The sequence below is a fragment of the Spinacia oleracea genome, chromosome 5 (assembly GCF_020520425.1).
Source record: "Spinacia oleracea cultivar Varoflay chromosome 5, BTI_SOV_V1, whole genome shotgun sequence".
In the NCBI taxonomy this organism is placed as follows: domain Eukaryota; kingdom Viridiplantae; phylum Streptophyta; class Magnoliopsida; order Caryophyllales; family Amaranthaceae; genus Spinacia; species Spinacia oleracea.
Window position 1 is genome coordinate 24,393,761 of NC_079491.1, and position 72,089 is coordinate 24,465,849.

The following is a 72,089-nucleotide window of genomic DNA, read 5'->3' on the forward strand; positions in this document are numbered from 1 at the left end:
ATTGCCACATAGTCAATTAGCATAATTTAGGATACATACATGTGACGCGTGCCTTCCCTAGCTGCTCCCGAACCGAACAAAAACAAGTTTAGGACTCCAAGTGTCGTCCCTCCGTAGATAGTCCACAGCACGTTCGGGTCCGCCTTAGATTCAATTAACTAGAATATAGTCTAAGGTTTTATGTTATTCGAATTTAATTATTTGGCAAATTATTAAGCTTAGTTTAATCTTAAAACTATATGAATACTTATGAATATGTTGTATAAATTGTGATTATTCATCACTTATTTATAGGGAGGAATTATCGGACTTAGATATCCACTAGGATTCAATTTACTAATTCAATTAGAATTCTACTTAAATTAATCCTTTGTATTTTAGTGTTTAATTAAACGACTAACTCTAGTGGATTTAGGAAAACAACTAAACGGAATAATCCTAAGCGTCTAAGGATTCGAGGCATGCACGGACACAACACACACACACACGAGCAGACCACGAGGGGAGTTGTGCGCGCGCGTGTGGCTCGGCCCAGCAGCGCTGGCACGCGGCCCATGCAAGGGCGCTGCCAGCCTGCTGCCTTGCCTTGCCTTGGCTGGGCCTGGCCTTGCCTTGCGCTTGGCTAGGCCTGCCTTGCTCGGCACGGGCTGGGCTGCTGCTGCGCGGGCCTAGCTTCGTGCTGGGCTTTGCGTCTAGCAAGCTCGTCCGATGTTTATTTCGTACGTCGCGCTTCCGATTCGTTTTCCGATTCCGGAATTCATTTTCGATTCGAAAAATATTTAATATTTCCGATTCCGGAATTAATTCCGTTTCGAACAAATATTTAATATTTCAGATTCCGATAATATTTCCGATTCCGGCAATATTTCCGTTTCCGGCAATATTTCCGATTTCGCCAATATTTCCATTTCCGATAATATTTTCCGATATATACCATGTTTCCGTTTCCGGCAACATCTACGACTTGGATAATATTTATATTTCCGATACAATCCATATTTCCGTTTCCGGCAATATCAGCGTTTCCGTAGTATTCATAATTTGCCTTTTGACGATTTCAGCTCCCACTGGAACCGAGATCCGTCGATTCCGAATATCCATAAATGGAGTATTTAATTCACTTAAATACTTGATCCGTTCACGTACTATTTGTGTGACCCTATGGGTTCAGTCAAGAGTAAGCCGTGGATTAATATTATTAATTCCACTTGAACTGAAGCGGCCTCTAGCCAGGCATACAGTTCACTTGATCTCACTGAATTATTAACTTGCATAATTAATTAATACTGAACTGCATTTATTAAACTTAGCATTGAATGCATACTTGGACCAAGGGAATTATTTCCTTCACTAGCTTCATACAAAAATTACACAAACTTAGATGTAGGAATAATCGGTTGAGACCGGGAACATCTGGGCCGAGTATTGCCATTAGCTGCACAAGTCTCACATCGGAGTCTGGCATCGCAGTCGTCAAACATGATTTTCAACCTCTGTTCAAACGGCCTTCTCCAGAGGTCCAATCCCGCCACAGCGGCGCCATTCATCGAAACCGGCCAGATCTTCGACACGTTAAATGACGGCGTCTCATTCATTAAACAGCCTCCATTGTAGCCTCAACCTCCACCTCCGCCGCTGCGGTGTAACATCAGATAACATCAAATCATTCAAAATTCGATCGAACATTCAAAACACATGAAACTTAAAAATAAAAAACCTAACTAAATGAAGAAGAATAAAGGAGAGAGATGGAGAGATACCTCAACAGGCCGGCAACGGCGATTCTCGAATCTCTACAAGCAGCGGCGGCGAGATGAAAAATTAGAATGGTCGCGGTGGATCTTGCGTTGGCCGGTCATCAACGAGAAAGATCGATAGCGTTTTCTGAAAAAGAGAGATCTCCGACATTGAGGAGGAAGAGAGATCGCCGGCGAAGAATCGGTGTAGCCGCCATGAAATTAGGGTTTGAATCTCTGAGGAGAGAGAATAGCTAGAGTGTTGTGAGGAGAGAGAAATCAAAATGAAAAATAAATGAGAAAGTAGTATATATATTTTTGGAATTTAAAAAAAAAAAAAAAGGATGAGTCATGTTGACGTCAGCATCCACGTTTTGCAAAGGTGACCACCTAGGCGACAACAAGGGGGGTCTTTCCTGTAAGACCGTCTTTTACAAAAGTTTGTATCTAAAGTTAATTATCCCTATCAAATACCGGCCAATTAACTGAGCTAGCTTCAGTAACTACACACATTTTATATCATTTTTATCTCTAATTACACAATACTAAAAGTTACTAGTTTAGGCTCCGTACAAGTCACATATATTATTAAAAAAAATAATGGATTATTATCATATAAAGAAAAGTTTTGACGAAACAAAATTCATTTTAGATTTTGTTATATGTGATTAAAAAAATATGAGATACAAATGAAAAAAAATGACATATTCCGTAGTAAAATTTCATACTTGTATAAAACATAATTAATTCAAATTGGTCAATTAAGTATGGTGTTATACTCGAAATTAGGCCTTCCTATTTTCAACTTTTTTCTCTGAGGAAAATTTTCAGAGAAATTATGTTTAAGCAATGTAAGAGCTATCTGATCAATTTCTCTAAGTTTGTAAGGGTCAAAATTGAAAACTTTTTTTTGTAAACATTGACTTTTTTTTTTTTAAGGATGTAAACTTTGAGGCTGAGTTAGGTTTGATAATGTGCTTTAGAACCTATATACTTCCTCCGTTCCGCAAAGGATGCATCATTTCTATTTTCACGTATCCCAACATACTTCTTTGATCATTAATATCTCTAATTGCGTATAAGTAAAAATTATAAAAAATTTATATTTGGAATCCTCACATTGATACGAATTTAACAAGATCTCACTTGACTATGTTTGTTTTTACATAATGTGAAAGAATAATTGTCAAAGTTAGTTAATGAACAGTGTCCAAAAGAGAAACGATGCATCTATTGCGGAACATAGGAAGTATGTTGTTCTGAAAACAAAAAGAACATATGTTGTAGTAAAATATTATTTGAGTCTAGATTATATGACTTGTTTTGTTAAAATGTCTTCTTTTTTTTCTTGTTACAAATCTTATGTGTCATCCTAATTAATTATTATATTACTGTTTTGATTAAAAAAAATTGTCAATTCACTTTTGAGTTTAGCTAAGGACTCTTGTAGTATTACCTAAACATAAGAATTACATTATATGAAGTAATTTATTAGCTAAAGTAACATTTTGAGTGTTAGTTATGACCTATATAAAACGTATGTTGTAGATTATATGCTCAAAATTAACACAAGGTATGATGTATGTTGTTGTTCATAGAAATTTCTTTGTCGTTAATAATAATTGCTATTAGTTTGGCCTGAAATTCGTCAATAAAATCTTGAATCTTTATTAAGACATTTTTTTAAGTTAAAACGGTATGGTGTACATACTTAAATCATCCATATCACCATATGTGGATGGTGAAACTTAGTATGGATTAGACCTAACTATTACCAACCCAACCCAACCAAACATTGTAAAAGAAGAAAAAGAATATATACATGATGCAACAATAATTAAAGAAGTGGATAAGTAAGTAAACATTAATATAGCAAATAGAATTGGAAAGATTCTGGCATATCAGTGGAAATAATGTTGTCTGTCACAAGAATCTTATTTAATTTGGAAACTTTTGATAAAAATATGAAAATGTAGGACATTAATATATGATGATAGACCATGGGAGCCTAATCCTACATCAGATTAAATGTGTACTAAACTTGTTATTAGTATCTAACCCAGATTGTTAAGAATCTCATCACAAAATCCTACTATACATGAGTACATCTGCCGATCTGCGGGAGAATTTTCATTTAATTAGTTATCTATTACATTATACTAAGGAATTAAGGATTACTCTTGCATGGGCCTGATCCATAATAATATTATTATAAACTTAAAACCAACGAATTACTCTAGCACCCATTTTACATATATAGTAATATTTATTGTTCATATAGCTACTGTATATACTAAATTAAGCACCAATTTTCTTAGATATAGTAACCATTTTTTTGAAACAAAGTAACTCCGTATTTTTAAAAGAGAGTCATGACTTTAAATCACATTATTCAAGCACAACATGTAGTTACGACACCAAATTGATAATTTGTATTCATAATAATTGTATATACACGTCAAAATAAATTAGAATCAAGTTGTTGACTTTTTTTAGGTATGGTCCACAAAAAATTTAGTGTGAACCATGTAAATTTAAAAACTAGTGTTATACTAAAATAGGTATCAGGAGCCACATGTGTCACTCTTTGGTTTGAAATTTTTTCGCCAAAATTATTTTTTTCAAAAAACTCTATTTTTCATTTATTTTCTATCCTTTTTTATTAATTGTTTATGCATTGATAAACATATTTTTTATATAGCTATACTAATTATGCCACGTAATAATTTGCTAAAAATGACATTTTAATTTGGTAATATTTAAGTCAAATCGTTATATTACTAATGAAAAATATATTTATTCAAATTTTTTGTCAAATCAACATGTTAATATATAAAATATTTTGGTGAAAATTAGTGTATTAAGCAGATAAGATATGTTATACGTGGTAGAATGAAAATTGCATACTTCGTAGTTCATATGATGATTAAATAAGTATATTCAAATTTATTAATTATGTAGTAACTTTAGTGAGAGAAATATCCAGTCAAATATATTACAGAGTCTTAAAATTGATCAAATTTATTTTAGAGTATTTGTGGCTGTGCATGCACGGAATCTAATATAATATTGTCCTCCGTATAATTTCTTTGTTCTTTATTAGTGCGAGTGATAAGTGATAACGAAGGAAGAAGTACGGAGTAGATTTAATTGTGGGTGGTGGCTAATGGCTATGGTGTTTGTTGTGGACCATATTGGGTTGCTGGTCATATTCTTAAGCTAGCATGCCTGAATTTGCATGGAAAGGAGAGCTGTGCCACTATCACTAATTAACAGTCTAACACCTTATCGATCAAGGTAGTTTGAATTGAATTTATAAAAGTAATTGAATGAAAAACCAAAAGAAATAAAATTTGAAGAAATAAAACTCGAGTTATAATTTACTAATGAGTAATGACTACGTAATCCTTTTTCTCTACAAACGAGAGATCTCCCTTTCATTCCTCAATCATCTTCGACTTTTACACTCTTTTTAAATGAATCTCCTTGTCCGATACTCATGAAAGTAGAAAATAGAAAATAGAAAAATAAAAAATAAAAAATAAAAAATAAATCTAAGGTTTCCTCGTAATTTATTTCATGCTTGCATGTCTCCATGAAAAGCATTAAAGGATTCATCGTAGCTAGGGGCATAGACCTATAAGAGTTAAAACAATGTATCGAGAGTCTGTTCTATTCACCTGATGACTCATTTTCACTCATATTTCTTGAACCTATTTGAATTTAACTGAACTTATTCGAACTTATTAAAACTTATTGTAGTTATAATTTGTTCTCCGTACTTAGGTAACATTTATGATCTTAATTATTTGAACTTATTTTTCCTGAAATAAGTAAAAATAAGGTGAACATAACATAGCATAACTATAATGTTGTTTGATCAACCTCTACATGTATAAATTAGAATTTGAATCTTCTATCTCACAATTTATATCTTGTTTGTGTGACCCTTCTCCCATTCGTTTATATTTGTATCGTTAAATGTTTTTTATTTCATAATTAAAATACGTAAATATCAATCAATGGAAATAAGGGGCGCATAAATGGCGAATACACAAATTATGGGACAAAAGATTTAAGTGCAATAAATCAAGGTGCGTTATGTTCATCTGATTTTCACTTATTTTTCCTAAACTTATCTGAACTTATTAGAAATTTATCAGAATTTATTTTAGTTATAAAGTATACTTGGGTAACCCATATTTTTTCTGAATTTATATTATCTGAATTTATTTAAACTTATTGTATTTGAAAAGAAGATGAACAAGAGAACACAAATTCTTATTTATAAGTGGTGTACAATAAATATTGTACACCAGAGTAAAAGTTGACTTAAAATGCTTAAAAGCTACGTTTATGTATGTAAAAATTATCTACTTTTTAATGATAAATTTTTTCATTTGAATAAAAATTATTTCTTTAAAATCACTAATAATGTATAAATTAATCATTTAACCTTTTAAAATGTTTATCTATCAACTTTTTATTTTTATAATATAAAAGTTACTAAAAAGTGGTTAAAGTTACAAAAAAACTGCATAAAAGTTATCATGGTGTACAATAAATTTATTGTACAGTTTGTGCGTGCAAGACCTTTTGACAAAAGAAAGCCTTAGTTAATTCTCAATCAAGAGATCGAGAATTTCCATATATATACACTCCCATATTATGTTCATTGATACCAATTGATTGTTGGTTCAGTGGTGATTGGGGCTGAACTTGGTAGGGAGAACCCGTGTTCGATCCCCCGCAACAACAATTGGGAGGAGAATGGAACCTAACCACCCAGAACTCGCCCTGAATCCGGATTAGGCCTAAGGGTGAACCGGGTCCTAACACCAAAAAAATATTATGTTCATTGATAATTTATGTACGGGGTATATACATACCTTAGATAAATAAGATAACTAAACTTGACAAAATTAAGGATCTCTCCAAAAGTCCAATCCCCTAAATCCTCCGTATGGAGACTTCATAGCTACCTCAAACTACCAAGTACTCCCTCCGTCCCTTAATAATCGTACCGCTTTCCTTTTCGGGCCGTCCCTTAATACTTGCACCGCTTCTATAAATGGAAATTTTTACCAATATTATATTATTTCTCACACTTACCTACTACCCCACCTACACCCTACTCCTTACAAAAAAATCATTTAAAAATCCACACCCCCCACTCACCACTCCCCACCCCTTACACATTTCCCACTAACTATATTAAAAAAGATACCCTAGTATCAACAAACCCCCATTAAATTAATAAGTCAATTCAAATATCTTAAACTCCGCACCGGTTTGTGTCAATTCAAATATCTTAAACTCCGCACCGGTCAAACCGGTGCGAGTATTAAGGGACGGAGGGAGTAGTGAAGTACGGAGTAGGCATCTACTCCACAAATCCGTATAAAGACTTTATCCATACAAAGAATACTTACTACGTACGTAGTATTTGATATGACCGAATCTTGCAAACTTTTTTTTTTTTTGACAACGGCTAAACATATAAGTAAGCTAAAACAAGAAAAAAAACTAAATAAATAAAAATAAAACTAATCTGGTTTCAGAGGGAACTCTTGGATACGACTACCAGTCGTAGAAGATTCCTTCGCCAGATCATGAGCTTGTTGCACTTGATCTCTTTCTACCTTGTAGATCACGCATATGTTAAAATGTTTACCTTTCCGCCGAATTTTGTCCAAAATCCATTGTTGTTGAGAATCTTGTTTACTGCCATCCTGTAAATTGTTAATTAAAACTACAGAATATGTGAGGAATGTAATTTCATCAATGGATTTAGAAATCATCCATTCCATCCAAAACAAACAAGCTTGAGCTTCAGCATGGGCCTGCCGACGACGCTATTCCACAAATATTGCCTGTCTTTGGATCAGAAATCTCTAAACCATCTGAATAAAGACTCCACCCCATTCCAACCCACCTAGTAGTCTTCATCCAAGAAGCATCAACCTGAAGTCTCGTCGAGGTGGAGACCACATCTTGTCTTCCAATTAATATTCACATGATGAAAACCAGGCGGGGCATCGGCCCATGAAAAGCGAAACAAGATCTGAAAACCTTATCAAAACTCTTAATAAAAACTTTTTGCTGCTCTATTACCTTCTCAATTATAATGAACACCTCTTTAAAAAAGTTATTAACGAAAATCTTACAAATTAGGGCAGGTATTAACGAAAATTTAACTTTTTTTCCCGATAACATAATGTTGGATATAATGCAAAGAGTTAGTTTTAAACTCTACCATTTTTTGAAAATGGGTTTGTCCCACATTGGTTGAAATGCAAAAGGATGGTTTTAAAGCTTACTATTTAAAGGTAATGTGGTTGTCCCACATTGAGGAAAAAAAGTAGTTTTCTTTAGTTTAAATAGAGTAGTAAGTTTTATAATGTTTGAAGTGGAATAGAAGGAGGCATTCCCACGCGCGTCGCCGCCACCGTCCGACCAGTTTGTAACCGTGGCACGTGCGCTGTAGGGCCACCTTTTTGGGCCAAGCTGTAACGAATAGTCCAGCATTTATGAGACATATCAGTTACAAAGTCCACTTCGTAACTGCCGCTTGATTTACGAAAAACGGTTCCTTGATTCTTGTCTCTGTTTTGATTACCCAATTGAATTCTGATTTTCGGTTTCAAACATTTTGATGGCCTCGTTAAAATATGATTTTCGGTTACAAAATAATTGTTACTTTATAAGCAGTTTTGGGGGTTCAGTTTCAATACGCCGAAAAAATATAACTCTCTCTTCTCTTCTCTTCAACTATATTCTGAGCATTATTGTGAGTTCCAAATTCCTCCTTAGTTGAGTGCACATTTCGGAGGAACGCTTTGTTAAATCTTGGGGGGCATCGCCATTTCCGATTGCACCATAGTCAGGGCGAATTTTGCTTCTAAACCAGTGTTTTGTAACACGTTGCAGCTTATATACATCAAATATTCGGCCCACATTTTCTTATCATTTTCGGATTTTACAGTACTATTTCCTACACATAATATTAGTCGCGGCCGCGACTTTTTGTATTATACAGTACTGTTGTGTTTGCATTACAAGATACTCCGTAGTTGGAAAAGGAAAAGGAAAGAATGAAGGTAGGTCGTATGGGAAAGACGAGAACGACTTGGGTATGGCACACAACTCAGTCTGAGAAAACACTTGCTTAAGTCTGAGGTTGGTGCACCCACAAATCTCCATCCTTGACATACACAGAATTGATCCATTTAATCTACACGTTATCCTGTTTGGTAGCAACAACCCAAACATATTTACTCAGAGTATGTACATTGGGGCTCTTGGAGTGGCTCTCCAAGTAGCTCTCCAACAAGAACTATATCTTGGCCAACATTGGGGCTCTTGAGTGGTTCTTGAGGGGCTCTTCAGTAGCTATTCATGGAAACCTACTTCAAGGTAGCTCTTGTCCAAGAATCCTCCAAGAGTTGATTCTAGTTGAAAACCGGGGAGTAACTTTGAAAAGTATAGTAACTTTCTTAAAAAACAATTAATTATGGACAACCAAATGGTATAAAGGAGATTGGAGAGCTCACTTAAGGAACCAACCAATGTTGGGTGCTTTTAGAAATGAATTCTTGAGTGTGTCTTGTATATAGATAGTGATAGAGAGAGAGTGGAGAGCCCTCCAAGAGCTCTTTTGAAGAGAGAACCAATGTACATGCTCTGATTTGTTTTATTCCACAAAATCACATCTTTGAAACCTAGCCCTCCAAATTGTTTATCACAACAAAGCTGATCCTAAGCAATATTACTTACACTAGTGGAAAAACAATCATTTGCGTCGGTCATTTAAGCTCATTTGTGTCGCACATTGGTGCGACGCAACTGGCTGCGACGCAAACGTAAAAAGTCATTTGCGTCGCACATTTGGGCGATGCAAATAAGAGTCATTTGCGTCGCAGTTTAGCTAAACAGCGACGCAAATGACTTTTCAATATGTTAAAAAAAAAAAAGTCATTTTCGTCGCTGTTCAATATGTTAAAAAAAAGTCATTTGCGTCGCAGATTAGCTAAAGTGCGACACAAATGACTGTTCATCATGTTAAAAAAAAGGTCATTTACGTCGCAGTTTTTGCTAATCTGCGACGCAAATGACTTTTAGATATTCTAATAAAAATGACCTGCTGATTTTATTTAATCCATAGATTAAATAAAATAAGCAGCTTACAGTACTAGTATAAAAATAAAAGTAAACTAGGTTAAAATTTCGGCAATATTTCCTTTGTAATTTGATCCTCCCCAATACCGGGAATGTTATAATACATTAATAGATACCAGTCAAAACAGTTTACAACCCAATAAAAGGCAAATTCACCATAGATCAACCAACATGTTGATAACCTAACTACACTTTTAACATAAAAGTTTAAGTGAAGCATAAACGAATGAGGCCCAAGATATCATTCAAGCAGATGAAAAAGAAAGTGGAGATTGAAACACTAGCCATGAGATGAGTAACTTGAATCTGGAGCTGAGTAAAAACAGCAACAATCTCTAGGAAGTTGATGACCAAGTTGCAAAGACAGAGAAACTTGGACGGCAACAGACTGCAGCCATAAAGTTAGTACAAGAAGCACTTAATGCAATCCTACAATATGATGCAGAGTCATTTCATCAACAACCAAATCCAGTCCAAGAAATGGCTAATAGTTCTGTCAGAGAGAGAATTTCAACTCCTACAACCTCCATCGAAGAAAATTGCAGCTAAGGTGGTGAAATAGATGGAAAAGTGATTGGTAGATCAGTAGAAAAGCAACAGCAAACAGGTAAAAGATCCTACAAAAAGAACCAGATGAACAGAAGAGTTCATGAAAACAAATGTCCAAGAGTTTCAGCAAGCTCAAAAAATTGTTTGTACCTGCAAAATTCATCAAGGCGATGGAAAAACTGAAGAAAATAAACCCACGCAAACCACAATACTTATCTTCTGTACCAACCTCAGAGAACGAGAGCATATATAAGGCATCTAAGAATGAAAGAAAGGAAAAATACGGAAGAATGGATGCTCGACAATGCGCTTAGACAAGTGATTTCTAGGCAGGATCCTAATCAGCAAAGAAGAGTGACCCAACTTGTTGAAGCATTTGAAATATTTACCCCATAGCAGAAAGAGAAGAGCAACAGGGCCGTGACACATGTGCGTGCTCCTGGGAGCAAGTTAGCTATCCCTATGATAGTAGAGCAAGTTACCTTGACATCATACAGGTCAACATTGACAAATTGTAGCAGCTTCACGTTCAGTAAGTTCTCCACCTAATAAGGCCAAAAGACAAAATCAACACTTATGGGGTCAACAATACAAAAAACAACTTGCCATAGGTTTTCTATACATATATGGGAATAAACTCCTTGATTGACAGGAAGTAGTGAGCAGTCAATCATGGCTAAAATTTAGCCAACAATTTCTCTCAATTTGTTTCAATTTAATTATATTAAATTAAAATTATAAACTTGAGATTATTTACTCATATGCTTCAGGTGCTTTTTCTTTCACATTTTGAGAGAAAAGTCCCAGCAGGGAGAAACTACTCATTAGCCAATCTCGAGAGTTCAAAGATACAACAGGAGAAGAAAAGTAAGACATCCAATAACTTATACCAACATCCTACCCACAGTTGGACACTTGGACATGAGCAAACTAATGAGATGCTTTATGTTTTCTCTCCCACAAAAGACCAAGTGATAGACTAAAAAAACTCTAGAAAACACTAAGATACCACAAACAAAAAAATTGAATGAGCTCAAACCCTGTTCTTAGTCACAAATGGCATTAATCATGGTTTGATAGAGTATAATTTTGAGACCCTTGAGCTCAGCCCTCTGTTGGCTCACTAGTTGCAAAGACTTTGAAAAACATTATTTAGTTAACCAGCCATATGCGTTCTCGTCAGAATTTCCTGTTATTGTAGAATTCTGGGCTCCATGGTGCGGGCCTTGTCGAATAGTCCAACCAGTAATCGATGAGCTATCGAAGGAGTTTGCTGGGAGGCTTAAGGTGTTCAAAGTTAACACTGATGATAGTGCGAACATCAGTCAGTACTGAGGATTCCAACTGTTTTAGTGTTTCTTTTATCATTAGGTGGGTATATGGTCATGCTGTGCTAAAACAATAAACTTCATGTGGTCCTGTATAGTTGATGCCATTGTATTTGGATTCCTCAGAAGATTCGGGTTGAAGTTTCGTAGATGTGTCTGTTTTTAATGTGATAAGGTAATAGCTTTTCCATGTTAGATAACCTTTGTTAGAAGCTATATTGCATCTGATTTTCTCAAGGCTTTAACAAGCTTTCCAGCAATTGCTATGACTTTCTGGACTCTACTCAGTACTAACTGATGTTCTAGCCTTTTTACTATAACTTTAAGCAAGTTCGTTCTGGAGTCTGGACCGACCAGTCTATGGTCAAATTGGTCGCCATTAACTAATACTATTAAGAGGACATTGTATATCACTGCACCTTATTCCCCTTCCTCATGACACATTTCTAGTCTACTTCAGAAATTAAACCAAAAATTCTCAACTTTCCAACAAAACTCTAAAAGCGCTAACCAGATCAATAACCAACCATTATTCTCAACTATAACACTAACTAACCAATCCAAATCAATAAAAATATCTATGAAATCAACAAGAAATATACCAGGAAATTAAGGGGGGAAAGAGTAAAAAATCTAGCAAAGAAATCACAATATATCACAATAATCAATCATTCTAAAACAAACAATGCAAATTTCGGATGAAAACTAAAATTAAGAAGAAGAAGAAGAAAAAAAGGAAACAAAGAGAGTTATTCAAAGTCAGTAAGTAAAGAAGAAAGATACAAACTTCTATCTGAATTCATAGAACTTCAAGCTGATTAACATTTGCAAGCCAAAATGTATAGCTTAATCAAGAACAAACAACAATAATTCAAAGTCTTACTATAGTCTCATACATTTTGGAAACATGAGGAATGAAACTTACCATCGGAGTAAATCTTCTTACTCCCACACGAGACTCAATTCAGCCAAACCACTGCAACAGAACATTCAAATGAACACAATGTCAGAACAAAAAAATCTGCGCAAAATTAACAAAAACAAATTCATAATCCCTAACAAAATATTACGCACACTCACCCCCTAATTGTTCTAATTTATTGGAAATTAGTGACCTAATTCACGTAATTTCTCACCAAATCCCAAACCCAAAAAAAGAAACCCTAAATCTTTCAAATTAAACAAAAAAGTAACCACAAAATTCAATGAAAGTGTACCTGATTGAGTAAATAAGGGAATCAATTGAAGAATTAGGGTGAAGATGATGGAAATTGAGGGTAAGTAAGTGTACCTGATGGAGACAGGGATCGATTCCTATTCAGTGGGCATTCTCCAATGGAGGCGGCGGCGGCGGTGGCCTACGGTTCCAGCAAAACTCTCTCTAAATGTAGCTGCGCCTGGTGTAGGGTGAAGAAGATCGATGGAGGATGAGGGTGAAGAAGATCGAAGATCGATGGAGGATGAGGGTGAAGTCGTGAAGGTAGCTGTGCCTGTTTGTTTTGTTCTTCGACAAATTAGGGTGCAGTACGCGTGTCTGGTTAATTTATTCGCGTGGGTGAGGAATAATTAAAAACTTCCGAATTTTTTTACCTCCTCTGCGTCGTAGAATTACTAATCTGCGACGCAGGTGACTTAAAGAGTCATCTGCGTCGCAGATTAGTAATTCTGCGACACAAAGGAGGTAATATTTTGCGTCTCATTATTACTAATCTGCGACGCAAATGACTCTGAGAACATTTTAGAGTCATTTGCGTCGCAGATTAATAATTCTGCGACGCAAATGACTAATTTTAATGCTTAGAACTGTCAATTGTGTCACATGTTTAAATGTGCGAGGCAAATATGGTGATGCAAATGATTGTTTTTCCACTAGTGTTAGTTTGAAGCTATAGGCTTTACCACTCCATAAGAATGCTCTACATATATTAACAATGCCATGCAGAACACTCTCAGGGAGGATGTAAATTTGTGACCAATACATGTGAAGACCGAGAAGCAAAAAATTGATTAGCTGCATCCTAGCTATGTAGGAAAGATATCTAGAACTCCAGACTTTAATTCGAGCAGTCTTCTTATCAACCAAAATGCCACACTAAGCTGCAAAAATCTTTCTGGAGCATATGGGTACACCCAAGTACTTGAAAGGTAGAGTACTTATAGTAAACTCAGAAGCAGAAACCACCCTGTTCATATCATACTCAGACATTCCATGACAATATATGGAAGATTTCTGAGTATTAGCAGCCAACCCATAAGTTGTGGAAAATAACTTAAAAGCTTGCATTAAGAGATAGATCGAAGGATAATCACCTTTTTAACAGAGAATCAAATCATCTGCAAAACACAGATGAGTAAGCTTGATCCCTTTACACCTTGGATGAAACTGAAACTGAGTGAGATTACTTATTTTATGTAAGATTCTTGACAAATATTTCATATAGATCACAAACAAGAGAGGAGACATATGATCCCCATGTCTCATACCTCTTCGAGACTTAAAGAATCCATGCATAGTACCATTAATCATCAGTGAAAACATAGGAGTGGTGACACACTCCATAACCATCTTCATAAATTGAATACGGAACCCTAATTGCTCTAGCATTTCCTGCAAGAACAACCAATCAACAGTATCATAATCCTTTTGAAAATCTATCTTCATCAAGCAACTAGGTTTAACATTCTTCCTGCCATAGTGCTTCATTAGATCATGCACAACCATAATGTTATGCACAATGTATCTACCATGGACAAACCCTCCCTGATTTTCCAGGATCAAATCAGGAAGAATTTGACTTGATATCCAACATATGACTTTATTAATACATTTATATAATGTATACAATATGAAATGGGCCTGAACTCACTAACATTCTTTGGGCATTTAGTTTTAGGGATCAAAGTAATGAATGTATGATTGAGCTCCTTCAACAGCTTGCCATGTTGCAGAACATCTAAAACAACATTGATGACCCCCCCCCCCTTACTATATGCCATGCATCTTTATAGAAAAAAGAACAAAACCATCAGGTCTTGGAGCCTTAACACCAGGGATGGAGAAGAGACTTGCTTCACTTCATCTCTAGTATAAGGAGAATTCAAGATTTCTCTATGTTGTTCATTAACAAGAGGACCAGACTGAACAATATAATGTATAACAACTCTTCTATGAGGTTGAGAAACCCCCAGTAAAGAGGAATAATAATTCATAAAGGCATCTGACACATTGGCATGAGTTTCCTTCCATACCCGTCTATGTCATGTGTACTGTACACTTGATTTTGAGTATTTCTACTCTTAATACTTTGATGAAATAAGGTTGTGTTTTTATCACCAGCCTTAATCCAACCAAGCTTAGATTTTTGCTTCAAAAAATCCAGATAAGCTTGATGTTGACCTTTATAGGTCTGAATAGCATTTAGTACAAATCAGCTAGCCCATGATCAGAAGGATTTAGGTGCATAGCTTCCTGAGAAACTATCATATCATGACATGCTTTCAAATCTGCTGCCTAAATATATGTAAAACAAGTTTGATTAAGCTCCTTTACTGCAGCCTTAATTTCTTCAGCTTAGTAACCAAAACAAACATTTTGCACCTAGAAATTTGAGAATTCCATTGGGCTTGAATGATATAAAACTAAGGGACGTTTTCCACATCGTGAAATACTTAAAAGGTTTTTTCCCTCCAACATTTCTAGGATACACAGTGATCATACCAGGAGAATGATCAAAATATCCCTCACTCATAAAACAAACTTCAGCAGAAGGATAACAGCATTGCCAAGCTGCATTAGCCAAAACTCTATCCAAGTTAGAGAATACCCTAGAAGCTCCATGTTGCTTATTATTCCAGGTATAGAAATTACCAATACTCTTGATGTCCTCCACACTACAACTATGCATGCAGTCATTGATATCCACAATTTCAGAATGCCTAACAGCTGTCCCAATTCTCTCCTCAATAGCCATGACACAATTGAAATCACCACATAGAACCCAAGCCCCTTGGTATTAAGAGTCTTCAAACCTCTCCATAATTCAGTTCTTTGCTGACAATCATTGAAGAATACACAAAAGTACAAAAAAATCAGTAATACCACTTATTGGTGTGACATGGCAATGAATAAACTGTGTTGATGCAGCTATAATGTTGATAGTAAGGCTTCCAGGCTTCCAGGCCCCTACAATTCTACCTCCATTATGAAACCTATTATTACTAGTAAAACACCAATTAGCAAGCACTTTTTTGATAAAGCTTCAAAGATTAGCAAGCTTTACCTTATGTTCAATGAGTCCCACCAATCCAACTTCATATTTCTGGATGAACCTTCTTACTTCATCTTTTTTCTGAATTGAATTGGTACCCCTGAAATTCCAACTTAAGAATCTATCAATGAGATGGTGAAGGGTCCCCCCTTCCACTCATGCCTCCCATGTGATCACATACATTTCCATCTCCAACTGTAGTACCAAGCTCAGGTTGTGTCTCATCATGTAGTAACTGAAAAGCATTGGTAGTTTGAGTTGGTTCCAAAGAAGAGACTCTGACTCTAATTGGCCTGAGAGCTCTTTGAAAACCTTCATGGTCCACTACAGAAACTGATGCAACCACCTATTGTTGTTCTGTGCTTCTCTGTTTCTGAACCCCAAACCCTCTTAGGTTGTCCTTGTCTGCATTCTGAATCCAAACGCCCCACCATGCTACACTTTCCACACATAGTTGGCCTCCATTCTTACCTCAACTCAACCTTAATCAATTCTCCATGCTCATTCATGAAGGATGTTTGATCAGACAGACTCCGAGACATTGAAACTTCAACCATGACCCTATCATATTGCAATTTATCTCTACAAGTTGTAGCATAATACCTCTTAATGGGTCTCTCCACTTGACTGATAATCTTAAACAAATTTTTTCACCCCAATATTTGAAATTCAACCTCAACTGAATCCACATAGGGACAAACTTCACCTCCTCTTTCTCCATATCCATATGCACAGTCCAAGGTTTCAAGATCAATGGTTTGCTATCAAAAAAAATAATGTGCAGCAAGGAACTTATCCTCGAATCCATTATAAAAAAACCTCACAAGATACACCACTTTTTTCACCATAACAACATTGTCTACCTTCAGATTCTTCCAAATTCTCCTAATAAAACCCTCCAATACATGAATTTGGGGATTAACACCAACAATGTAACATAAATCAACTTGACCATGTATATCATCTAAATTAATCTGAACTGGAATCGCAATCTCAGGGATTGAATCAGAATCAATTTCATTTTCAGTACTATCTAAAGCTACCTCATCAAATTGCTGTAAAATGGGTATTGAGATCGTACCTATATCCATATTAGGATGAGAAGTAGTTCGATTCATCTTGTCAGTTGAATTATGAATCACCCCCATAAACTCATTGAAGTAATGTCACATTTCTGAATGAACTCGAAGCTGCTGCAGCGACGATTTTGGCATGAAACCCTCATTTTCAAGCCCAAAATCCAAGAACTTCATCAATTGAGCGTGTTTTAAGTGCTTGAGAATCAGAAGAAGGTCCACAAGGATTCCCATTTCCATGCTTGCTACCTTGAGATTTTTCTCTAAATTTCCTTGCCATGGCTACGGCGCACGATAAGCTATCATGCACCGAGAGGAAACTTGGAGAGAAAGTCAAGGCATCAACACATGTGGGGGGCTAGGTCACTACAAGAATTTGTATCTTTAACGACAATCTAATTACGACGGGTCAAAAATCCCATCGCAAAAGCCTTTTGTGACGGGCTAACAACCAAACAATGACGGGAATAACCGTCACAAATGTCTTTTACGACGGGTTTACGACGGATTTAAGACGGGATTTCTATTAACGACGACCCCCTTTTATGACGGGTTCGCGACAGGTAATCCCGTTGTTAATCAACGATTATTGGCCTTTCGCGACGGGATTTCCCGTCGTTAATAGTACAATTTCTTGTAGTGGGTGGATGTAGGCTTTAATATCAAATTGTAATTAAACTGGACTTATTGAACCCTAAACCCAAATCTTTTTTTTTTTAAGAAGATAATACATCTTAAGTAGAATATAATATTCAAAATAAGTATGAAAAAAAGAAGATACTCCATTTATTTCATAAAATTTTTCGTGTCTGGGTGTTTCAAAATTGTTGTTCTTGTTTCATTTTCTGCCATTTTAATCCAATAAAACTACCCATGCTACCGAAGAGGGCTAAGCTAGAAACAATTGAAGAGGGCTAGCTATGTAATCTGAAGAAGTTATGTGTTTTCTAGTGCTAAGTAGATGTAACTTTTTCCAGGTTAAGATCTAGCATTGATTTTTTTTTTTAATAATTTATGGGGTCCTAATGATTTGCTTGTTTTAATTTATACAAGTCTACATCATATATTGGAATACGGAGTACATGTATACGAAGCAACTACAAGAAACTAAGTACATAAATTATGTTATCCTTTTTTTAAATATATCCACATTTAAATTTACATGTAATAGGAAAAATATCCTACGTGTATCTCAACACATGTATACGAAGCAACTACAAGAAACTAAAGTACATAAATTATGTTATCTTTTTTTCAAAAAAAAAAATCCACATTTAAATTTACATGTAATAGGAAAAATATTCTACGTGTATCTCATTTTCTCTTTCACCATTCTTGGTCCTCAGTCAAAAAGCTTTTATCTTTCTTGGCCTTAAAAGACATACACAAATTATTTGAATTAAAAGCATTATGTTGTAAAGCTACAAAAGGGCATATAATTGTTTGAATGAAAAATATAGTAGTATCTTCAAAACTATCATCTTCCTCGATCTACTTTAACCCTCCCTTTTTCACCCTTAATGGTTAACTTGTTAAATAAGGATTGTATCCATTACAAAAGAAACAAAAGATACCCATAACACTTGGTTACTTATTAGCTTATAGCTTAAAAATAATTGTCTATTATATTACCTATGGCACAATCATCTAGCTTAGCTATTGTGTCAAAGAAATTTCATAAAAAGCTAAGTATCTAAATTTAAATAGGGTTGTCTCAATCTGATAGATTGTCATTTCCTATCACATTTACATTGACAAATTATCTGAACCATATCTTCTCTTGTGTTAACGAAGGCACACTACAAGAAATTGTACTATTAACGACGGGAAATCTCGTCGCGAAAGGCCAATAATCGTTGATTAACGACGGGATTTCCTGTCGCGAACCCGTCATAAAAGGGGGCCGTCGTAAATAGGAATCCCGTCGTAAATCCGTCGTAAGCCCGTCGTAAAAGACATTTGCGACGGTTATTCCCGTCCTTGTTTGGTTGTTAACCCCGTCGCAAAAGGCTTTTGCGACGGGATTTTTGACCCGTCGTAAATAGGTTGTCGTTAAAGATACATATTCTTGTAGTGGCATGAAATCAACAAAAAGTGAACAGCAAAGAGTTTATCGTTTGTAATTAAGTTACTTACTACTACGTACTACCTTCGTTCCTAAAAGTTCTTTACGCTTTCCGTTTTAGTCCGTTTCTAAAAGTTCTTTACACCTACTTTTATTCTCTTTTTAACTCTCATTTGGCCCACCATAACTTACCCACCCACAATTCATTAATATTAATTTTCATCGATCCACTCACATTGTTGGACAATTTATAGCCACTTATTTTCCATTTGTTACCCCACCATCACATGTTCACCAAAATTCCTTAATTACCGCGCAAATAGTAAACATAAAGATCATTTAGGAACGGAGGTAGTATGTAGTCCTTTTTCTTGTTTATAACTTAGTTACATATTAGAACTATCTATAGCATCATTTGATATATTTTAATTATATTTCCCCTTAATTAGTTAGTTTCTTTTAACAATCAGCACTTCCTTTTTCTTGTTTATAACTTAGTTACCTATTAGTCCTACAATGAATATTCTTGAAATAGTTGAGTCCAATAATTGAATCTTGACTGAGGTACATACCCGGCCCGACCGTATAAAAGACGTACCTTATTGGCCCGGGAAACCCGATCCGATCAAGTAAGATTATATTGATGGATTGGATACACAGAAGATATGATACACAGTTAAGGAATAAGGAGGCTCAAAATGAGAAGTCCTTTTGCATAAAGCAAAGCATTCAACTGAGAAAAGCAGTAAAAAGCAAAAAATGGCATTATCTAAAAAGAAAAGATTAAAATGCTTTTAAGGTGCAAAGAAAATATAAGCATCTTAAATACGTGGACATCATGTGGGCGCAATCCAATAGTAGTAAGTTAAGTGATGAAATAGTTAAACAGTTGTACTGTACCTGTATTCAGTAGAATTGGCTTTGGACAGTCTTTAAAGCAGGGTTTTTTTTTAAAGGGTTTTTGCATGAGCTCCTAAAAGTTGCTCTAATTTTGACAGGACAACTTTCTTATTTTAAAAGGCGATGGAATTACGTACCACACACTCCTTTTCCTAAAAGTTTTGATTTTTTTATTTGTCTTGTGTTCATTCCCCTAATTCACTTTTTATTTTTTTAATATTCATAGTCTTAATCATATTGAAGAAGAACAATGGTTCCTACTTTTATTTATACTAGAAATTAGACCGCGCGCTATCGAGAAAGGATGCCCATTGAAAAAACCTGTGAATTTTGTTTATGGAGAAAGAGTGCCAACAATTAATGTATATGCTTAATAGACGGAATAAACTCACCCTTATAGTATATAATGTTGGCGATTACTAAAAATGAGTGTATTAACTTTTGAACATGAGATTGTGTTATGAATGAAGGACCTTTTAGGCTATGTTGATTTGTATGACAATTTGATGTTTGAATAATGAGAAGAAATAATTAAAGAAATTAAAACACACACAAAGATTTAAGGTGGTTCACTCTTCAATGAGATACATCCACCATGGGGGAGGGTTTGAAGCTTGTATTACTCTTCAATGGAGAAAGGATTACAAAGAGGAATTCTCAAAGGTGAAGAAGAGAGAATTCTATGTATGCTTAGATCTAGGGTTTCAACCTCACTTGTGTTTCTCTCTCTTGATTATGAAAATCTCATTACATTTGATATTTATAGTGTTAGACATCAAACCAATCTAAGGGACAAGAAAAGGCCACGTCGATTGAACCTTGCGGAGAAGAAAACAGTTCACCCGCAGGGTTCGGTCGAACCTTTAAAGGGTTCGGCTGAACCATGGTCAGGTTCGGCCAAACTTACCCAAAGTTCGGGCGAACCTCCAAAATCTCAGTTCCTAATTCTCTTCAGGTTCGGCCGAACCACCTAAGAGTTCGGCCGAACCACCTAAGAGTTCGGCCGAACTTACCCTGCTGCATGACAGCTTCTCGTAAAATAGTCACCTTGATTTCTCATCCAAAATGAGCTTATAACCAGGCGTTGGAAAGCTATTGAGCCAAGCTTTCACCTCCAACTTGAATCAACTCAATCTAATGAGTAGATCATGAGATATGTCCATTTGAAGTCAGACCTTCCACTATAACACCTTAACATCCTTCAAGAAAGATTCGAGGCACACATAACAGATTGTACTAAAAATAACTAAATAGAGCTGTATTTACCAAGTTTGCACTTTTTATTACATCGTACTATATCCGTTTCAAAATGATTTTTACACTTTCCGTTTTAGTCTGTTTCATAATGTTCTTTACACTTTGCTTTATTCTATTTTTGAACATGAAAATTTACTACCTTGCCCTTCTTACCCCATAATATTTATAATTTTCCACTCACTTTCTCTTGCTTTATTCATTTTTTTTTTCTTTTACTTACCCACCTCTTTACACATTTCTCTTACTCTAATCATATTATATTATATTTAACCAATTTTTTTATTTTTGTCTTAATCTTTGTGAAAATAATAACTGTAAATTTTTTTTATGAAACGAAGGTAGTAATTGAGTAGCTAGGAAATAACCGTTACAGTGTTAGACTAAAGATGAATTAAAAACAACTTCTCTATTACTCTATTAGTTTAAGTATATCAAAAGGGTAACTCCGTATATCTAATCCCCTACTTTGATTAAAGGAGCTGATTTTTTAGGGTAATATTGTAATGAAATGTTGTACATCCCAAATTTTTCCTAGTAACACATTCCATTTACTATCTTGTCCTTAGCCATAGGAGATAGGACTAACAAAATTGCCTCAAGCTACTGTTGAAGGTGCCATCTTATGCGGTGGTAAATTTATTTTAACTCTTATACTAAGTCGATCAATCGCATATCAAATGAATAAACTTACTTAGGGTGCGTTCTATTCAACTTATTTGACCTGAACTTATCTGAACTCATCTGAACTTATTGGAACTTATCCGAACTAATTAGAACTTATCTGAACTCATTGAAACTTATTTGAACTTCTCGAAAGTTATTACTAATAACATTACTAATAATATTAACAATAATAAATAATTAACAATAAATAATAATAATAATAATAATATTAATAATAATAATAATAAATAATAAATAATAGAAACTAGATAATAGACAATAGATAATAGATAATAGATAATAATACTAAATAATAAATAATAAATATTAAATATTAAATATTAAATATTAAATAATAAATAATAAATAATAAATAATATTATTATTATTATTAATTTTGGAACTTCTTGGAACGTATTGAAACTTATCTGAACCTATTGGAACTTATCTGAACTTATTGGAATTTATTGGAATTTATCTGAACTTATTGGAACTTATTGGAACTTATCTGAACTTGTTGGACCTGAAACTTATTCTTTTAAGGTGAACAGAACGCACCCTTAGAAAATGGAGAAAACTGAATAGAATGACTATATTGCTACAATAGTACGGTCATACAGTATGTGCAGATACATCCTTGCACATAAGTAACTCAAAATAAAAAATAGACTCAACACTCAGGGCATGCTTGGATCGAGGGTAATACATTAAAGGGGTAATAAAAGTCAAACCAAAAAGTATAAGGTAATTGAAGGTGATGACGAGGGGATGAAGTGGTGGTAAAGAGAACAAGCTAGTGTTGGCAAGAAAAATATAAAAGGGGAACAAATACCCTCGTTATGGAGGGAATAGTTACCCACCTTCCACTATGGTGATTATTACCCTCGTTTGAGGGGCAATAACTCCCCCCTTACTCCCTTCCCCTCACAACACCACCACTACCACAACTTCTCATCACAATACCACCACACCATCCTCCTTGCAATCACCTCAATTCACCTTCATTGTCCTTTTATTAAGGTGGTTTGACTTTTATCACCCACATAATCCATTACACCCAATCCAATCATGCCCCAAGAGAGATTAAAAATTACAGTTTCCTCTGTCAATAAGGAAAGGGTTATGTTGAAATCTGCAGCCATGTTTATGCAGCTGTTATTATTATTACTAAGCAATCAGTTAATGCGAATATAGCTAAAGAGAAGAAAATTTTTGCAATTCCAGCTATGAAAACCTACGCTTAAGCTATACAAATACTAATTAATAGTTGAAACTCATTCTCCCTCTAAACATCTGTACATTCTATGAAAGAAAAACTCCGTATTGAAAGCTCTGCAAAGACGATGCACAGAATCCACAAATATTTCACTGAGATTTATTTTGATCCAGAGCCTGAACATTCACAAAACCAGCGGTTACAAAATAATGTGCACGATACTATTTGAGAAACCTTCAAAGGCAAAAAATGGGGGCACAAAATAACTTGTGTAATGAAAAGAGATGTAATAATAAATATGGTTACCTAAGATGAATTGTACGAGCTTTAGACAAAGCTAATTGCATAGGCTAACTGGGAAAACAGACAAATAGGTCAAGAGTTAAGACTTGCACAATAATCTAAGGTTACAAGGTATAATTAGTTAACTCCGTCCGTCCCTTTTTTATTACTCCATAGCCACAATTCACTATTAAGAATTGGGTGTATTGATTAGTTCAACTCAATGCTACTGAAGGACAACAAGGGCAAGACTTCAAGAGAGTGACAACTATAAGTAACTCCAAAACAGATAGTCTTCTGTGTGTAGAAAGAACAAGGCTCATATTCCACAATAGATAAGTCTAAGTGAATGCCAGATCTAAGCAAAGTGAAGTCATTCACGACACCAGATAAGAGAGGGTAACAACTGGAATAACTACAGGCAACTACCTAATTTATAAGGATGACCTACCAGCATTCTAAATAGGGGGTAACATAAAAGGAGTGAGCAGCATAGATTCTCAGTTCTGAAATATATCAAAAGTTCCTATATGTACCCTTCCTGTATCAAAAGTTCAATAGATACCAAGTACTTTGGATTTTATTTTCTGTAGGTAATCCAAAAACAGTTTAGCTAGAAATCCTGAAACACAATTCCCCAAGTCTAAAAGTCACACCGTCAAAGTAATTGATGATCTCCCTTTGAACATACGATGCTTAAATTATCTTTCTAGTGATGATTAGAACCACTACAGAAGTACATTGCATCATATTCTTAAAAAATGTCGATTATTCAAGACCTGTGTGTAGTGTGTACCTCTTTGTTGACAAGCCTTCGAAATGCTTCAAACTCCTGCATTCCTGCCCAGTTGATTGCAAAGTAAATGCAAAAACATTCAGTGCAAATTCTGATCATTTCACGATTTCATGCAACATGAATAAAGAAATAGAAGGTTCTAGAATTGTCATACATATCAACAGATGGAAGAACTCCACCAAATTATAGATTTTCACTGGAGAACTGAACTGTTCTTTCTATAGTGATCTCATACTATACAACAACAAATAGTGTCAACATTTCAAAGCTAAATAGTTTCAATGAAAACCCTCTATTATCTTATCCTTCATAAAACTCAAGTACTAACTGAACTTCATCACAGCCTAATAATTTTTTCCAAGTTTACTTTCCTAAATTCTTTCGTCCTTTCTTATTCTCACTTCATGGTCCAATATTAGATCATTTTTCAATCACAGAAGGATCTAGGAGTAGCATCAAATTCATTGGCAAACCGATAGAAGTACTCCGAATTTTTAAACACTATTTGTTGGCTCAATGCATAAAAAGGCTCAAGCCACCAAGGAGATTGGGATCCTGCTCAACTAAGGTGCGCCTCATTGAAGTGAGGCACCCTTAATAAAAATTTAAAAATTCTGGAGTAAAAAGGACTGATCGCTAGGCAGCTCAAGGCGCTTCACCAGAATCACGCCCGAGGTGCGCCTTTTATTCATAGACGCGAAACATAGCTCAATTTCAAACAAGGAAAGTACCTCCAACAATCCACCTAAGATCAATAAAGCAATTGCCATTGCAAAGGTACTGAAAATATAATTTTCATTGCCACTTCAAAAGCAAAAAGTGTGAACATTTTCGGTACTAAATTTACAAGAAAATAATCAGCCTGATAAGTTTTTCAGCTTTGATGGAAAGAGAACGATGATAAATTTGCAAATTAACCATCCCAATTGCCTTCTTAGCACTTAAGGATGCAACAGTATCCCTGACCTCAAAACCCATTTTAAATCATAGTACATCAATTCAACTATTTATAATACAACATAGTATAGCTAATTAAACCTAAGTCCGATCCACTAGCTAGGTAGCAAGGGAAGTCAAGATCGAATCCACAGGGAAATAGGCGTTTTTTCTACTATTAATCAATTAATCTAGACTATTGGGAACAAGAGTTTGGTTGATGATTTGCTAAGACTACGGCGATAATTAAACAATTAAGAATCAAGATATTAAAGAATCTAGGGCATAGGTTCACCAACAAATAACAATCCAGGACGATAAACAATCACGATAATCAACAAAGTAATTAATTAGACTAGCATGCTCTCTCGAATCGATACTAATCATAGACTTAGAATTAACGGGCTCTCGCTACGTATTAATCCTAATTCCACCTATTGACACAAGCCTAAACATCAAATTGCATCTCTCGAATCTTAACTTGATATTGCCAAACTATCACAATTAAACCTGCGCAAATCTAATTGTATAGTGAAATAAACCAATCAATAGGAATTAATTACAATGCCAACAATCACCAACTATTCAATATCCCTTCATATTATTCATGGATCCCCAAACCCTAGAAAATAAATTACTCAAGCATATTACCAATAAACAAGGCAATTAACATGATTGGAAACATGATCAAAGCAAGACAAAGAATTGAAATAAGAAAAAATACCTAATTGAAGAACAATGGAAATTAAAAGCTTGAATTTTCATTGAAAATTAAACTAAGTGTTTTGCATGAATTTAGAGAGAAAACTAAGCTTAAGGAAAATAAACTAAGCGTTGAATACTAGAATAAAAGGTGGCAACTAAAATAAAGAAGCATAGTATTTATAGTTTGCCCAAAATAATAAAGGAAAACCGGAAAACAAACGTCGCCCGGTTGGGCAGACGTCCGCCCGCCGGGCGACCAGCTCGAATCCCGCCCGTCGGGCGCAGGCCTGCCCGCCGGGCGGAGAGAGACACTTGAGAAATCATCGGCACGCGCCCGGTCGGGCAGCTCCCCCCCGTCGGGCGAGGAGAGAAACTTGCAGCCTTTACTTTGATGGGCTCCCGGTGACCACCGGGCAATACTCCGCCCGTCGGGCGCCTGCTGACTGCGGCAGCATCTTCTGCTTGCTCGCCCGGTGGGCGAGAGGAGATCATCCGGGCGGAAAGCTAAATGAACCGCCCTACGTCCGCAACACCGAGTCTAACTTCCGGGGCTCAACCATGAGCATCTAAGGCTCCCGCAAGTCGACAATAGTCGTCCCGAACTCCCTCGGGATCGCGTAGTGGCCCAAATTGTCATGAAACAGGTCCAAAAAGACCAATTTCTCACCAAGTAGTCCTGAAACTCAAGGCACACTCAAAAACACAGATTAGTACTAAAAACGACTCCTAAGAGCTCATTTGACGCATAAAAGTACTAAGGGACGGGGGTAAAAACACTATATAAAACACACATATCAAATCCCCCCAAGCTAAACCTTTGCTTGTCCTTAAGCAAAGAGCATCAATGAGACATAAACGATTAACTCACCCCAAAATCTACGCAAAAGGATGGACGATAAAAAAGAGTCAAATCAAGGCAAGCAAATATCATGACCGAAATCTCTAGTCCCCACAGTTACACATCAAACCGGTACAAAGTTCAAACAAAGCTCACAAGACATACATATAAAATCAAGATCGGGCCTCACCAAATGAATCACTCCTCTCGTTATGTGGTGGGCTAAGCGAACCAATCGTGGCCCGTTCACTCACCTTCCCATTATGAACATGCATACTATCAAATGAATAGTTGCCCCTCCCAACTCACAACACTAGTGTGTTTGAAGGTTCTCCTAAACACTCAACCTACACCGGAGTCGACTCGAAATGCGCATATGCTATTTGGCCCTTGATAAACGACTATTTTCAACCTATTGTTATACACACATTGCACGATGATCAAAAAGGTCTTTAAATAGGCTTGTAATGTTGGTCGGGTATAAACAAGGGGTAAGGAGTATTCTGGATATGTGAGAGTATAAAGTTTAACTTGGGGAGCAAAAACAACCAATCAATATATCGAAATTATCTCCGGAAACCATAACTCATCAATAACCAAAATAACACCATAAGAGAGGAAGTAACCGACAAATTTCGAAGTATGAATCGACTTTTACCCTTTTCCTTGCTTTTCTAATACTACAAAATAAATGACATATATATATATATTTTTTTTTTGATTTTTTTTTTACTTATGTATATAACGACGAAAATAAAAAAAACTAGATATGTACAAACCATAATACCCATAACCACATACTTTAGGTGCCAACTAATGATTACACCTCTTTCCTTCCTAACTTCCCAAGTACACAGAAATACAACCTTGAGTAACCTAAGCTTTTAAAGCCAACCATCTCCACAAAACGAACCGATACTAACAAAGGATAGCTCCCCCAAGCTAGACTCGGGACAAGTAACCAACGGGGATAATATGGGATATTTTGTGGAGTTAAAAGAAAGAAATGGTAAGGCTAAACATGGGAAAGAAAAAACAGGAACAGATGTATCTAAGATCGTCTGAAGGCTTGCTAAAGAATGGCCTTTCATCATGCACAAAGTGCAAGTGTGTTAAGCATACTAATAGTCGAAAACCAAAAACTCAGATCAATGCAACACCAGGAATTAAGCACTCTGAAAAATCAAGGCTCAAAGCCTCACAGCTAACCACAATCAAGCATTATACATATGAAAAGTGGGACAAAGTTGACCTTTGATAAGAGTCAATATGACTGTAGTTCATACACCAAACAGTCAATCCATGATGCTTACCTGTCTTATCAGCTTGAATCATCAAAATACATTTTCGAACCAAAGGGGCACAGGGAATTAATTGTCTAAATCTCATTGTTCAACACGTATTTTTGTATTTTCTATTTTTTTCAAAGCAATAAACTAATCTAGAAAGCAATAAACACACAAAAGCACACCAAAACACATTAAAATAAGTAAGAAAACACGAAATGAAAAGAAAACATACCTAATATGTACAGGTAATGTGAAACCCCCCCTACCTCCCACCCAAAAAACCAAATCAGACAATGTCCTCATTGGCTCAAGGGGTACCGAACCATCCTCATCACAACAGCATCACTGATGGCCTTGGCCATCATCATCATCAGCATATCCCTGGCTAGGGCCCTGACCATACCCACCGTAGTAGTGAGCGGGTGTAAAGGTGCCCCTAGCGCCCGGGACTCCATAGCCCTCCGCCGGGTAACCAAACCATGAAGGGTGTTGGGCCTCCTGAGGCACGACACCCTCTCTAGCAAAGTGGTCATATATGGGGAACATGGACCTCTGGTGATTACTCTCAAAGTGATCGAAGCGAATCTCCAACCTATCCATACGCTCTTCCAAAGACCCTTGCTCCCCCTGTGGAGCCGTACTACCTCTCTGTCTCGCCTCCCTCTCTCTGCGCCCACCCATACGGAAATAGGTACGAGGCGCTGCCTCGGGCTGTGGCTGGGGCTGGGTCTCGGGTAGTGGTGGCGCCTGCTCACCTACATACAGGTAATGGGACTGACCCCTCTCAAAACGGGTGAGCCCTGAAGTGTCCGGTAGAGTAAAGACGGCGTTCCTCTGGAACATCCATGACATCTGACCGGGAAGAAGTGCCCCGTACTCAGATTGTACCCTGTAAAGACTCCCAAAATACTCTATGTCCAACAGATTGTTACCCCGGACTGCAGCATGGTCCCTTTCAACAAAGTTTGCCACCGCTATGGCAATGTGGGTGACCAGACCCCCTAAATCAATATCAGTCAAGTAGCGGTGGGTGGCGGTAGTAAGCAGCTGAGTGGCCAAATGATAGGCCAAATTCATCCTATAACCATCAGTACCATCCAACAAATACCCCCCGAACACCTCCAACTCCGTGCTCCTCACATTCTCCTTTTGATCCCGCCCAAAGATAGTAAATGCCATAAATCGGAACCAAACAAAAGGGACGGGGTGTTGCACGCTAGAGGAGTGCAAATGTTGCACGCTATTGGGATTGAATTCCCCAGTCAACTTCCCTCACACAGTACTATTATTATGCCCCTCCCCGGGGAACCTATTGGGCTTAAAAAACAAACCAAATATCGCACTAAAATCTTTAATAGGCATATCAAAACTTGTATTCAACAATCGAAAAGACACTCTAGTGACATCCTTGTACCCATTCTTTTTGACATTAAAGGAGCTCAGAAATTCAAGAGTAAGATTTCTAAATGTCAACCTAACCATAAAAAACATATGCTTCATGCCCACCCCATGAAATAATTTCTTAACATCCCTCTCAATACCCATATCATTCAAAGTTTTTTGACATATAAACCGAGTAGGGATTACCTTTCGAAGCTTGAGGTGTGCAATGCGAGTTTTTTGCTCCTCACTAACAAGAACCATGTCCGGGAAAGCCGGGTCGGGTGCAAACTGAGGTGGTGGTGGTGCACGGCTTGTGGAAGCCTCCTCTTGCCTCCTAGACGCTCCCGTGCAAGTCCTCTTTGGCCTATAACCCATGGTTGAAGATTTTTGAGTACTTGAGATTTTTGGTGGAAATTGGATTTTTTGTGGGGAGTGAGTAAGGGTGAAAATTGTTTGGTGGAGGTTGAAGAGGATGTTATGAGGATGAATTTGGGATGTGGATTGATGAATTTGGGTGAGAGATGAGGGAGATATGGAGCTTTGAAGATCTTCGGGTTTGAGGTTTAATGGTGGGTGAGAGAGAATGAAGGAAATGATTGAGAGGAAAAGTGAAAGGGAGAAGAGGGAGTCCCGTGTTTTGTCCCGATTTTTCTCCTCTCGCCCGCCGGGCCAACGCCCGCCCGACGGGCCTGCAGCTTGTAGGTTGCCCTGTAAATATGCATTTTTGGATGATGAACAACTTTGCCCTGTAATCGTCAGTACTGCACTTGATGCAGACCAGTTGTCCCAACTTCTTACTGTGTTGAAAAAGCACAAAAAGGTCATTGGGTACAGTATTGATGATTTAAAGGGTATTAGCCTTGACTTTTGCATGCATAGGACACATCTAGATGAAAATCATAAACCATGCATTCAACCCCAACGTCGTTTGAACACCGTCATGCAAGATGTTGTAAAAGCTGAAGTTATGAAATTGCTTGATGCGGGTATTGTCTATGTTGTGTCTGATTCTAAATGGGTGAGTCCTGTTCAGGTAGTGCCTAAGAAAGGGGGGACAACTGTGGTTAGAAATGAGAAAAATGAGTAGATACCAACTAGGGTAGTCACAGGTTGGCGCATGTGCATTGATTATAGGCGTCTAAATGTGGCTACTAAAAAAGACCATTTTTCCCTTCCCTTTATCGATCAAATGTTAGAAAGGCTATCCTATCACAAGTTTTTCTGTTATCTGGATGGTTATTCTGGTTTATTTCAAATTCCCATACGTCCGGACGGCCAGGAAAAGACCACCTTCACCTGTCCCTATGGTACCTTTGCACATCGTAGGATGCCCTTTGGTCTGTGTCATGCACCTGCTACTTTCCAACGTTGCATGATGAGCTATCTTTTCTGATTTTATTGAGTCTATCATGGAAGTGTTTATGGATGATTTTTGTGTCTACGGTACTTCTTTTGATTCTTGTTTGTTAAATATGACTAAAGTGTTGAAAAGATGTGAAGAGTGTAATCTAGTCCTAAATTGGAAAAAGTGTCATTTCAAGGTTACTGAAGGGGTGGTCTTGGGGCATCTAATATCTGATAAGGGCATTCAGGTGGATCGAGCTAAGGTCTAAGTGATTGAACAATTGCCCCCTCCAGTTAATGTGAAGGGTGTTAGAAGTTTTCTTGGTCATGCGAGGTTTTATCGCCGCTTTATCAAGGATTTTTCTAAAATTGTTAAACCACTGACCCAGCTCCTCCTCAAGGATGCCCCGTTTGTGTTTACTGATGCTTGTCTTGAAGCTTTTGACAGGATTAAACAGGCACTGATTTCGGCTCCTATCATTCGTTCTCCCGAAAGGGATCTTCCGTTCGAGATAATGTGTGATGCAAGTGATTATGCAGTTGGGGCAGTTTTGGGTCAGAGAAAGGAAAAGGTTTTGCATGCCATCTACTATGCAAGTAAGACCTTAGATGAAGCTCAAGTTAATTATGCTACTACTGAGAAGGAGCTTCTAGCCATAGTCTACGCCTTGGATAAATTTCGCACTTATTTGATTGGGTCCAAGGTGATAGTCTATACTGACCATGCGGCTCTTAAGTATCTGCTCTCAAAGAAGGAAGTCAAGCCTAGGCTTATTCGATGGATACTACTGCTACAGGAGTTTGATCTGGAGATTCGCGATAAGAAAGGGGCTGAGAATGTGGTTGCAGATCACCTGTCTAGATCTAGGTATGATGATGGTAAAGTGTCTACACCGATCGATGATTCATTTCCAGATGATCACTTACTTGCACTTGCCAGTCAGTCACCATGGTTCGCAGATTTTGCTAACTACATTGTTGGGGGTATTCTTCCGGCCGATCTTACATATCAATAGAAGAAGAAGTTCCTACATGATGTTCGGTTCTACTTTTGGGATGACCCTTATTTGTTTCGTGAGACTGCTGAAGGGTTGTACAAGCGTTGCGTTCCAGAATGGGAAGTCCAAGGTATTATCATTAGGTATCATTCATCACCTTATGGTAGTCACCATGGACCGTCAAAGACTAATGCTAAGTTGTCACAGTGTGGTTTTTACTGGCCTACTATGTTCAAGGATGCACAGGCTTTCATTATGGCTTGTGATGCGTGCCAGAGGGCTGACACTATTTCGAGGAGGTATGAGATGCCACAGAACGGAATTCTTGAGGTTGAGGTTTTCGATGTGTGGGAAATTGACTACATGGGACCATTTCCATTGCCAAGGGTAATCTGTATATCCTTGTTGCTGTAGATTATGTGTCGAAGTGGGTGGAAGTCGTTGCCTCACCTACTAATGATGCTAAGACGGTTTCTCTGTTCAAGAAAGTCATTTTCCCTAGATTCGGAGTCCCGCGAGCTTTGATAAGTGATGGAGGGTCGCACTTCCATGAGAAGCATCTGGCTGCGCTCCTGCGCAAGTATGGAGTTTATCACCGCACTGGGCTAGCCTACCACCCTCAAACGAGTGGGCAAGTTGAGGTCTCCAACCGGGAGATCAAATCTATACTTGAGAAAGTGGTGGCGAAGTCTAGGAAGGATTGGAGCGATAAGCTGGATGATACTCTATGGGCATACAGAACCGCCTTTAAGACACCTAATGGTACCTCCCCGTATCGGTTGGTGTATGGCAAGGCGTGTCACTTACCAGTAGAAATGGAGTACAACGCTTATTGGGCAATCAAACAGCTCAACATGGATACAAAGTTAGCCGGTGAGAAGCGGTTACTTCAATTGGGTGAGCTAGATGAATTCCGACTACAAGCTTATGATAGTGCCCGGATTTATAAGGAAAAGACTAAGCGGTGGCACGACAATCGCATTCTGCATAGAGAGTTCGCGGTGGGCGACAAGGTTCTACTATTCAACTCTAGGCTTAAATTGTTTCCTGGAAAACTTAAGTCTAGGTGGTCTGGGCCGTTCACCCGTGACTATGGTAAGCAAGTTTGGGTCCATTGAATTACAGAACAATAATGGTGAGCGATTCAAAGTCAACGGGCAACGTCTGAAGTTGTATCATGATGGGGCTACTGTAGGAGTGGTTGAGGTTCATCACCTCAATCCCTACGCCCCATAAACTGCATATTCGAGGTAACAAGGTCGAGCGGGACCTAAAAATAAACCAGCGCTTTGCGGGAGGCAACCTGTACTTTATTGCTTTCGATAGTATAGTTTGATTTTGTGTGTTTTATAGTTTATTCTTTAGAGAGGTGAGGAGAGGATTTTCAATGTTTTGGGTGTTTGATGATGTACAGGTGTTACCTCCCAAGTGCAAATCATTAGAAAACATCGTAAGGAGCAAGTTCGCAAATGGCCCGACGGGCGGAAAGCCGCCCGACCGGGCGCGTGTTGAAGGAAAGGGAATTTTCTCTTTTCGCCCGACGGGCAGCCAGGCGCCCGACGGGCGGTTTGATACGGAGATTGAGAAAAGACGAAGCAGACATAATCGACATCCGCCCGGTGGGCGTCGGGCGAAGGACGCCCGACCGGGCGCGTGCAGAAGCAAAGTAAACCGTCGCCATACGCCCGACGGGCGGACCTGTGCCCGTCGGGCAGCCTACGAGCTGCAGGCCCGTCGGGCGGGAGTTGGCTCGGCGGGCGAGAGGAGAAAAATCGGGACAAAACACGTGACTCCCTCTTCTCCCTTTCACTTTTCCTCTAAATCATCTCCTTCATTCTCTCTCACCCACCATTAAACCCTAAACCCTAAGATCTTCAAAGCTCCATATCTCCCTCATCTCTCACCCAAATTCATCAATCCACATACCAAATTCATCCTCATAACATCCTCTTCAACCTCCACCAAACAATTTTCACCCTTACTCACTCCCCACAAAAAACCCAATTTCCACCAAAAACCTCAAGTACTCAAAAATCTTCAACCATGGGTTCTAGGCCAAAGAGGACTTGCACGGGAGCGTCTAGGAGGCAAGAGGAGGCTTCCACAAGCCGTGCACCACCACCACCTCAGTTTGCACCCGACCCGGCTTTCCCGGACATGGTTCTTGTTAGTGAGGAGCAACAAACTCGCCTTGCACACCTCAAGCTTCGAAAGGTAGTCCCTACTCGCTTTATATGTCAAAAAACTTTGAATGATATGGGTATTGAGAGGGATGTTAAGAAATTATTTCATGGGGTGGGCATGAAGCATATGTTTTCTATGGTTAGGTTGACATTTAGAAATCTTACTCTTGAATTTCTGAGCTCCTTTAATGTCAAAAAGAATGGGTACAAGGATGTCACTAGAGTGTATTTTCGATTGTTGAATACAAGTTTTGATATGCCTATTAAAGATTTTGGTGCGATATTTGGTTTGTCTGTTGGGCCCAATAAGTTCCCCTGGGAGGGGCATAATAATAGTACTGTGTGGGGGAAGTTGACTGGGGAATTCAATCCCAATAGCATGCAACATTTGCACGCCTCTAGCGTGCAACACCCCGTCTCTTTTGTTTGGTTCCGGTTTATGGCATTTACTATCTTTGGGCGGGATCAAAAGGAGAATGTGAGGAGCACGGAGTTGGAGGTGCTCGGGGGGTATTTGTTGGATGGTACTGATGGTTATAGGATGAATTTGGCCCATCATTTGGCCACTCAGCTGCTTACTATCGCCACCAACCGCTACTTGACCGATGTTGCTTTAGGGGTCTGGTCACCCACATTGCCATAGCGGTGGAAAACTTTGTTGAAAGGGACCATGCTGCAGTCCGGAGTAACAATCTGTTGGACATAGAGTATTTTGGGAGTCTTTACAGGGTACACTCTGAGTACCGGGCACTTCTTCCCAGTCAGATGGCATGGATGTTCCAGAGGAACGCCCTCTTTACTCTACCGGACACTTCAGGGCTCACCCGTTTTGAGAGGGATCAGTCCCATTACCTGTATGTAGGTGAGCAGGCGCCACCACTACCCGAGACCCAGCCCCAGCCACAGCCCGAGGCCGCGCCTCGTACCTATTTTCGTAGGGGTGGGCACAGATAGAGGGAGGCGAGACAGAGAGGTAGTCCGGCTCCACAGGGGGAGCAAGGGTCTTTGGAGGAGCGTATGGATAGGTTGGAGATTCGCTTCGATCACTTTGAGAGTGATCACCAGAGGGCCATGTTCCCCATATATGACCACTTTGCTAGAGAGGGTGTCGTGACTCAGGAGGCCCAACATCCTTCATGGTTTGGTTACCCGGCGGAGGGCTATGGAGTCCCGGGCGCTAGGGGCACCTTTACACTCGCTCACTACTACGGTGGGTATGGTGAGGGCCCTAGCCACGGATATGCTGATGATAATGATGGCCAAGGCCATCAGTGATGCTGTTGATGATGAGGATGGTTCGGTACCCCATGAGCCAATGAGAACATTGTCTGAGTTTGGGGGGGGTTCACATTACCTGTACATATTAGGTATGTTTTCTTTTCATTTCGTGTTTTCTTACTTATTTTAATGTGTTTTGGTGTGCTTTTGTGTGTTTATTGCTTTCTAGATTAGTTTATTGCTTTGAAAAAAGTGGAAAATACAAAAATACGTGCTGAACAATAAAATTTAGACAATTAATTCCCTGTGCCCTTTGGTTCGAAAATGAATTTTGATGTTCAAGCTGATAAGACAGGTAAGCATCATGTATTGACTGTTTGATGTATGAACTACAGTTATGTTGACTCTTGTCAAAGGTCAACTATGTCCCACTTTTCATATGTATAATGCTTGATTGTGGTTAGCTGTGAGGCTTTGAGCCTTGATTTTTAAGAGTGCTTAATTCCTGGTGTTGCATTGATCTGAGTTTTTGGTTTTCGACTATTAGTATGCTTAACACACTTGCACTTTGCGCATGATGAAAGGCCATTCTTTAGGAATTAGGAAGCCTTCAGACGATCTTAGATACATCTGTTCCTGTTTTTTCTTTCCCATGTTTAGCCTTACCATTTCTTTCTTTTAACTCCACAAAATAGCCCATATTATCCCCGTTGGTTACTTGTCCCGAGTCTAGCTTGGGGGAGCTATCCTTTGTTAGTATCGGTTCGTTTTGTGGAGATGGTTGGCTTTAAAAGCCTAGGTTACTCAAGGTTGTATTTCTGTGTACTTGGGAAGTTAGGAAGGAAAGAGGTGTAATCATTAGTTGGCACCTAAAGTGTGTGGTTATGGGTATTATGGTTTGTACATATCTAGTTTTTTTATTTTCGTCGTTATATACATAAGTAAAAAAAAAATCAAAAAAAAAAAAATATATATATATATATATATATGTCATTTATTTTGTAGTATTAGAAAAGCAAGGAAAAGGGTAAAAGTCGATTCATACTTCGAAATTTGTCGGTTACTTCCTCTCTTATGGTGTTATTTTGGTTATTGATGAGTTATGGTTTCCGGAGATAATTTCGATATATTGATTGGTTGTTTTTGCTCCCCAAGTTAGACTTTATACTCTCACATATCCAGAATACTCCTTACCCCTTGTTTATACCCGGCCAACATTACAAGCCTATTTAAAGACCTTTTTGATCATCGTGCAATGTGTGTATAACAATAGGTTGAAAATAGTCGTTTATCAAGCATATGTGCATTTCGTGTTGACTCCGGTGTAGGTTGAGTGTTTAGGAGAACCTTCAAACACACTAGTGTTGTAAGTTGGGAGGGGCAACTATTCATTTGATAGTATGCATGTTCATAATGGGAAGGTGAGTGAACGGACCACGATTGGTTCGCTTAGCCCGCCACATAACGAGAGGAGTGATTCATTTGGTGAGGCCCGATCTTGATTTTATATGTATGTCTTGTGAGCTTTGTTTGAACTTTGTACCGGTTTGATGTGTAACTGTGGGGACTAGAGATTTCGGTCATGATATTTGCTTGCCTTGATTTGACTCTTTTTTATCGTCCATCCTTTTGCGTAGATTTTGGGGTGAGTTAATCGTTTATGTCTCATTGATGCTCTTTGCTTAGGGACAAGCAAAGGTTTAGCTTGGGGGGATTTGATATGTGTGTTTTATAAAGTGTTTTTACCCCCGTCCCTTAGTAATTTTATGCGTCAAATGAGCTCTTAGGAGTCGTTTTTAGTACTAATCTGTGTTTTTGAGTGTACCTTGAGTTTCAGGACTACTTGGTGAGAAATTGGTCTTTTTGGACCCGTTTCATGACGATTTGGTCCACTACGCGATCCCGAGGGAGTTCGGGACGACTATTGTCGACTTGCGGGAGCTTTAGATGCTCATGGTTGAGCCCCGGAAGTTAGGCTCGGTGTTGCGAACGAAGGGCGGTTCATTTAGCTTTCTGCCCGGTTGATCTCCTCTCGCCCACCGGGCGAGCAAGCAGAAGATGCCGCAGTCAGCAGGCGCCCGACGGGCGGAGTATTGCCCGGTGGTCACCGAGCGCCCATCAAAGTAAAGGCTGCAAGTTTCTCTCCTCGCCCGACGGGCGGGAGCTGCCCGACCGGGCGCGTGCCGATGATTTCTCAAGTGTCTCTTTCCGCCCGGCGGGAAGGCCTGCGCCCGACGGGCGGGATTCGAGCTGGTCGCCTGGCGGGCGGACGTCTGCCCGACCGGGCGACGACAACCCTGGGCGATTTTTCGCGCTTTGTTTTCCTGTTTTTCTTTATTATTTTGGGCAAACTATAAATACTAAGCTTCTTTATTTTAGTTGCCACCTTTTATTCTAGTATTGGACGCTTAGTTTATTTTCCTTAAGCTTAGTTTTCTCTCTAAATTCATGCAGAACACTTAGTTTAATTTTCAATGAAAATTCAAGCTTTCAATTCCCATTGTTTTTCAATTAGGTATTGTTGTCTTGCTTTGATCATGTTTCCAATCATGTTAATTGCCTTGTTTATTGGTAATATGCTTGAGTAATTTATTTTCTAGGGTTTGGGGATCCATGAATAATATGAAGGGATATTGAATAGTTGGTGATTGTTGGCATTGTAATTAATTCCTATTGATTGGTTTATTTCACTATACAATTAGATTTGCGCAGGTTTAATTGTGATAGTTTGGCAATATCAAGTTAAGATTCGAGAGATGCAATTTGATATTTAGGCTTGTGTCAATAGGTGGAATTAGGATTAATACGTGGCGAGAGCCCGTTAATTCTAAGTCTATGATTAGTATCGATTCGAGAGAGCATGCTAGTCTAATTAATTACCTTGTTGATTATCGTGATTGTTTATCGTCCTGGATTGTTATTTGTTGGTGAACCTATGCCCTAGATTCTTTAATATCTTGATTCTTTAATATCTTGATTCTTTAATATCTTGATTCTTAATTGTTTAATTATCGTCGTAGTCTTAGCAAATCATCAACCAAACTCTTGTTCCCAATAGTCTAGATTAATTGATTAATAGTAGAAAGAACGTCCGTTTCCTGTGGATTCGATCCTGACTTCCGTTGCTACCTAACTAGTGGACTTAGGTTTATTTTTGATAAGGTGGTACGATTTTAGCCTAACCAAAGAAAATCACTAAATAGATAAAAATATAATAAGCTTTTGTTTTTTTTTAAAATATCGGCAAGAAAATGAGGTCTTACTGAAATAAAATTGGAGCTCTTGTCGAATTTGTAATCCGTGTATTTGAAGGCACATGAGCTGAAAAATTAGCAGCAAATGTTAACCACATTAGTGAAAAAAAGGGATTAAATATGAGAATTAAATACGAAACAGGCCAACATGAATTTCAACAGACGACGCAGATATGTGATCAATATGCCACCAATAATACTATTTTACTACAAAAAAGGCCAAAGATAGAATTTAGTTGATTTTAATTTAATCAGGTGTTTTCTGCTCTTTCTTTGGCTTTAAATTGTATGGCCTGTCCATTACCTTACCACATACAGCCATAAAAAAAGTGATATGACAAGAGAAGCATAAAACTTGAATCAAACACCTAAGCAGCAGATGTGAATAAACTGAAATGATGCCAAGAGATGCCTCTGAAGGGATAACTGAAAATGGACAGGGAGGGAAGGAAATTGGTGGACGAAGAAGTCTGATTTATCACCAAATAAAAGTTACATCCACAAGTTGAGACTTTGCAAAGTGCAGAAAGAGGTTAATAGATAGCCCTTCTTCCCTGAATTTGAGGCTTCAGAATTACCATAATAAAAACGGAATTACACAAGCTTTATTAATTCAACCGAAGGGAAGAATTGTGGTATTAGAACTGTACGCATTTTGGATCATTTCATTACTATCAAACAAGTAAAGATAAAACCCTAAACGCACAACTAATGGGAAATGCACGAAGTTGCATATAATAAAACAAAGAGAGAAGCATTGCTAGATCAATAAAAAAAATCACTGCAGAAAAATCCTAAAGAAAGAACCCTTCTTGACCTCAGATTCTGATGCCCTAGTTTATATCTAACAATGAAAAACTCAAATAAAATCAAAACTTAACTTAAAACAACAATTCAACTGAATGCTCTAAACTCCAGTAAATAAAAAATCAATAAGCAGGAAAGCACCCCAAAAAACCACCCATTCAACATTACATCTGCTTGGTTTTTCCAAAGTGCAGTAGTTCTTGGTTTTGCCTCCAGCCTTCAAATCGATACCCCGCAACAAGCACGTTATGATGGAGGACAGAGGATACAGCGGTCGCGTATGGTATAACAGAAATCAAATAGTAAAGCACTTTGTTGTTTTAAAGATCCATCAATTTCAAAATATTAACGTAATAAACTATAACTCGATCCAGTCTAGAACTTTAATTTTGCCTCTTCTGAAAAGGGATAGGAAAATTTTGTACACAAAGCAAATAAAGAAAACTACATTGACGAAATTCTAGCAACACAAATATCTCATGTTTAAAACCAGTGAAATCCAACATTGGACTAGCTAAAACTTAAAAGGATTAGTTCAAAGCTAAAAATACTACAAAAAGTCACTTTGAAATCTAAATAAGAAACACAAAAGATATGGCGTTGTTTTACAATCATGTACAAAAGGCAGGAACTCTCATTTCCCATCTACTGTCTATGGTTGGTGAATACCCTTAAGATACAATGCTTTGTTCAAATTTAACACAACAAGACAACTTTATGGCCTGCTGCCCTGCCCGAATGTTTAATTTCAAGAAAAGATCTGGAACCATATCATTATGGCCTAATGACATTCTAATAAAATAAAAATGTTCCCCTCGAAAATTAAAAAATAAATTAAATAAAAAATGCCATTGAAGGAAGCTTTTCCAAAACTAATCCTGTGGCATCCTGAAGAAAAAACCGGACTTCTAAATACTATTTCTACCTCCCTAGTTCATAAAATTGCATTTTCAAGAATGCTTATAGAGTTATAGATGAAAAGGAAAATGAAATGCCACGTACGGGAGATTGAAGCAACCAGACACTAGCTCTGAAAGAACCTAAAGTCGAATCAATCAGTTAGGGTTCTTTACCTTCAGTCCATGACTTATATCCCAGGTCACCTAGAATGACCACGTTCATTGTGCCTCAAGGTGCAAGCCAGTGAGTGCATAGTGCCAGCCTCGTGGAAATCCATCACAACAGCAGTATAACACCTATGTCAAGCCAGCCTCGCTTATGTTGTAGTACAACAAATAAAGCATATCAAAGCATGTTCAAGCCCCATTAATTGATGACAAATGTTACTTTGCAGGGCAATCAGTTACTATTAGTCCCGTTAATCCAACAAGTTAGCAGGACCGTTGTACTATCTACTTTTCAAGGTTAGGAAAAGCTAATTAGCTACATCAGTTAACACAAGGCCAATGTGCTATCTAGTTCTTTTTGTGATTAGAAACTACCCATCCAAACACTAACACAAATCTTACAACACCGGTTAAATGGAATCTTCATACCTAACAGAGACTACAATATTTATTTTTACTTTGCAAGGTCAGGAGATGCTAGTTAGCTACATAACACTATGACATAGGAACTAAATTAGTTTGTCATTTTTTTTTCAATATGACATAGGTACAAAAAACAAATCCATGCATTTTAAGGGGCCTGCTATGGTGAAACGGGAGATAGAGATAATCTGCATGATTGAATTCTAAACAGTCCTCTTCTGCATCTTAAATCTGGATAGCAGCTTTGAAGGTTGAGGATTAGATGGTTGTAAACTATAAACTAAACATCTTATTGAAAACAAATGAAAACAGAAATATCATGATAAGACCATATAATGGCATTGTTGCTTGATTAATAGCTTCTTTATCTGGGAAAATTTGCAAATTATCGGTCCAACTCTATGATAGACCCAGCGTGAGGCCTGAAGTGCATGAAAGATCAATATATTATGTACTGCAATAAGGAGAGACGAACTTAGAAGGGAAAAAATAAAGAATTGCAGAAATGAGGTTTAACCAGCCTGCATACCCTGAGAAACAGAACTGCAGAAATGAGGTTTAAAAATAGCATGCGCCACTATTTTGTCTGAGAGACAGACCCGTTCAACATTCAGCCTCAATCACCTCGAACATGGTATTTTTAACACATAAAAACTACAATTCTAGCCTAGTATTTTTGAGCTAGTTGCTATATTAGATCCCCAACCACTGCGCGTCTTCTAAAATGACCGTGGCTATCTAGGTTACCAGACCCTAAATCACGATCTTATGTTAACAAGAAATCGTAGTATCCGTTGCACCATCCATAGTAATTATAATAATGGATCCATCAAATACCAAATTAAGTTTAGTGATGGCCATTGTGCTAATTAAGCAAATGTATATTATCTATTTGTATCCACCTTGTCACAATATTATGAACTTAATCATGATCGAATTCTAAAGGAATGAGGCATAAACTTACATACGGGTTCATCCTTGTTTAAATCTCTTTGTTGTTTATCAAAATTGGGTCCTCGAAACTTCTGAGTTGACTGTCAAAGAAATGTCAGGTGTATAAGCTGTCGATTGGTAAAACAAGTCAAGTAAAGACATATGCTTGATGACTTGTTGTCATTGATAACAATGTTGAAACTTGAAAGTGTATGTTGAGTACCTGTAACATTTATTGTATAGTCAATTACAAAGTATAAGATTTAAGTCAACCATCTACATGGCTTTGGGCGTTGGCTACAGAACAAGATAATGTATGGGTACACTGAAAAAATGTTGTGTATTTGCACTCAAGTGAGAGGTGGATCTATAATCCTCCAAAGAATTGTAGTTGGTATTGAAAAAGAATTTGTGAAGTAAAGTAGCAATTGAAGCCTGTGATATCTGAAGACCAGCTTAAACTTCAGTTGAATTTTTTTATCAAGAAAATGTATGAGATGCTGAGGAATGTTCAGGTAAAGTTAAGTGGGAAAGGCTGTATGGAGCAGAATGAGTATTCCAAGACACACATTTATTAACTGGGCTTCTATTTTGGGAAGGTTAAAAACAAAGGGGATTGTGTAAATTTGGAGTGACTTCTGATCAGCACTGGGTCATTTGTGAAGCTGCAGTGGAATCCATGAACCTTTATTCTTTAGATGTCAATGTAGTACTCAATGTACACAGGCATTTAAAGAATGGTTAAGTTGTAGAGCTGTGGGTTGCAGCATTCAACACTTGTTCAAATGCATTCAAAAGACGAATTGGGAGAATGGTAGGATACGAAGATAATAAATGATGTGTTTTGAAACAGAAGAATTGGTTTTTTTAGCTTTTTTAGTTGTCCTGATTACTTGGTGGTGTATAGTATTATTCTGGGGCTTACAAGCCTAGTTTGTTACTTTGGGTGCTGTCCTACAGAGGCCTTAGCTTGTAAAAAGTTTTTTTTGGGCATATAATCTAAATAGCTTACTCACCAAAAAAACAAAAAAAAAACAAAAAAAGGATTATTCTATACTCTAATATTTGGGTCTTTGTTGTTCTCTAATATCTACGGAGTAACAAAGATGTAGTCACTTTTGATCCGCCGCGGCCTCAGCCCCCCAAATTAAGTATTAGTCGATCACCTCCATGTATGATCTACTCCATAATTTTGAGCCTGAAATATGGAGCCTGAAAAAACCCACCAATCATCATGCTGCCAAGTACAGGACAAGACTGAGTTTGTTCCAAATGAAAAACACTAACCATCTAATTACAGGATAAACTAACAGAAACCGCCTTTAACGTCTACATGGATCAGCAAGCTCAACGCAAAACCAAGTACACTCTCCCTATTTTCCCTTCTTTTTTTTCATTTTTAAGGGTTCTGCAATTTTTGTTTTGGATGAGACAAGGGACTGAAATTTTGACAATTTGTTGTACAAATCAAGAACCAAAGGAAATCTTTAAACTGAAATCATCAAAGAAAACAAAAGGTGACACCAGAAAATCTCAATCACCCATATCATATTTCTCCAAAAAACCATAACTTTAGCTATAACCCAATTACCCATATCACAAAAAAGAATCAAAATTCACCAATTGGATTCACAAACCAACAAGGGACAAAAATGCAAAAGAAAGACAGAGTGAAACCTCCATAATTTCTTCAGCGGTGAATATAGCCATCAACGCAGATCAGAAAAGATTATAGAAACCCTAACATCGGACATGGCATGCAAAACTTTGCAAAAAGAAATCGAAAATTACAACAATTGAAGCTCCAACTTACCTGAATAGCTCCTCAAAAACTCGCTCTTTTTTTTTTCTTCCTTTTGTTTTTTTAGAGAGACAAAACTAACACAAGAGAGAAATTTGGTTGGTTAGAGAGAAAAATTAAAACATTAGATAGAGAGAAGTTGGTTGGCTATAGAGAGAGAGGAAACTGGGAGGGTAGAGCAAGACATGGGTCTGTCAATGACTGATGAGGATTTGAAAAGTGGAGGAGAAGAAATCTGGGAAGAGGTCAGAAAAGAAGATGGAAAGAGGAGAATTCCCCTAGTTATTTTTGCCTGCCCCAGAACTCGAACACATGACAAATAAACAAAAAAAGTAGCAGCATGGGTGTCATACATGCGCTACATTGAATTTCACGTTTTTCAGACACATTACACAATTAATTTTTACATGTGTTTTCTTTGTTGTTTGGTTAGGGGAAAATAATGAACAAGGACAAGCACATTTAGAAGAAGCTTACTAGTCTAGGAGGAAGGGAGGTGGGATCATCTTGTATGCCCAATTGAGAGTAACCTATTTCACACCCTAAATATTTTGTATGACAGTTTACTTCCCAGTTTCCATAAAAACAGCCAGTAGCCCAGTAGTACCACATGAATCATTGTCCTCACTCCAAGCATGGTCTTAGTGCAGTAAACTTGAATAAATATATACATGTATAAAACACATAATAGGCAAAAATACTAAGCACATGTTGGATTAGATTTAGATTTTGGCAGTTAATAAAGTTTATTTAGACACGTATGTGATTTTAATTTCTTAAATATTTGACCCTATAGAATTTACTGAAAGTACCCTTCGCTTTCATGATTTGTACTGAGTATTTAAGGAACAACGGTTGCAAAGATCCCACAAAACTCACATTGTTGGTAGTAGGCTAGTTCATTGTCAAGTGTTAACCGCTTAACCCTTTCATTATTGAACCAGGGATCACGAGTACAATGTTCACTGTCACAACGAGGACAGTTAACGAAACTCAATGTGCTTGTTATAAGAAACCAGAGTAACTTCCAGTGGACAAACAAATGGTAACTCGGGAATTCCTTAGCAACATGAAGATAAATTAAGGGGGAGGAAAAAGCCTCAGATGAAAGACAGGTAAGAGCAGCTAGAGGGGCCATATATGAGGCAAGCTCGCATGAATGTGTTTTCGCTCTTTATTTTACCCATTACCTACAACACATAGCATGTCAAGCTTTTACTTCAAGCTGACATGGGAACACGATAAGTCACTCTTACAAAATCTAGACCCATGAAACACAGAGAATAAATATGAAGCCAAGTGCGATCAGCCATGATATCAGTGTAATTTAGTACATACAATCAGCTAGTCATAGTATCAGAGTAAGTTAGTACATACAATCAGCTAGCCATAGTATCAGTGTAAGTTAGTGCATATAATCAGCCAACCATAGTACCAGTCAACTTTTCATGATAGTCTGAAAACCTGGCACTCACGATAGCTGTATTTGGCTTAACCTTGCACTACTATTGCCTATTGCCCTATTGGTAATGGCAGTACCAAAGTCATCAATAAAGTGAATTACTATTTCCAATTATTAAGCCTGATCATCTGAAGAGCATCACATAAATCTCAAATTACCCCAAGAAAAACCAGACCACTACAGTTTGCTAATTTTAAAATTTCATAGCTTATTAACAATCAGTTATAAAACACAGTCCACTTTGAGTGTGAATATACTCAGTTGATTCGCCCCAACATGTACAAGCAGACAAGCCTACAGTTCAGCGCTTCCACCACCGAGTTACAAAAACAACATTAAACTTATTCAAAATGTCATTCCACTAATTCTCACATTCAGTTAGCAAACTGTTGTAACGCAATAAATAAAATCACAAAAATAGAGAGTAGAGACACGGGTAACAGAATTGCAGGCCAGCAGACAAATGAAAGAAACAAATGAAAGAATTTTATGCCAGACAGAAGATGGGAAGAAATCAGAGCTAGTGGAAATACATACTTCGTATTAATCCAAAAAGCAAAAAAAAAAAATTAATATTTCAATTCCATGTAAATTATTTAACCTTAGAAATGGAAGAGAGGAGGAAGGAATAAGTAACAGGAAGAAAAATACAATAGTTTCCTCTAAGGGACAACGTGATTCCCAAAGAGCATATCAATTCAAATTGGGAATTATGTTTTTAAGAAATTATGGAGATATGAAGATGTCAGTTAGCCACTGTAGGAGATTGGGGGATTGATGGAACCATTTGGAAGAGGAGCTTGATAAATTTTTGGGAAATTTGATGCACCGCTACATGGATAGAATACTAATTTTTCCAACTTTTGGCAAACACAGGTTAGGGCGTGTTCGGCGTGTTCGGCGTGTTCGGCAGTAGCGTTTAAGATAGCGGATAGCGTTTTGACCTATTCAAAAAGCTACTTGTGAAATTTGCAAGTGTTTGGTGAGGTAGCGGTTGGCGGTAGAGGTAGCAGTTGGGTAGCTTTCGTCAAACGTTAAAAATAGTAGCGTTTGAAGGTAGCGGGTAGCGTTTGACAAAAATATAATAAAGTTTTAAACAATATATATAACTTTTATTGTATTTTACAATCTCAACCGCTACTTTTACCAAACACTCATACTAGTTACCCGCTACTTTGACAGCTAACCGTTACCCGCTACTCCAACAGCTACCCGCTACCTCTAGTTTTGCCGAATAGGGCCTTAACCTAAGCCCCAAACTCTGACCACTATTCAAACCACTAGTCATTACCTTGCCAAACACGCTTGTTTTTCTTAACTAGTATTTTGATCTAATCAGTACTCAAGGAGCTACCAAGAAAGCTAATTGCCAAATAGAGCCTATTTCTAGTGCCGTCAAAATCCTAAGATGGTGATTCACTTCTTCTATCGTTGTATGGTTGCCATTTGATCATATGTGGAATTGATTGGATGGAATTTGGAGAACAAGATTTTTGAGCTTCTATTTTTGCGCATCTATATAATGGTAAAGAACAATGAAGACTTGGACACCATAATGAATGCTTCCTACTAGAGCTAATAAACAAAGCAACTACCAATTGCTTGTTGGTTCAGTGGTGATTGAGGCTGAACTTGGTAGGGAGAACCCGTGTTCGAGCCCCCGCAACAACAATTGGGAGGGGACTGGAACCTATCCATCCAAAACTCGCCTCGAATCCGGATTAGCCCTAAAGGTGAACCGGGTGCTAACACCAAAAAAATAAACAAAGCAACTCAATTTCACAAAGCAGACAGTTTGCGAGTACCCAATAACACACCTTCTCATCTCATGAACCAATAAAAGAGTGGACATAACTTCAGATTGCCCAAGCCCCTTTTCGCACCATTGCTAGTTGATTTACATTTAATTTCTGGTACATTCTTTTCAATTCAAATTACTCCAGATATTCCAGATTCATCGAGCCTGTGAACCACAGAAAAAAAAAAAAAAACGCGGATGCGGACGCATTCGAGGTAAAGGTGACGTTGTCGCGGAAACCGCTTGTAAGGATGAATAGAACGGATCGCGGCTGACGCGGTGTGATTTTTTTGAAAAAATTCACATTATCATGTCTAAGCCTTATTATTACATTTTAAGTCTAGAAGATATTATATCAACCCAATATAACCAAATTCATCATAATATGTCCGAGACCGCTGAGTATTATATTTTGTGAACAAATAACCACTCAAAATATCATGTTTCATAAACCACATAACTAATTACCAAAGTATTTTTGTCCAATTTGTGTAAAAAAAGGGTGTAACGGGGAAAAAGAGGTCCTAATGCAGCGAGTCACCGTTACATAATGGCGACGTGGGGAGAAAGACGTGATTTTTGTCGCACCGTTACGTAACGGGGTTTCGCGGAACGGAAAATCCAAAATCCGTTACAAAACGGCCGTTACGTAACAAAACGGCCAAGTTTTAATAATTTAATGTTGTGAACCCTATTTTCTTAAAGAATTCAACTAATAAAGTAACAAACTATCACTCGGCCAAAACTCCTTTTTCGTTTTGTTTGACGTGAGACCAAAATGAAAGAAATGAAATGTGAAAGTTTTTAACCAACCAAAATCTTACATCCCAAATTCTTCAAAATGGAATATCGGAAGTTATAATTTCTATTTTCCATAAGCTTGACATACAAATAAATAATTCTTATCCATAAGATTGATGTCATACTCGTAGCTGAAGCATCAATTATTCCTACCACGCAATAAACAACACATTTCCTAGGAGTGGTGAGTGAATTATTCCCATACCAAAGGAGGTTTTGTTTCACTAAAATAAAAGAGTTCAAACTGATAAATTTAATAAACCGAAACACACAACGCCTCAAAAACTGAAAATCGTATCATTCTTTTAAAATCGTACTTTACATACACAAAAACAAGACACCAAAATATACCCCAAAAAAAGGAGATCTCCAGTACAAATCAAAGAAACACACTAACAAATTACAATTTGAAAGTAAATCACCTTAAAGGCTTAAACAATACCTCATAAACAGATCATCAGCAGCAGATTGTAATTGTTGTAAGATATCTCGCCAGCCTTAAACTGAACCAAGGCGAGTTTTACCGGCATTAACGTCTTATACCAGCTGATCAACTGTGTGAATACCATTTATTTCCACGTGCTTCTTGGCATACCGAAAACCACACAACTTCATCTGAAAGATATCTGCTTCAGATGAGATGACAATTGCTGAGAATAGAAACATCACATACTCATTTCAGCAAGATCCATGAACAAACAAAATTTAGTACACAAAAAGTAAAAGGGACATGACACTACAGTTTTGGTACATGCTATAGAAACACACTCTGAGGCTCTAACCACATGGTATCATTTAGTTACAAAAAAAAGCTTCGTAACCAACTAACCATTTTCTACTAGCAAAATGCAACAGACTAAAGAGATTCTCAGCCAACGAAAACGTCATTAACCACACTTTATTTTTCCGCTTTGACAATATTAAGAAAATAAGAAGGTTAAGCCTAAATATGTTGTTTCCCCATCAACAGTTTTAGACTTTTCATTAGTGTTAGCTATCAAAAAAAAGCACAAGGAATTGATTTTTTATTTGTCTTTCCAAACAAAAAAAATCCCTATTTCTTAAACGACCAATGGGATGAATATCATGTAGTTCCTTTTCCTTACATGAAGTACGGTGTAACCACAATTTCATAAAAGGTAGCAGCAGGTGAAATTGTGAACCACGAATCATGTTGGCATAAAATACCGTCTATTTACCGTTCAATTCATGGCCCATTGAAGTAGACAACTGTGTGAATATTAGTTCATATAATTCTCAGTATGCCTCGAAGTAATAGAATAGGGGCTAGAGCCTTATTACACAGACTTATTCCAGCAACATTACCAATTCATTTTACAAGCTTAAAGTACCCAAGTCCTGATTAATAGCAGCAAATCAATTTGAAACTTATGCCCTATCGTGGTTGATTTCACATGCATGATGCAAAAAATTTGTTCAAGCCCACTCCAGCAGAGTATAAAAGAGGAAATAGATGAAGCACACATGCCAATGCCAATGCCAATCCAGTAGTCTACGAAGAAACTGATGAGCTTACATGGGAGGCTACCCTGCTACGTACTGCAACTTATTTAACACATTTTTTGTTGTGATAGGTTATACTAGTGATATATTACAAAAACACATTAAGCAATATCAAGAGGTTTTAGTGTTTAACACGGTCATATGTAGTTGTAAGACAAGCAGCTGAATATTACAGTACTAATTTCAAAATGATGTAAGCTTTTTATGCTTGAGATTCTGTTTGCATCTGACAGGCCACATGCCCATAAATATTATACTGATTTTTTTTTTCTTTTCTCCAAGTCCACCCCAACAGAGATACAGAAAATCAGCAAGAATTTTTTTTTTTTTTAAAGCTCCAATTTGTTTGCCATATCTTACAAATTTTGACGGAAAGAAAGGTAAAACAGAGGAAAGCAGTGAAAGTGAAAAAGGTTTATGACAATGCAAAAGCAATGGTTAGTAACAGCTTAATTCTTTAGGAAAAAAACAGTGGAAGGTGTCATCCAAGAGATGTGTTAACTTCTATGACAATGGAAGCTGGTGTCATCCAGGAGATGTGTTAACTTCTTTGACAATGGAAGGTGGTGTCATTCCAGAACTGTGTTAACTTCTATGACAGTAGAAGGTGTCACTCCAAGAATCAATGTATACGGTAAACATAAAAATCAACACAAAATTCTCTGTATTTTGAACAAAAATATGGCCTAAATAAATACGCACAGGCAAAATACACTAGATTCTAGATAAAAATGGGAGATGCAAAAAAGAGAGGCAGCTTAGCAACAACATTAATACGATCTTTCACACTTCAAACACTGCAAAAAAAAGGTGAATTCCAGAAGAATGTTCTCAGTTCTCACCATCAGAGAATGATTCCTCAAATTTCACACTTCAAACACTTTAGCCGTTGGAGCGTCGCAGGAATCTGATTAACAGTGATAGAGACAAGTAACGGTTTCAATGTGCAGCTGGTTTTCGAAGGTAAGCGGTTTCCAGGATGACTCAGTGCCTAGCCTTAACTAGATTAACTGACTAGGTTAATACTGAGTAAGTGACCGATATCACTGGTATGCTGTTGAACTCTGGTGTTGGGTGTAGTATGACTCGGTGTCAAGTAAACAAGTTAAGTGACCAAGTAACTACATTAACAGCTAGGCCTTCCACAAGGAATCCATAGCTTGAACACCTAAGAACTTATGGCTTGACACTGAGTCGGTTATCAAATCAAATTCTCACCTCTACAATAATTAAACAAGTATTAAACAATTCAAGGTCATGAGGTATAATATTGATCAAATATCAACAATTGATCATTGGAGTTCAAGCTTGGTGACATAGTAGTAAACAGTGCAAATACCAAAACAGGGTGTCTTATAACAACTCACTTGAAATTTCCAAATCCAAATCACATTTATTCAAATAAAGCAGGTTTAAGATATAAAACTTGATAAATCAGAACTACAAGGCTACATGCCATTTAGTGTAATGTGCTAGTACATCACCTTGCAATACCAGTTCATTAGTTCCATTCGGCATCCATAACCAATAAGCAAATGCGCTTACAAATGGAGCAGCTCCTGTGTATCAGCGTCTTGAATTGCAGCAGTTTCCCTCACTGTATCTCTTTCTACAAGACTGCGATCTCACCTAGCAAGGGCAGTTTCCAGAATCTCGCGTTTCTCTTCCTCCAAAGAACCGGGCTTGCCCAGTTCCAGCGCATGAACCTTCACTTCCTTTGACGTGAAAGCCTGAAAACGAGTGAATTGTCTTCCAAGTAACACTTCCATAACTCTACCTTTCAACCCCATTTCTTTACCACCAATTATCCTGACCTCTTTCCCAATCTCAAAAACTCAAATTTCTACCATTCCCTCGTCCTCTCTAGTTTTCTTACTCCCATCACTTTTGCATGAATCACATAATCAGCACCCGAGCCTTTCTTTCGTGGTCCTTCACTTATACTAAACAACCTTGACGTCCTCCTCACCATTTCAGCCAAGAGCTTCCCCAGTATCCTCATAGCAGAAACCTCTTCAAGCTGATCAAAAACCGTTTATTGGCAGGCAATTCACCTTTTTATTGGCAGGGATTGCAGCCGTTTTTGGGCATTTCCTAGAGTTAGGTCAGGCTTGAAATCCGAAATTGATTTGGGGATTTTTGTGAGGAATCCTTGTTTAGGTTTGGTGTTTGATGTCGTATAAAATTGATACGATGTGCGAGTATGATACTATGAATCTATGATGGATAAAAAATAATGTTGCAAACAATTACTCCATTTTTTTAAAATGTATCTAACTGAAATAGAAAAGGATACGGATTACGGAGTAGATGTTTATCAGATTTACCTAAGAGCATGTTTATCAAACCAAATTCAAGAGAGAAAATTGAATAAAAAATACTTTTTTCGTTTATTTTTACTTGCAATGTTAATGTAAACTTTGATCATTATATCTTTAATTCTGTTTAAGCAAAAATTATAAAAGGTTAACACAAATTCTTACTTACATGGGGTGTACGATAAATATTGTACACCGAAGTTAAAGTTAACGAAAAATGCTTAAAAGTTACCTTTATATACGTAAAAGTTATCTATTCTTTACTGATAAATTTTTTTATTTTAATAAAAAAATATTTCTTCAAAATCAATAATAATGGATATAATTTATCATTTAGCCCTTTAAAATGTTTATTTATCAATTATTTTTTAATAATATAAAAGTCGAAGAAAATTAAGTAAAAGTCAGAGAAAACTGGGCAAAAGTGATTTTGGTGTACAATAAATTTATTGTACACCTTGTGCATGCAAGACCTTTTGAAAAGTTAATATTTTGAAAATACATATTAAGACGAATCTAACAATATCTCACATGACTGTGTTTTAACTTACGTATAAATCACCAACAATAGTCAAAGTATAATATGTGAATAATGTAGAATTCATCAACGTTGCGAGTATTAAAAATCAGAGGAAGTAATAATAATAATATAGGTAGAGAGATGAGAGAGAAAGGAAGAGAGATAGTAAAAACATTCAAGAATTGGTGTTTATGAACGTCAAATGGAAAACCAAATGCATGGAGGACTTGACATGTAGCATATGGGGGGGACCAAATAATATTGTTAATTTTTTTAATTGCAAAATGACATTTTAGAGGTGGTGGCATATGGGGGGACGAAAAATTTGTAAAATTATGAAGTGCATTAGAATAATGACAAGTGTCACCTTGTTTGATGATATTTTTGATGTTTGATAAATGTTGTTAGATTTTATTGGTGTTGGGGAGAGAGAAAAATAAAAACAAAATATTTTATTAGGTTGAAAACCAAACTTTTGGTGTTTGATAAACATGCTTTAAGTGGTTTGGGTCTTCATATGGACACAAGGGAGCAAATACAACTATCTTTAGTACCAACATATAATATGTCAGTATTAAAAACACAAAATTGTTAAGAAGTACGAATACAAGTAATTTGTATTATCGGTACTGACCTATTATGAGTTGGTACTAAAAATGGTTGTATTTGTGTTACATGTGTCCATATGAACACAAGTCATTATATACTTAGACTTCTTCATCTATGGCCCTATTTGGTTTGGAGTGGTTAGAATAGGGATGTCAATGGGGTGGGGCGGATGCGGATGTAGGTCCCTTCACCCCCATCCGCACCTAAAATTTCCATCCCCGACCCATCACCCATGGCGGGTACAAACTCCATCCTGGTCCAACGGGTACAAACTAAAATCCATCCACGCCCCACCACCCGCCTGGGTATCCATCTCTGTCTCATCCCTGCCCCATATACGCGCCAACACCCACCTAGTTTTTCTTATTTAGCAAACATTCTGGAAAAATATAACTTCCATAACAAAAAAAATTCAAGCAAACAAAATCAGAAGTCTCGCCTTAATTCATCTTATCGATCACATACTACAAGCAAATGCATAAAAAACTATTCAACTTTTTATCTTCTTTAAATTTTTTAATTCACGTAAAAATGATACTCATGTAGGGTTGACTAGTATCAAGCGGGGCGGGTGAAGATGGGGCGGGGCGGGGCGGGCGGAGATGTGGCTGGTCCAACACAAAATCCACACCCGCCCCATCACCCATAGCGGGTATGATTTTCATATCCATCCCCGCCCCATCACCTGCCAAACTTCCCTCCATCCCCGCCTACTTGGGGTGGATGCAGGACGGGTCTCCCACAAAACCCGTCCAACTGACATCCCTAGGTTAGATGTTAGTTGTTGGTTGGTAACTAGCTATTACTCAGTTCCCTTCGTCCCTTTTTATTATTTATGTTTTCCGTTTCTAGTATTGTAATACCTCGTATTTTTCTGTATTTATAAATATATTTTTATTATATTTATAAAGCATTTTTATGATTTTTAGAATTTAAATCGCATTTAAATATTATTTAAATGTATTTTAATTAATTAGAATATTTATTATTTTAAGTAATTACAAAAAGAATTTATTATTTCATGTTGGGAATTTAATTGGGTTTCAAAAGTAAAACGATTTTTAATTAATCTAGCCCAATTCAATTCCAAGTTCAAGTCCAAACAAATTAAGCAAGCCCATCTTATGTTTAATGAAGCCCGAAAGGGAATCCTAAAGCCTAGCCCATCTTGGAGTTTTCTAAGCCTATAAATATAGGTTCTCACCCTCAAAATCCCTCACTATTATTCATTAAACCTAAAAGTAAAACCCTAACACTAAATTCCTTTTTCTTTCATCGAACTTACGTTTGTCCATTTTTCTGATACTTTCTTTCGTTTTCAGAAAAAGGTTTCTTCTTTAAAGTTGTAGATATCAAAAGGCTCTTGAACTTTGCCTTAAGAATCGATCGATTCCGAGTTATAGATTAAAAGTTATGAGCGTTCTAAAATCCTGCTGCAGTAATTTCTCTTTCTCCTCCCTTACGGCACTCTCTTCTCCTTCGTCCGCCCTTGTCTTCGGCCGCAAGAAAGCCACGAGCTTGGCTCGCCCCTGCCCTTGTCGAGTGCTGCCTTGCCCCACACGCAACACACCCGTGTTGTGTGTGTGTTGTTGTTGATAATCAAACTCCGTATACTTTTAACTTTTCCGAATTCCGTTTTTAAAAATATTTGATTATTTAATTATTTTGGATAATTTAAATTGTTGGGAACGGTTATGAACACCGTATTTTATTATTGTCGTATTTAAACTGATGAGATTGATTTTAATGTTTGAAATTATTATTTTCAAATTTAATGAAATAATAAAGTGTCAATTTTTAAGGTCAAAACATGGTTTTTATGATGACCTGTTATTAGGATTTTTAATTCCAATTGTTCAAGCGATTGATTCACATAATTTAATGACGATATAAATTATGGGAATCAACTTAAATTTTCAGATTTGTTATTAAGTTTAAAGAGTTGATTTTAATGATTTTAAAGCTAAAAAGTCAATGTTTTTATGCTAGGACTTCAGTTGATTATTTGAGACTATTAAATTAACAATTTATGAATGATTTCTAATTAAACTAAGAGTTTTAGAATCTTAAGTAGTTGCTGGAAATTTAGTAAACATGGATAATAATTTAGTTCTCCTTTTGTGTTTATAGGAGTTGATTTCTAGTGAGTCGTGATTCGCACAGTGGCCCCCGTACTTAGGTATTCCAGGTACGTACAAGACTAGGGTGACCACCCATCCTGAGGACTTTATGAAGTGTATTGAATTCGAATCATGTGAACTTATATGTTGTTATGAATTCATGTTTGATGATTGGGAATGAATATGTTATTATGAATTCATGTTTAATGTTGAGAACGAGCATGTTATTATTATTGTTGAATCTATGTGAACGAGCATGTTATGAATTGAATTATGCTTTATAGATTCTATTGAACTATCATGTTATGGACTTTTATAATCGTTGAATTATGTCAAGCATGTTGTTCAAGTTGGTTTGCATGTATGAGTATTGCGCATGCAAGTTTATATTATTATTATTATGCTATAGTACAGGATGTCTAGCATAGTTATTGAGCCAGTCGAATATTGCCAGTGAGCAATATATATTCTACCAAAGGGGTAGAATATGTTAGAGAGTCTATGTGAATTGAATTAAGGACAATTCGTGCTAAGGGCACACCCCGCTTGTTAATAGGCAATGTCGGGTTATCTCAAACAATGTTTTTGAGAAGGAACAATGGGAGTAATTTCACTTGAGTCTATGTTTGATCACAAGTCCTAAAGAAGTAAAATAATGAAGAGTCATTGTTGAATTGTTTAATTATTCAATTGTTTGTATGTTGTGTCTTGAGTAGAGTCTCGAGTCGCCTGAACATAATATATTAATTAACGTAAAGTGTAACTCAAAGAGCTTCAAAACTCTTAGAACGTATATACCTTGAGTATGAACAATGGGGGGAGTCTTGCCGGAAAACTTGTACTCATAGAATGATACAAGACGTTGTTTCATTCTCTTTTATGTCGTTGTGCATTGGAATTCTTGTCGGTATGGCCCGACTGTCGGTAGTAGCCCGACTTATTTTGGTGTATGGTTGGCTCCCATCACCCTTTTCTTTCCTTTTGAGGATACCTTACTTTACCCGTTCGAAGCTACTTTTTATTAAATTGTGAGTCAAGAGTCGTGTCAAGTGTCGAATCTTGTCTCCATGTTTGTTTGTTTATTACATGGCTTTTGCATGTGGATTATTTAATTTGTCGAGTGAAGCATGTTAGGATAGATTGTTATTATAGCTTGTTCGTACTCAGCTTTTGCTGACTTCGTGCTTCATGTCTTCTGGTCATGGCCTTTGCCTTAATGACCCTATGATGATCCATCAATTGCATTTGCGTTGTTGGGGATTAGAATTTTAATAAAGCAGGATTGTAGAGATAACTTGCGGGAGAAGTTATCATGGGATTCGAGTTGAGAGTTTTATTCTTCCGTAATTTTATAAACTCAATTTTTTTTTTAATTTAAAGTCATGACTACTATTTTCTGTTAATGGATTTCAAATGGTTCAATACTTTGGATTTGGGCCTCGATGGTTCCAACTTGTTTTAATGACCATTAACTATTTATTTAATGTGTTTTGAAAGTTAGTTAATTCCGCTGCGTAATTCTGGTAAATAGCCTTAGCCGTTATCACGGTGGCGGTAATATCTTGGTAATTCCTGTCTTTTAAGTTGAAAAATGTTTTATAAAAAGCAAGGAATTATTAGGGTGTTACAAGTATCCTATTTTATTCTTTACACTTTGTATATTTCCTTTTATATATAACATAAAAGTTCATAATATTCTCTCAAAAACCGTGCCAAGTAATTAGTTAAACGAATCAAATTCTTTAGGCCATTAAATCTCTCACAGTTTTCCATTTGTACATTGTATCTTACTCATTTTTCCAATGTCAAATTTTGAATAAAAGTGAAAACATTAGTATAATAAATATATTTTGCATTTTTTAAGGTAAAAAATAGGAATCTTTGTTCACATTAATTATTTTAAATCGCGTGCATGATACCAAACGTAAAGAATAAAATAAGACGGAGGGAGTAGTTGTTTGTATTAGCCGCTTTTACTAGCTAGTTGAATTAACTGCTTGTGTAAAAGTGTTTGGTATATTAGTTGTTAGTTGTTAGTTGTTAAATATGTAAAATGTCCATTAAAGACAATGATATACTTTGTTTCTTATTGATGTTAGACAAATGGTTTATTATGTTAATAATCTTCTCCTTATTTTTTTGAATAAACATTGGATATATAAAATAAATTTATTTTTCCTTCAAAAAAATAAACAAATAAACAAATATTTTTTTAAAAAAATATTCTTAATTTAAAATTTAAATATATAAATTCTTGATATGCAAATAGAAAAAAATTACTAATAAATTACAAACTTGATTGCAATAGGTTGAAGTGTTTTAAAGTACTAATGAAGTAAAAAAAAAATTACAACAAGAAACGAATAGTAAATGGGGTAAAGGAAATAATGTAGGGTGATCGATAAGGTTGGTAATTATTGTAATTTTAGACAATATTATGACAAACTAGTCATTTTACATTCATTTTCTCAAACCTCTAATTGCAAAATCTCTTATGTTGAGCTTTTTGGGAATTAGCTTTTTCACCCAAAACTCACTTCCAATGCTCTCCTAATCAAACACTTTGAAACAGCTTTTTTAAAAGGCCAAACCTCTAATTCACCTCAAAAGCTCTTTCCCCCTCTAACTTCTCTTAATCAAACACCCCCTATATCTATTACTTTATACTAAAACAAACATTACGAATGACACATGCCACTTTCCGCTGTAAAAAAAATTCACCAAAATTTTTGTTTTCATAAGAAAATTCGTGCTTTATTTCTTTTTGAAATTTCCTATCATTTTTTATAATTGTTTGTGCATTGAAAAAAGAATATTAATTTGTTTATAGATTATAGAAATAATAGATGTCATATAATTATAATTTACTAAAACTGATTTTTGGTAATATTTTAGTCAAATCGGTATATGAATAATGCAAAATATATTTATTCAAGTCAAATTAACATATTAGTATATCGAATATTTTGGTCAAATTAGCGTATTAAGCATATAAAATATGTAATACGTAGTAGGAAAAAATTTGCATATTAGATGATAAAATGTGTATTTTCAAATTTTATTAAATCATACAATAAATTTTGGGAGAAAGATATTTCAGTTCGAATATAATATTATACATAAAATCAAATAATTTTAGAGTATCCGTGCCTGCAAGGAACCTGGTCGAGCTAGTATTATACTCAAAGAAAGGCAAACTGATGTGGAGTTGACAAATATCTCTCTCTGATTTGCCTATATTATACGGAGTAGTTATGAAACTTCCTTGACTGTACTTGCCTTCCTTGAACGTAAATCCCTAGGCGACTCACAAATAACATGTACAATAAAAAAATGTACATAAACCACTTCATTGACATGCTTGTAATTAACAGTACAAGGCAAAATTAACTTGCTTGACATTCTTGTAGTTAAGAGTACAAGACATAAATAAACTTGTTTGACATGCTTGCTATTAATTCAACAAAACATACAAACTTACTTACAATTAACATGCTTGCTATTAATTCAACAAGTCATTCAACCAACACTTGAATCTAATAATGCAACCAAAACCCTAGTCATGATACTACAAGATCGTAAGAGTATTGCATATTAAACATAACATTACTACGAACACGCAATTAATCTCCTACACATGTACATATCTTGAATATGTAATTAAATATTTCACTTTGAATCTAGAAATCACTCTGGATTAAAGCTCCTCCTATAACAAGAATTAATAAAATTAACTACTACTTGCATGCACAAATAATTTCCAGCAATTTTAAGCTAATTAAAATCTCCTTATTAATCTGAAATTTAGTCATTTAATAACCAATAGTCAAAACTAATATTTTCGTTGAAAAACCTTTTAAAAAAACCAATACTTCAAGGTTAAAAAATTAAGCTTTATAATATACAACATAATCTGAAAAATAAACTCAATATCATAATTAAAATCAAAAATTATAATTAGCATATAATCTGAAAATTAATTAAAACAAGATAAAAGAAATTCTTTTTTTTTTATTTATAAAACTTTCATAAAAGAGGAGAAGGACGTAGGCGACAAAGCTCATCGGACGGCCTTAGCAATGCGACAATAGTGGGAAGGAGGGGCTCATGTCAGCGGCAGTAGCGTGGCTGCTAGGCCACCGGTGGTCAGGCCGAAGGAGAGGAAAGAGGAAGAAATAGGATTGTAAAATTATACTCTTAATATACAACTCGTAATCGAGTGATTGTTGAGGAAAAATTCAAAACTTGTTGAGATCTACAACTTTGAAGAAGAAACCTTTGGCTAAAAACTGGTTGGTTAAATAAGGGCAGTTAGAAGTTCGACGGAAAAAAGAGAAAAAAATGAATTAGGGGTTTGATATTTTGGAGGCTCGATATGAAGATTAATCATAAAAGTATATGAATAGAACTATTAATAAGCCCCTCTTAAGGAATTTGAATAAGAATAGAATTTGTAAAATTCGAGTAAAAATAGAAAACTTATATAAAGGGAAATGCCATAAAACCTTACTTTAAAGTATAGCAATTTTACTTAAAATAGAAAGACTCTTTCTTTCTTATTTAAAACTATCTTTATATGCACGCGATGCGTGCGAAATTATATAAAAAATTAAAATTTTATTATTATAACTAATCACAATAAATATTAGGCAAGAAAATATTCGCAAAGTTTATATTTAAAAACATTAAGGTAATACTATAGGTCAATTTTGCAATCTGAGTTCATATTTAACTAATCACAACGATTGCATCAATCAAGAAAATATATGTATGTAAGAAATGTAAATAATAGTACAAAGTAATAAACATTTTACATAAGTTTTATCTCCATTTCATATAAGCTTTCTTACGCATCAATATAAATTCCTTGATTTTGAAGGCAAACAACACTTAAAAAGAAAGGAAAGAAAAAAAATAAAACAATATAGATAAGCAATCACCGATTTACCATCTTCTAGAAACTTTCATCCTTCCTTGGTGTCAAAAATTAAATACAGATCCAACTTGGGCCAAATCCAACAAAATGAAACAAAAATACATACTTCGTATTAGTCTAAATTATGTACTTGTGTTATAAATTTTACACGTGTGGTCTTGCCATAGATATAGAAATTTATATATTCCGTATTTAAACAATGATTTCACTTCAAACCTCAAACATATGAACTCAATAGATGCAACACGAACTCCTGCAACAATAAAAAATAAATACTTACAAAATAAACACTCCTTCAATAATAAAACCACCAACTCACATCTATTAACCAAAAATACTACACATAAAAATGCAATACCCAAAGAATAGTGTTCTAATCCTCTCTGGAGGTTTTTCACTGTTGGGAACTTTGGATGTGCTCAAAAGGGATGACCAAGTAATGTCTGCAAATCAAAAAAAAAAACAAAATCTAATTTTGAGCCATCAAGCTACTGCCTTTCTAATAATACGTACAAATAAATCACTTTTAAGTACTAACTCAACCTTCAACTCGAAGCAGCGACAAAGAATTGTTTAAATTCCTGGAATCCCATATACAAAATGTCAAAAACCAGTGGTAAATCAGGTACTTGCTTACCTACTTAAGTTATTTCCCCTAATTACTTCAAGCTTTTAATTGAATTAATTTACCCCCGAATTGCGAACTGCTTTAGAAACTAAGAACATATGCTTTAGGTCATCGTGATCTCCACCACAAATTACCTTAAACTATAACAAACTCAAGAAAAAAAATCAATTTAAGTTAATTTCACTTCCAAATTTCAATCAATTTCACTTCAAGTTCCAATTAAATAGAAGAATTTCCGCAGGAACTCACCAGAATTTCTTGAGGCAGAGCTTCAAGAAGAGAACTCGTATCCTTTACTCAAAACGTTTCATCGTCTTTATCACTACTGTAGCAGTGTCTCTTCAAAGGTGTATACGGCTCAAAATCACCCTACAACAATCAAGAACATCCCTGTGAAGAGACACTGCTAACAAAACCATCAATCAAATTGAATCACCAAAAAATCAATATTCAATCACACATTGTCGAAAAAATCGATTGTGAAATCCAAATCAGATTTAAATTGAGACTTGTAGGCAAGACTTATTAGGAATCCAAATCAGATTTCTAAAACCTAATCAAAAGCAAAACCTCGTTATAAATACGCTTTTAAACAAAATAAAATTGCAAAAACAAAAACAAAATAGCAATTAAAAATAAAAATGCATCTGATTATCCAAATATAGTAAGTACACTGTGTACACAATACCCCTGCAAGAAGAACAACCTTTGCCAATTTCTATTTTCTACCCAACAACTTTTTCTATTTGTCCAATTCCCTCATCACTTTTTTACACAAATAAATAATTCCAAAATCTTGATTTGCTCAGTTCATCTTCTTACTCATTTTGATACAGACTTTTAAAAACACTGTGAAAACACAGGAAAAAACCACATTATTGAGAAAATATCTCAATTATTATTTGTTGTAATATGCTGATTTTGTGGTCTACATATCATCAACCCCATTTTCCCCAATTTTTTCCCCAACATTCCACCAAAATTCATCAGGTATATTTCCCAAATCTCTCTCCTTTTTCATTTCTTGCGTAATTTAATTTGCTAATTTACTAATTAGGATCTAAAAGATTCTATTTTTGTTCTTAATTACTTCACATTGTTTGTATTACAGGAAATTTAATTAATGCCTTATTTTTAATAAAGTTACGATCTTTTGAATGTTTTTGAGTTGATGATGATAAAAATCAATATTAAATCACACATTGTTGAAAAAATCGATTAAATCAGATTTAAATTGAGACTTGTAGGCAGAACTTATTAGGAAACCAAATCAGATTTCTAAAACCTAATCAAAAGCAAAACCTCGTTATAAATACACTTTCAATTAGTAATGAAAATTGAAAAAACAAAAACAAAATAACAATTAAAATCCCTAGTTTGTAAAACCGGAGTCGCAAAAACAGGACCAAATCCGAAGAAACAACAAAATTGATGCAAAAAAAAATTAAAAAAAAGGAATTGGTTGTATGAATTACCTGAGGATGAGATCGAAGATGAGAGAGAACTAAAGATTTGAGATCTTAAAGTGAAGGGAGGAGATGGATAGTATGTGAGAGTGAAGGGAGGAGAGAGATAGTACTTGAGAGTGAAGCACCGGAGGAAGTAATCTTCGTTTTTGACGCGAAGGGTTTGAGAGTAAAAGGGTAGAGGGTATTTTAGTCTTTTCAAAAGGGGCACCAAAAGTGTGATTACATTATTGCCCCTCAACTCTTCACTTATATAATAGAGATTATTTCCTCTTCAAAAATAGAATAAACCTAAATATCCAAATTTTATAAAATACATTTAATTAAAATTAAATGCATATTAAACTTCCTTTTCAAAACTTTATAATAAAATCTTTATAAATGCACTTTAAACAATTTATGCATATACTCCGTATATAATACATTTATAATTTAATTTCAGTGATGGTGTAACTGTGATGAAAAAATGAGATTGTAGTCTATGGAATTGTCCGACTGAAGAAAAAATCTACTTTCACTTAATAGTAATTTTGAGTTCACAAGTATTGCAATTTATATATTTAGTTTAACTATTGTCACCTAATATTTTAATGTGAAAACTTTCAACCAAAATATAAAAAGCTCAAGAAAATTATTTTGGGATCCTAATATCAGTGTCAAATCAAAACATATTTGAAATTGAAACTATTACTCGGCAAAACCGTACAAGAATAACTTTTGCACAAGCAGATAAGTAATCTAAGCAAAGCCTCTTATTATTTAGTTATTTGACTTCTTGTTGTATTTTCTTTAGGTCTTAGAAAAAATTGAACTGATGTGTTGGTTTTTGAGAATAAAGTAAGTGAAAAACCTAATATATTTGTTTTTAATCTGTAAAAATGTTTCATATATTTTATTGGGATTCTAGCTCCTTGATGTTTTTATGTAATGTTACTTCGTAAATAATTTTATATAATTTATTGGTTATTTTCTACCCCGTAAATAGTTTCAAATAATTTGTTACTTGTAAATTAGAATACATTCTTTATCATAAATTACTTCCATCAGTTTCCTTATACATTCATCTCAAATTTTTTGCATCCAAGTCTGTTTATTATTAGACAATGTAGTCTAACGGGAGGGTCTTGACCCTTTAATTATTAATGGAAATTCCTCTTATAAGGTCTTAGCATATTGGGCTCTCATAGGGTTTATGTTCGAAGCCCAATAAATTATAGAAAGAAAATAAAGGGTCGATCTTTTGGTTTCTTAATTCACTCGCTTAATTTGGTTTTTTTAGTTTGTTAGAGCAAATTTAACCTTTCAAAGTTGTGTGTTTTATCTAACCTTTGATTGAATTAAATCATGCAACATTTGTGCGTTATGTAAATACGTATGCTTCTTATAATGATAATTAATTATTTCATAATTGTGTTAATTAGGACAATTTTGTGTTAATTTAAGCAATTGATCTTTGTTCAGAATTGTGTGTGTTGATAATATTTTACCCTTTTTGATGTTAAAGTCTTGGATTTTTAGGGTAAATCGGATTATGATTGAATGTGTTACTTAAACTTTTGTGTTTTCAAGTGAAAATAGTAGACTTAAGTGACTGACTTTTTACGAGTTTTATCTTTTTGAAAGATAGCCATTATTCTTTTCTTCAGCTCCTTATTTTAATACTTCTTTTGTTGTATATTAATAGTACGCTGTCAAATTGTAGCTGATTAATTAATATGGAAAATAATACTTTAGCTCCACGAGATGATGGGTATACATAGTATACAACTACCCAACGTAAGAGGAAGAAAATGTCTAAAGAGTGGAAAGAACGAATAAATGCTTAAGGTGAGAGAATTGCAAAGTGTATGCATTATGGTTTACAATTGTCTGCACATCGGGATAGTGGAACTTCTCACTTGAAGCGTCACTTAGATAGATGTGTAAAAGTACCTATTGAATGTAGAAGTAAAGATGTTAGTGATGATGAGTTTCTGTTTGATATGAATAAGCCTTACGAAGCTATTTTAAACTTCATTTTGAAGGAGTACATTCATTCACAAAGTTGAAAAAAAGGATTATAAACGAATGATAACAACTTCTAATCCTAAATATATCCATTTTAGTTGTGCAATTAAGAAAATATATTCATTTCCCTTGTATGTTTTAGAGAGGGATAAATTGAAAGATATGTTATTTAAAGTTGTTGGTCGAAATTGTTTAACAACCCACAATTGGAAATGAAATCATACTAGACAACATTATATTTGTGTCACATCTTACTTTGTTGATGATACTTGGAACTCAATAAAAGGATTCTTAGGTTTAGGGCCTTAACTCCTGCATGTGATGGAGTAAGTATTTGTAATGAGATATGTATGCTTCTTAATCGATGGAAGTTGGATGATAAAATCATTTCTATCACTGTTAACAATGCAACTTACAACGACATGATGGTGTCCACCTTTAAGAAATGCGTAGTTCTTAACGAAGGATTAATTTATGATGAGACTTTGTTTCATGTACGTTGTTGTGCACATATTATAAATATTATTGAGCAAATAGGATTGTCTTGTATTAGTGAAATACTGGGAAAATTTGTATACTGATAAAGATGATCATTAAATCTTCTCATAGCCGCGGGTGATGAGTTATATGATTATGCAGAGAAAATTTTTTACTTAGACGAAAAAAGTAAATTAAAACTTGATATGAAAGTGCGTTGAAATTCCACTTATAAAATGCTTGGGATTGCATTTATTTTAAAGATGTCTCTCACTTGAGTTCGGATCATATGCACCATTTAAGTCATATACTTAATTAGAGGATGGGCGGGAAAAAGTTAGTGGGATTCACAACATTTTTTATTTATTTTACAAAGTTACTTGTATGTTTTCGGACTTCACAAAAAGTCATGGCTATAGCCTTGTAATCTGCCAATGCAGTAGATCTAGCAACCACTGTCATCTTCTTCGATTGCTTCTTTGATTCCAGCATATAGGAAATTCACCTAGAAGGATGCAATATCCAGTTGTTGACCTTCTTGTGGCAAGATATCCTACTCAGTCAATGTCATATTAAGAAATGAGCTTAGCATTAGATTTAGAGGCAATCAAAATACCTTGATCTTTGCTTCCAAGATAAGTATATTTATACTTGCAAAACAACTTGATGATTCACACAGGTTAATGAGTTGGCGTAAATTGACAAAGTATATGAACTGTGTAGGCAATATTAGGTCTTCGTATGGTAGTTAGGTGTGGGTATTCTATAATCCTCATTTTTACGGTTTCATTGGAATTTTGAATTTAGTTGATCGTCGAGCTTTTGTTCCTATTGCTGTAAGAAGCCTTGTTTCGAACATGTGGACTCTTCTTAATAGCTTGAAGCTTTTTCAGTTGCGGAAGGTGCCTCGCTTCAGAGTTTCTCAAGCTCGTGATCTAGCTGCTTGTGCTCGTCATCAAGATCTTCTTTCTTTTTAGTTTTAGTATTTTTAGTTAACGTTATTTGGTTTTTGTTTCAATTTTTACTTGTTTGTCCTGTTTGTTAAAAAAAAAGCCGGAACACCCGCTAATTAACAAACCCCATAAGCAAAGGAGCATAGTATTATTGAAAAGTGTACCAATTCAAGTACCCTCGTTTATGGTTCAAGATAAGACGACAACTAAAATCGATCGTCAACACATATTAGAACATCGGAGTTAAGGATAAGAAGGGGAACTACAATAAAGTTACAAGTAAGATAACATTTATTAGAAGTAATACAATTAGCTTAGTATTACTACTCCTCCAACCAAGTCGATCTTCAGTAGCTCCAATCTTTTGGCAATGCAACTTCAGAGGTAGGAAGTGGTCGGTAATGATGGTAATCTACTATATTCCCTATCTCAAGCTTCTTGGCAGCCCCGTTGTTTGATGTCACCCCTGTTTTAACCCCACAAAAGGAAAAGTATGATCAAAATTTATGGAAAAAAAATTTAGATCATGAAATTTAGATTAGAAGAGATCATGACTAATACTGTAAAATTCAAATTAAAGCACCGTATTTCAAGTGAAAATGAAACGGTGAATCATATAACACGACAACCATAAGGTCCGCTACATGAACAATTGATTTTATCTGGTTATAATGCCAAAACTGGTATGCTACGTTTTCCCTATATTGAGATATACATAATTTTTTCATGGAGTCTTCCTGACGCACAAGTCAATTTCATAGTACTCCCTTCGTCCTTATTTGTTTAGCTCATAGACAAAATGTGTTTTATTAAATATTGGGGCTAAATTTAGAAAGGAAATAAGGGTAATATTGTCATTGTCTTTTTAACCTTTATGAGTGTATGTAGGTGGAAGAAATGATGGGGGCCTATTACTATATAGGGAAATGTGGAAATCTATAAGTGACGGACAAAAATATAATATGAGGCAAACAAATAGGGACAGAGGGGGTAATAATAATGTTTTAAAGTACTCCCTCCCGTTTTAAATGATATTCTTGTTTTCTAATCGAGATTCTAAAAAAATATTTTATGTTTCTATTTTAAGCCATCTTTTTTTTCCACTTTTCCATAAATTTGTATGAAAAGAACAATAAAAAAATAAATCATGATTGTTTTTCCCATCCACTTATCCCCACATCCACTTTTTCGTACTTTTTATTAAACAATCATTTAATTTTCCCCCTTCCCCATATATAAAAATACACAATAATGATTTTTTTTTCTTACACACACATACAATTTCTTAATACCCCTGTTTTTCACCAAATAAGAATATCATTTATTAGAAACGGGGGGAGTACTTGAGGAATCGAAAGTCAGTCATGATCAAAAGTTGAACTTGGACACACTCGGCTTATAAAACTCGTAATCTTAGCTCGAGTAATAACTCTCAAGTCGCAAGTTACACTACTAAAGAAAAACGTTCACGTTCACGTATCCGTACCTTGTTTGTTTTTATGAGCGTTGGAGGTAGTGGTGGTGCGGGGGATGAAAACACCGGTGCCAGGGGAGGATCTACTACTACGACAGTCTCTTGCATACCCCAATCCAAACTCGCGTCCACTAGCTTGAATAGGGAAAAGTCGATTTTGTTGCGGCCTACGTACGGACCTATCTATCCTACCTATTCTTGTCTCCATCAACTGATCATCTACCTGAGTCGCCTTTATAAATAAAACAGAAAGGACTTAGCATATCCCAGATTAAATCTATAAGTTGCAAATTGATATTCACATCAAATAAACAAAAAATATTTACAACAGTTACTACTCTGCCTCAGCTTTATTTTTTTAAGTCTCATGTCGTACTTTCTAGTCTGAGAAGTTATTTTAGTACCCCATTTAGTTTATTTTGGCACATCTAATATGAGTTAAAACACAAAGTTTTAAGCTCTCACAAAGGGTATACCAAAATCAACCATGTGCCAAAATTGATTTCCATCGTATCCGTGTGTGAATTATAAGTAGGCCGACTCTTGCTTACTAAGGAGTATCTACTAGCTAACTAACACAAGTACGGGTGTGCGAAAACCGTCCGGATCTAAGAAAGGGACCGGACCGAGAATAACTGGTCCGATCTTCAGGATTAAAAAAACATTATTTTCTGATCTCCGATCCGTCTGGTCCAAAACTCTTTAATGACCAGTTTTGGACCAAACCAATTTTTCTTTAAATGAATATGTACCATGTAAAGGTTAATTACCTTCCTTGGTTTTATCTTTTAAAAAAGACATTGAACAATAATTTTTCTATATTTTATTTTTCATTTAATAATATTTTGTAGATTTTTTAAAAAAAAATATAGAAGTCTACAATCAGTCCCAAGTATTGGGTCGATTTTTCGTCCAATCTGAGCGTAACCGGTTCGGTCTCCGGGTCTTGTGTTTTCAAAATTCCAGTCTTCGCTCTGATCCAGTCCTGTCTGGGTTTGAATCAATACTCCCTCAAGAGTTGGGTAAACAATCCGCAATCTCAAAATGAAATCCGATAATCAATTGAAAAATTAGGTATAGGTTAGGTACTCCTCCTAATAATATTTCCTCCCCTCTCTTATAGTTGTTCAAGCTCGAACAATTGATAGATTTGGATAATTTTTAATTGTTTTAGATATTCAAATGCAATCCAAAATTTAGATATATTCGATCATAATGTGTATGTAGTACTTTGATGTAAAAAATATTAATCTACGAAGATTAGAATTATTAGATGTCAAATTAAAAGGCAGGATCAACCAATTAAACTACTTCTTAATAAATTTATTTTTTAATTAACTCCTATTGTTATAACTTCAATAAGAGTCTCTCTCGATTGGTTAATCCCATAATTTGTGTATCAGTTCTTCTTATTGGTTGATATTTATAATTAGTTAACCACTTTTACTTTCATATTTAAAATCAGAATAATATCAACCAATAGAAATAAGTGACACACAGTGGTACATGGATTGTGGGGACAGAAGATTCAAACTCGTTAATTATCTCACCCAACTAATATTAAATCGAAATAAAAATAAGTTCTAATAAATTTTACTCTACTCTGTAATAGGTTCAGTTAAATTCATATAAGTAAACATCACCATCGATATCTTTCCTACTTTCATTATGAGCATTAATTACTCACCGATTTCTTTTCTCAAACTTATTCTCTGTTCTATTCACCTTATTTTTATCATTTTTCAGAACTAAAATAAGTTCAAAAAAGGGTTAATGAATTTTGATAAGGATTGATATATGGTTACCCAAATACTCGTACAATTTATAACTAAAATGATTCCAAGCTAATTTTAATAAATTTAGATAAACGAAAATTAGGTGGGTAGAAAGCACCATTATTAGGATTTTTAAGTAGCTATTTAATATGTTAACCGTTATACTCCGTAATATTCCTAAAAATATCAATACTATATATTAAAAGACATTTATATTATGTTCTATCAGCGATGTGGCACTCTTCTAAAGAGTTTTGTTATATCTCATTCACATACATACATATAAAAAATTGAAACATGATTAGTGTAGGAATCTAACCTATAAACACATGTTTAAATAATAAAGACTTAACCATTGGGCTATACTAAATTACCCTGTACATGTTATCTTTCCAAAAGAGATTATATACATAAGAAAATTAAAACAAATAATTACCTAGTCATAAATTTTATACAAAATCATAACCATAATCCATGTAATAAACCAGTAAACACAAAACGGTTGAGAACAAAAATGGACATAAATCTCATGCAGATCTGGTAGTCAAAACTACAATTTTATAAACCCAAAACGGCTACGAGAAAAAATGGACATAAATCTCATATATGCACGAAACGCTGTAGTGATATTAATTATGTGTAAACAGACTCGATTTTACACAAGTGCATTTTGTTTGTCTTAGGCAATGCTTTATTGATGCATTATGATTGAATCCATTTTACAAATTAATTTTGAGTTCACTCATTATTCTAACAACAATTTTGAATAAAGGACGTGTAATATGATATACATATTTTACTTAAAAAGTCTATGGTGTAAAAGTTTCAGGTTACTAATTCGAGTCTTGTACAAAAAATATTTCATATTTCAAATATATATTTTTATTGTAAGTAGATGCATGCAAGGAGGGATAATGATATCTGTAACTTTCTTATGAACGGTTTCATCAAGATGTCCATGATGATTGTTTACACATAAAATGGTATTGAGTCTAACAAGTAAGGAGTTCTCCGTATTTGGTATTTGCAAAAGGAAAAAAATTGGGTCTGGGTTTAGTAATCATACCGCGGGGTAAACTGGCGTGTTCAAAGGAAAAGGTGGAGCCCGAAGATTTGGAGTTTGGTAAATCGGACCGGAATCATAGTTGAAGTGACGACGGTCAACTCCCATGGGACCCACTGTTAGTCCATAACACCCATTTTGAGTAGGAGTAGTTACTGCATACTGTGCCATTCTTCCAAAAACTCGAAACTGCTTCATCATACAAACATCCATCCAAATTTTATCAGCCACAAAATTCTTCATCTTCTCATGGAGTAATCTCATTACTCTACTTATAGCAATATTATTAAACAAATAACGCGTGAATATGTCATAAATTCTTTTAGCTTAAGGTGTACGATTCTAAATATTTAATTTTTATATTTATTAGTATACCTTATGTTGAAATGTATTTATATTCATGATTTATCATCTTCTTGTCTAGTGTACGACAAAAGCTGTCATTTTCTTTAATTTATTTATTTTCACTTAAAGTATGATATAAAGTTTTTTGTAAAATTTAACAATTCACATGAAATAATTAATTTCGAGTTTTAAATCATGTAACATATTGAGTCCACAAAATGGAAGAAAATTATAGGGAGTCGCTTTTAAATCTTGGGCTTTTGGCACACCTTGATCTAATAAATTTTGGCACACCTTGATCTAATAAATTTTGGCACATACTCAATACGGAGTACAACTTTAAAACACACTAGAAAAATATTTTTGTAACATTTTGCATCGAACTTGAACAATGACACGAGTCTAATTAACTTTAACCCCCCAAAAAAATATGAAAATAAGATTTCCAAAAAAAAGAAAAGAAAAGAAAAAGGCTGATACTTGGGGAAATAAGCGGAAAAATGATAACAAATAAATCAAATTGATTACAAAACTCAAAAACAATAAAAAAAATGAAAGAGGAGAAAGAAAATAACCTGAGAAACAGAGGAGTTAAAAAGAAGGTGATGATCAAGAATGTTGCAGTTGTTGAACTGGCGGTTGAGATCTTCCATGGAAGTAGCAGCAACAACAACAGTAGTTGGACGGTTGTGATGACCATGAGGAGGAGGAGGAGGAGGTTGTTCTCCGTTTGGAAAAATATCAGAAGGAATCCATGACTCTCCATCGGCTAAATTTGCACCAAATTCCTCCATTTTTTATTTTCTTACAAAATTAATTAAACAGTTTTTCTAAAATTCTGAAAAATGTGTATGAAAATAGAGTTGATCGTGCGCGGGTTGTTCTAGGGCAGTGAGAAGGAGTAATGTGTCTCAGTTGGGGGGTCTCTATTTATAAGAGAAAGGAGGGGGGAGGAGGCGTTGTTTTTGTGATAGTACCTTAGTGGAGTGGATTTCCTACTCGATCACGTGATAACACATCTAATTTTTTTTATGTGCACTCGAAAATATGAATATTGAGTTAAGTGATCGAGAAGTGACTAAAAGAATGAGATTTGCTTAATTAGTCAAGTGTTGTTTATCATAAGTCTACCTTAATAGCTATCAAAACATGTGAATACCAATGTCCAACATATATATATATATATATATATATCTTACTAAGATCAATGAATATGTTCTCATTTATATCTATAAAATGCAGTAAAAGACATGACATCCTTCATTTACAAAAGGATTTACTGGAGTAAATTACTTTATTGTAAACTACTTTATTCATACATATATAGTAAACTACTTTATTGTTAAATCTTTCAGCAATTGAGTATCACGTTTTAAATTTATTGGAGTAAATTCAAGTGAAAAATTTGTAAGCTACCAAATCATTTAAGTAACAAAGTTTAACGCCTTTGTCAAATGAAGGATTTTATGTCTTTTACAATAACGTAGACGAAGTATATATAAATAGGCACATATATTACGTATATTAATTATAGCTAGATATTTTTTTTATGTATACATTACTTTGTTGTTAAGTTTTTCAATGGTTGATTATCACGTTTTATGTTCACTGCAGCCATGAAAAGTAAAATTATTTATTTCTTTTATAAGTAGGTTATAATTTATTTTTCAATTGAAGGATACCATGTCTTTTATAGTATAGTATATATACAAATGAGAACATATTCAATGATCATAGTAAGATTTTATACTTATATATATAAATTACTTTGTTGTTAATCTTTCAACAATTTATTTTCACATTTTATGTTTATTAGAGATAACGTGAAAAATGAAATCATTTATTGCCTTTGTAAGAAGGAATTCTAGTGTTATGAGTCTATTAGTAATTATTTATCATGCATAAAATTTGGATTTTTCCCTTTTATACACTTTTTCATAGAAAAATCAGGGGTTGGTTCATTGTAGCCTTTTTAGATGCGGATGGCGGACGAGAGGTACTTGGTGGAGAGAAATTAGAGTGCACCTCTTGGCCTCTTATATTACACACGGTCTTGCCAAATATTATGTTCAAACGGTCTGGCCAAATAAATTTATAGGTAGGCCATTAGCTTTTTACCTTCTTACCAACAAAACATGTTATGAAAAATGAAAATCTCTTATATGTCTCATGTAATAATTTGACTTATACATGGTAGAATACATACAAAAGGGGTATTGTCTAAATTTGTCTTACTTGTGTAAGCTCCCAATTTAATTCAGCAACAAAGTTCAATGTCCTTGTCAAAGTAAGGATGCCACGTCTTCGATTCTACATTATT

The 72,089-nt window shown here is 35.7% G+C and overlaps 1 protein-coding gene across 23 annotated transcripts; it reads right to left on the minus strand.

Moving 5' to 3' along the window:
* Positions 1–22,592: 22,592 nt before the first annotated feature.
* Positions 22,593–51,423, minus strand: LOC110778331 (uncharacterized). 23 transcript variants are annotated; one of them, XR_008921971.1, is made up of 8 exons: positions 50,563–51,416; positions 47,997–48,204; positions 41,728–41,915; positions 40,343–40,465; positions 38,472–38,529; positions 24,315–24,358; positions 23,543–23,590; positions 22,593–23,412 (listed from the first exon to the last, which is right to left on the minus strand). XR_008921971.1 is itself a non-coding variant. In XM_056830243.1 (6 exons), the coding sequence occupies exons 3-6, from the start codon at positions 41,733–41,735 to the stop codon at positions 26,494–26,496; spliced, it is 801 nt and encodes a 266-aa protein (XP_056686221.1). In that variant the 5' UTR covers positions 41,736–41,915; positions 47,997–48,204; positions 50,563–51,423; the 3' UTR covers positions 25,990–26,493. The 23 variants fall into 23 exon arrangements, 5 of the variants coding, with proteins under 5 accessions (XP_056686221.1, XP_056686222.1, XP_056686223.1 ...); XR_008921973.1 differs by having other exon boundaries at positions 24,315–24,350; positions 41,724–41,915; positions 50,563–51,415; XR_008921970.1 differs by having other exon boundaries at positions 41,724–41,915; positions 50,563–51,415.
* Positions 51,424–72,089: the final 20,666 nt, after the last annotated feature.

What these genes read in the sequence shown, in the direction of transcription:
- LOC110778331 (XM_056830242.1), bottom strand. Translation starts at nt 30,338, where the DNA reads ATGCAAAAGTCAAGGCTAATACCCTTTAAATCATCAATACTGTACCCA. An exon ending in CACACCTCAAGCTTCGAAAG is followed by an intron (nt 26,632 to 29,669) that starts GTAATCCCTACT and finishes CTTGAGTTTCAG; the next exon opens with GACTACTTGGTGAGAAATTG.